A 72,089-nucleotide genomic window follows, 5' to 3' on the forward strand; every position below is an offset into this window, starting at 1 on the left:
AAATACGCACTGAATAACGTTTGGCTGTAGCCGCCGAATAGGTACCCGCCCACCAACATGTACGCGCATGAGAGCTCGTGCCCAACATGGATTTTCGTGCATGGAGCTGGTTCCAAATGCTCCATGCAGCGCCATATTTGAAAATGGCGTATGCTAACATGCCGAAGCTAATCTGCACGCTCTTGACCCCCTGGTCACTACCATCCGTATATATATAACCCATCCACTCCAGTGTTTTCCCAGCAGGCTGTCTGATCCAGTTCATGCCATAACCCCCAAAGTTAAGGGACCGTTCGTTATTTATAAACGGGGTCACCGGAGGAAAATAGGGGAGGGTCATGTCTTTTTATTCTTTGTTGAGGGGAGGGTCACCTAACTTTTTTTTGTCTAGGAGGGAGGGTCACCCATCTTTTGTATTAATGAAAACAGCAAAAAATCAAAGTGGCTTGTTTGATTGTTGATTCCTGTCGCCATATAACGTTCTCTTTCGTTCCATAGCTGTCAACATTGAACAAGGAAAATAAGGGAGATTTCCCGGGTTTCTCACGCAAAATACGGAAAATGTCAACATTCGTCCCCATTAACGTTGGAAGGGTTGGAGCAACAAAGTAGCCTACTTTATTCACGCCTAACAGGCTATATCCATTTGGTCAACTTTATCCAGCCCTAAAAAAGCTAAATTTAACTTTGGTTTACTTGTAGTTTACCGTGTAGCCTAACTTTAAACAGTGTGCAAGCTTAACATAAAGCATACTTGTGCTTCATTCATCCACACATCCAGCTCCTAACGTTTTGACAAGCATTTCTACCAATTGACCTTGTTCCTGCCCATATCTAGCTTTGCTATCTCCATCCTTTCTTTTTTTGTTGTTTGCAAAAAAATATATAGTATTTATTGGTAACCAGCAACAAGTGCAATTTGTTATTCGCTGTCATTCTCTCTCCTGCCAACAAAAATGTGTTACGTTCCAAGTAGCAGTGCGTAATTCTGCTTCATAAAAGTTGAACAAATACATTTGGTCATATAAATAGCCAGTTTATGGTCTACAGTGTAGTTGGTAAGTTATGGTAGGCCAACTTGGAGTGACTATACAGGGGGAATTCTTTGTCTAGCTGAGTAGCCTGGCAGGTGCGCACGTAGGCAATAGCCTACGGCCGAACACTGCAAGCGCTAATGAATCATGCTCTCACGACAACCACGTCGTTAACTTAAATAGGCCTAGGTTAACATCACTCTGAGTTCGCATTCAAGCAAGCAAAACGATGATTTGAATACATCTATTTCTCTGGAAGGGCAAGGGGTAACAACAGGACAACACAGAGACAGGCCAGAATGCAGGACTAATGTTATGAGAGTATTACAGTAATATGGGATATTCTACGGGAAAATATTAAAACGGCAAGACAGCGGGGAAACGTTCAAATGATAAACCCGGAAAAAGTTGGCATGTTAGGTATTTTTCGGTGCCTGTGATTATTTGTGAAATTGTGCAAACGGCCTTTTCAAGTCATTTGAGAAGGAAGGAGTGTAGCAAGCTCCCAAATTGACGCTCGTCTGAGAAATTGAGTTTTGGATAATGTTCAGCTTCGGTAGCTTTACAATGACTGAGGAAGCCTAGAGACGAGTCCATAGCAATAAGTTAATGTGTTGAATTTGTTATTACCCAGTGTGCTTTGTTGAATGGTCTCAATGCTTTATTGTTTTATTTCATGTGAATACTTACTAGAGGAGTAACATTTCAAGTAGGCTAATGCAGTTGCAGGAACTGTGCATTTAGTTTCCATGCTTATTGTGTTTCCACAACAATGTTAGTGAGTAAATCTACTGAAATGGCCACCATCTTGGTGAAGTGTGATGTGTAAGATCAGAAAGCAGAGGTTGGTTTTAGGGCGGTAGCATATATGTTGATGTGTTTTCATAGCGCGTAAGAGCGTCGGCACGTAGACAATTGGCTGGGGAGGGTCATGTCATTTTTGAAAATGCTGTTGGAGGGTTGTTGAAAATTATATAGCAGTCAGGGGAGGGTCATGCAACTTTTGATCGAAGCACTCAAAATCCCTCCGGTGACCCCGTTTATAAATAACGAACGGTCCCTAAACCCAGATCCTATGGGGCGCCAAATGTAACATGCCTTATTTCGTGCACAGAATGACTTTCGTGTGACGAAATACATATATTCATTACGAAACCATGTTACATCGTAACGCCTTTTGTCCACGGAATGCACAAATTGGTTTGCATTGTGTCCACGAAACACTGAAGAGAGCACATCATTTCGTGGACGAAATTGACTGGTGGCCTTTTCCTTTCGTGGACATAATGCTGAATGCAGTATTCACTGTCGTAGACGAAATGTTTGGTCAAAAGTAATTCTGTCTACGTAAATACGGAATGCACCTACACGCATCATTCTGTGCATCCTATTTCAATTTCGTGTTGTGTTACAGAAGGCATTCCGTCCACGCAATAGTAATTTCACAACTTACGAAATGCATTCAGTGACATATGCTTTCATTCTGTGGACGAAATGCATAATAGAATCACGTACAATACATTTCGTGAGTCAGCAGTTTACGAAATGACTTATGTGTCACGATAATTTCATTACGTGGACGAAATGCATAACAGAATCACAAAATCAGTTTTGTGACCTGATGCAATACATTTCGTGAGTCAGCAGTTTACGGAATGAATTATGTGTCAGGATAATTTCATTACGTGGACGAAATGCATAACAGAATCACGAAATCAGTTTTGTGACCTGCTGCAATACATTTCGTGAGTCAGCAGTTTACGGAATGAATTATGTGTCAGGATAATTTCATTACGTGGACGAAATGCATAAAAGAATCACGAAATCAGTTTTGTGACCTGCTACAATACATTTCGTGAGTCAGCAGTTTACGAAATGAATTATGTGTCAGGATAATTTCATTACGTGGACGAAATGCATAAAAGAATCACGAAATCAGTTTTGTTACCTGCTACAATACATTTCGTGAGTCAACAGTTTACGAAATGAATTATGTGTCAGGATAATTTCATTACGTGGACGAAATGCATAACAGAATCACGAAATCAGCTTTGTGACCTGCTACAATTCATTTCGTGAGTCAGCAGTTTACGGAATGAATTATGCGTCACAATAATTTTATTACGTGGACGAAATGCATAAGAGAATCACGAAATCAGTTTTGTAACCTGCTAAAATACATTTCGTGAGTCAGCAGTTTGCGGAATGAATTAGCCAGTGGGTCCCATTTAGAAGTGGCACTCGCGCCTCCCGTTCACAGAGCTGCGTGAAATGTATTGCAACTTTTCGCCACAAGGTGGCAGCTTAAGTCCGCTGTAGCATTGCCGGTAAACGGGACAGCTGGCTGCATTCAGAGGCTTTGCAACGGCAATGTGATTGGCAATCCGCGAACCGGTGCCAGGCCGTGCTGGACCTAGCCTAGGTCCGCGAAAAGCAACTGCATAGGCTTTCTCTGAATTATCTATGGTCTATGATCTTCAAACTATGAGCCTCTTCTACGAGTAGATTGCTGGTCCACTGGACCACGATTTTAGGCTAGATTAGGTCTATGCCCGGTGCTTCTGTCTGTTAATTTTGCGGCACAACTGCTGGAACCGTGGACCGAAAGAAAAATAAACTAAATGTTTCCCTGATCAATGCATAACATTAGCCTAGATGGTAGTGGTAGGCTGTGAGTGCTCATTCAAAGTCTATGCGTGTCTGTGCAAGTTGTATCAAATCGCCCTTCAAAAGAACTGATTGCCACTACGCATTTAAGGTTACGGCCGGATCTAACAAGCAGGAAATCATTCTAGCTCAATGCAGACGAAGACCTCAGTTTATCCTAACTTAAAGGAGAAGTTCGGTGTGAAATTGACCTTAGCTGTACTGAAAGATATTGCCGAGTACTCACATGTGTCCAATAGGCACCTTCGCTCACCCCCTAGCATTCCAAATTACGCCGTTTTTAGCCGAGTAGCTGTGGGGGCATAGCGTAGCCTATGCAGCTAAATCGCTATTTTTACACCATTAAAAAGGTTCCAAGTAACTCCACACTGCATTGGGAGACTTCTGAGGGTCTTGGAACCTTTTTAATTGTGTAAAAATAGCGATTTAGCTGCATAGGCTACGCTATGCCCCCCACAGCTACTCGGCTAAAAACGGCGTAATTCGGAATGCTAGGGGGTGAGCGAAGGTGCCTATTGGACACATGTAAGTACTCAGCAACATCTTTCAGTACAGCTAAGGTCAATTTCACACCGAACTTCTCCTTTAAACTGGCAAAAGGCCTTGCCTTCCTCTTAATAAGAGTGTATATTAAAGAAAAAACTATCTTACAGAAAGAAACCCAATATGAGATTGATTCACTTTGTATTGTAATGAACGAACTCGCGGCCACTCGGCGCGCAACTGAAGGTCCGACACACAATTAACAACAAAGTTTCACAGTGCACGAACAAATACCCCCCAAAGTTCAGTGCCCAATAGTCCCGACATCAAGCAGATGATTCAATCAGTCCAAAACACAAACGTGATCCCCGGAATAAGAAAGAGTCGTTGCGCTTACAGTCTGTTGAGAAGTCGTTCCCTAATACGGTTGCGAAACGCAATCCCGACAAACACGGGACGTCCCCCGGACCTTATGCCGATATTCACGACGTCCCCGATTGGTCCCGAACGTCATGTTCTCTAGCGGACGTTCCGGTGACCTTATTGACGTCCGGAGCAAGTTATCGTTTGGATATTGCGTGACGTCCGGTGCAGGACTTTCTGGGGACGTCATCGTCAGGTCCCTCGGATGACATTTGCATTTGGTCATTTCAAATACCTCCTAAGGACCCGACAATAACGTTATATCGGGGACATGGGGGGGACGTTTGTTTATTCACACATGGCAGCGTTGAGAGTGCTCTGGCTACCGCCTGCAGGACGGAGACATCACATCCATGCACGACTTCACGTTACACATCTGGGGATGACTAAAGTATCTATCTATCTAGTCTCTCTAGCAGCTGCATTAGCCTACCGTAGTCTAAGGCAACATATCATACAGTTTATGAAGTTGTGCGTCTATGAGCAAAGTAGCCTATGTCTACTTTGCTCATAGACGCACAACTTCATAAACTGGGAAAGGGTTGTTAACGTTAAACTCAAAATGTAGCCTATGTGCTACATAATTCAGCATGTGACATTATGTAGCACATTTTGAGTTTAACGTTAATGTATAACGTTACAAACTAGGGAAGGGATTTTATCAAATTCATGTTAGCTGATGTGATGCTTGGTGTAACGTTAGCAAAGTCGCTGTTAGCTTCTAGCTTAGCCTACAATGCGCGTTAGGCCTACGATGCAATAAAACTAGAGAAATGTTAAAAACAGACCACGTAGCATTTGTTTAGGGTTGTCTAGTAACAGAAGTGACTACTTAATTTGTAAAGCAAAACGATCTAGCTCTAATGCTACATTGCAGAAAAATTAAGGATAGGCTACTGCTTCTTCATGACTTTTAAATGTCATTGTAATTTATTTGACGCATGCTCGCGTTTCAAAGTGTCACGCATAGCTGTCCCCGATGTTACAGCAGCTCCTTGTGGAAACAGCAAAGAGTGCACGTATCCGATGAGATTTCTGACGGGGAGCAGAAGCTCTCTGCCTCACCAGAGCCTTACTGTTTATTAATAAAACAATGATATAGAATATAAACATCTGGAATCTATTTATTTCATCTTAAAGTTGGCTACAAAGAGCATTCATAGCCTAGAGAAGACGAGATATTTTTCTTTATCTGCAATGTTCCAGGAAGATAGGCTTACATTTATAGGCTGTCCCTCTTTGTCCCTCACAGGTCCAAGAAAACGAGTGGATATAACGTCAATGCATTCTATGTTCCATGTACTTATTTCATGTTGAGTTTTGATTCCCAGCATGCATTGCGATTCATTTAGTATTTTTGGCTATTATTAGTTTTTAATATTTTGAAACAATATGGTTTGAACAATTTATCTACTTGGCCTACTCTGATGATGTTTTGAACAATATGCTACGGGATATGCCCATTAAAACGTCGTATTAGTTTATTAAGAAAATGACACCGTAGATGTGAAAGCAGGACATCCTAGCCCGGTATAAATATCCAAGTCTACTCATCATTAGTGTAATGCATTCGGAGGACGTGATTTCATACATGCATGAAAATATGAGGTGAGTAAAGTTGATTGTGTAGTTGTAGAATAGAGGTGGATTCTGTCATTCGTTCTCATGACACAGTTCGCGTCGTTCAGTTCGCCAAGATGATTCGTTCTGAATCGTTCGTTCGTTCAGTCGCATTTCCGGTAGCCTACAACGTAGTTCAGCGGTGAATCGTGGAAGGCAGGTTCTCAGCTCCTTTTGTGCAAACGATCAACACAACACTGTAATTGTAGCGGCAAATATATAGCTGCAACTTCATGATTATGTGTAGCCTACTTTTAGACAGATCAGCAGTAGCTAATGTGTTCATTCACCTTGACATTAAATTGACATATTGAAGGTAAATAGAGTAGACTACGGCTAGATCAGCTAATTTCTTTTTTAAAAATGTGGTCATTCATAAAGGAACAAAGACCCAGTAGGCTATGCCGACAAACAAGGCTTGGCGGAAAGATTATACTTATGGAAAGGTTTCAAGTCCCCATTTTGCCTAGGCTACAGAGCCATAATCACTCTGCTTCTAGCCAAGAACGAGTGACTGACTTAACGAGAACGACAGACCGAAGTGAAACAGGTGGGGGGTCTTGGCGTGAGAACGAACGAACGAACGAACGAGACAGATTGAAGAGACATTTATTAACCTGGCATGACACAGAAAATACAAAGACAGCATGCATTTACCATTAGACAGATATTTAAATGTAAATGCCAATATTGAAATGCAAAATGGAATTGTTAATGTAAACCATTATCGTTATTTTTTTATCGTATGTGTGGTGGATTTCTATGACTTAAAGGATGCATGTATGTTTTTATAAACTTTGATATTACTGCAATTATTATAAGACTTCAAGGCCTGTACACATCTTAAACAGACCAGACCAGGTGTCAAAGAGTGGGGTGAATGAGTGCACAGTGACACTGGGCCTAGACGGTAAAGAGCGAGAGGATGAGGTAATGGTAACTGGAAAAAAACAGAATCAGACAGTTTTGCATATAATTTTTATGCATGATATGACAAGGGGTCCCACCAATATCCGTAACCTTGGTGGATGCTGATAGGCCAACAGGTATCTTTCGAGGGGGCGACAAGGCCCAACTTCAAGGTTAAGGAGTATAAAAGATAGGCCGCAGCCATTTTGATTGTAGATCTCATCGGGGGCCGCCATCTGATGACATCTCACCTCACCCTATTGCTTGACACCTGTTCTGAACATTGTTTAGACTGGATTATCACTGCAATATAGATTCAGCAGTCTTCAGAGATCTCCTGTCTATTCTGTCTCCTTCGGACGCCTTGTCCCAGAGTGCTAATTAGTAACAATCAAGTGATAAATTGCTAGTGGATTCGAAAGTGGACTAGTTTTTCCACAACATATGCTCTCCCACTAGTCTCACTAGCCCATTTGTTTTTTTTCATGGAAACGGTTGCTATGCTTTCATGCCCCTCATTGGCTAATTCGATGAGAACGTTTTAGAAACAATACAGACAACAGCATACGATTGGTTTGGCTCTCGCCTTAGGAAGCTGGGCCATAGGCATTCACAGCAGCACTAGGTCAGTGTGATTCAGCGACGAACGAAAGAACGAACAAGAACTGGAAAGGCGAACCAGTTCAGGTCGTTCATTTTAAAGACCCGTTCGAAGGAACTAGTTCGTTCGCGAACGACCCACCTCTATTGTAGAACAAGTCATTAATGCGTGTTCATGTTCCTCATGTTCCGTCTACCTCTCTCCCAGCAACGCTGAAACTTACAGGATGTAATAGCCTACCGTACTAAATCGCGCTTCATGTTTTTTTTTTTTTTTACCATCGCGGAAATATAAACGTCGCGCGCATAACGTCGCGGTGACCATTACAGGACGTCCTCTCAAAGTCTCGTGGAAGTCTTTTAGACCTCCCGAACAGAGGTCCGCGGGACGTAAAGGGAACCCTACACAATGTCGAGGAGGTGACGTTCGCCAGGGGACCTTTAGGGGACGTCGCCAGGACTTTATTTTGTTTACTGGGATCTCACCAAAACACGCACGTTAGGAAAAATACTTCTTTGCTTGCTGTAATCCAATGACTGGGAAAAAATGAGTGATCGCAGATAGCGAGAAAAAGTCACGGTTCAGCATGCAAGGCCTCTAACGCGCGCTACTCCATACACCAGCTTCTTCACACAGGTAACTCTCGGGGGCGAGCGCTCTCCCCGCGCCTCCATTTAAACAAAGTGCAATGAAAGTCACTCCTACCCAAAACGCGCGTTCAACGGTCAGCTGACATCAAATTTACATACATGGCATATTAAACAGAGAGAAAATACTAATACATTTTCATACAAACAACCATGTAAAAAGGTGATTTTGGCAAACTTTACAAAGTGAAACTGACAAACTCGTGGGTAGGCTAAGCAACGATATTTAAAACAATCAAGAAGTGGATTCCTGTAATGTTCATGAAAACAGTATAGCGATTGGATAGCCTAATAAATTGCGACTTGTTGTAGGCCTAACAGTAGGCCTAGTTTATATCGTCTCGCTGGAGTGCGCGCATAATAGGCGTAATGCCTACTTGCCCGTCCAAATAAAGGGCTTTCCTTTGTTTCACGGATCTCTGACTAACTGGAGGCGCGATTGAAGTGGCCACTTCTAAATGGTAGCCTATGCTACCCACTGATTAATTCATTCCGCAAACTCACGAAATGTATTGTAGCAGGTCACAAAACTGATTTCGTGATTCTCTTATGTATTTCGTCCACATGCCGGACAGAGCGGCATATTCGCCAGCGTACCCGTGACATCAAGACATACAAGACAGACAACAAAACAAATAAACAAACTAACTACAACATATCTGAAATCAAACAGAACATTACGGACATAATTTTATCCTTCAGCAAAGTTAAAACATTGTTGAAGAGAACAATAAATTATGGTATGGCATGGTGTACGGTCAATTAACTAATATAGCATACCGGTATACTGTACATAAGAGACCACTGCAAATTTGAATATGACCGTCAACTCATTTGAATGTCAGTGTGTGGAGTGGTCTCTCAATTTTTTCCAGAGCTGTATACATATGGGACGTTGTGTAAAATGCAAATAAACACAGACAACATATCAAATGTTGAAAATCACAAATTAATAGAACATATATGGTCATTTTGAATGTGATGCAAGCAACATGTTATAAAAATACATAATACCCCACATGCAGAACATGCCAAACAAAAATGTATTGCAGCAGGTCACAAAACTGATTTCGTGATTCTGTTATGCATTTCGTCCACATAATGGAATTATCGTGACACATAATTCATTTCGTAAACTGCTGACTCACGAAATGTATTGCAGCAGGTCACAAAACTGATTTCGTGATTCTGTTATGCATTTCGTCCACGTAATGAAATTATCGTGACACATAATTCATTCTGTAAACTGCTGACTCACGCAATGTATTGCAGCAGGTCACAAAACTGATTTCGTGATTCTGTTATGCATTTCATCCACGTAATGAAATTATCGTGACACATAATTAATTCTGTAAACTGCTGACTCACGCAATGTATTGCATCAGGTCACAAAACTGATTTCGTGATTCTGTTATGCATTTCGTCCACGTAATGAAATTATCATGACACATAAGTCATTTCGTAAACTGCTGACTCACGAAATGTATTGTACGTGATTCTATTATGCATTTCGTCCACAGAATGAAAGCATATGTCACTGAATGCATTTCGTAAGTTGTTAAGTTACTATTGCGTGGACGGAATGCCTTCTGTAACACAACACAATACTTCTGTGGACGAAATTGAAATAGGATGCACAGAATGATGCGTGTAGGTGCATTCCGTATTTACGTAGACAGAATTACTTTTGACCAAACATTTCGTCTACGACAGTGAATACTGCATTCAGCATTATGTCCACGAAAGGAAAAGGCCACCAGTCAATTTCGTCCACGAAATGATGTGCTCTCTTCAGTGTTTCGTGGACACAATGCAAACCAATTTGTGCATTCCGTGGACAAAAGGCGTTACGATGTAACATGGTTTCGTAATGAATATATGTATTTCGTCACACGAAAGTCATTCTGTCCACGAAATAAGGCATGTTACATTTGGCGCCCCATAAGATCCTTTACAAGAGAGACTGAGAGTGTCACCAGGTTTCCTCAGCACTGCACTGGAGGGAATGGACTCCAGGCTTTCACTTTTCACTGCTGCTGAACAAAAACAAGAGGCACATGAATCAGACTACATCTCTAGTACTAATCTGAAAAGGGATTTGATATTCACTGCAACTCACAGGCTATGGTGCTGAGTAGCAGCATCAGTGAGAGTGTGTCCTTCATCCTGTGGGTGTTGATGTGAACTCAGCTGCAGCTCACAGTTCTGCAGCTCTGCAGCACTGAGTTTGCATAACTATGGCAGCTAGCAGGAAGTCCCATAAGAGGTACTGCAAGAGACTGGCTAGGTAACCTCTGGGAAACCAAGAGTGTGCCCGTGCTCTTGTGGAAGTCTATGTGTTGTGTAATGTGTCAAATATATCTCATATCTCCATCTCATACCGACATCTACCTCTGAGCCTCATTCCTAATAGATATGGAATATAAATGTGATGGTAAATGATATAATGTCTTACATATCTGACCCAACATGTTTGCCCCATATGTTTGTTTCTAATGTTGTGTTTAAACTTAAGTAAACTGTGATCTAAACAACTGAATGGAATCAAGATAGAAATGTCTACCTGAAAACAAGATGGAAGAGGAAGAGGACAAATCACCATATAGAAGTTTTATGTGATTTACTAACAGAAACAAGATTTTAAATGCCGATTTCATTCTCATTACAGAGTTCAATTTTCTTTTGTTTTGTTTCTTTTGTCTTAAAAAAAAAAGCTTTAAATATTAAATTGTGATGCCACACCAATGGCTAAGCATAGAGAAATCATGTCCAACACATCAATGAATTGAACAATGTAACAATGTTATGCAGTAAGTAGAAACTGGCAATGCACCAAATGTTTTGCTTAGTTTAATAATGATGCAAACAACTCCCTAAGTCTTGTGATTTTATGATTCACTGTGGGTGGAACCAGATGTTTGGATCATGCACTTGGCTTACAGGTATGAAACATATAAACCATTATTATTATGACCGCCGCGCAGCGAAGGTTTAGTCAGATTTGTATTTTTTTTTTTTTTTTTTTTCGCATGCCCAAATTTCCGTCAATGATTCCCGGGACACTGAAAGACCGGGGTACATGAAACTTGGTGGGCATGTAACCCCACATGGATAGCATGGAACCATCGTTTTTCGTTTTGATCTGTAGCCCCCCCCCGCTGGACTGGACCCCCCGAAAGGAGGGTAGGGCAGACAGAGTTTTCTGTGAATATCTCGAGAACCGTAGGGTTTAGGAGGACCATTTCTTTTTTGTATGTTGATCTAAGGAAGGGGCCATGTCAACCCATTCCATAACCACTCATTTCATGTATAGCGCCACCAAGTTAAACACAAAAAAGTAAAAATGAGGTGTTGTAATTGAAGGTATCTGTGACCTAACGTAGTCAAAACTGCACGAAATTGGATCATTATGATACCCTCTGTATGCACGCCAAGTTTTGTGGAATTCCGTTCATGGGGGGCCACACAATAAATGAATTTGTTACTATACACCAACTGGCCTGTAGGTGGCCGGAGACAGTTTTCTGTGAATATCTCGAGAACCGTAGGGCCTTGGAGGTCCACCTTTTTTATGTATGTTGGTCTTACGGGGCATGTCAACCCATCCCATTACCACTTATTTCATGTATAGCGCCACCTAGTTAAAAATTAAAAAGCAAAAAAGTAGGTGTTTTCATCACAATATCTCTGGCTGACATGGTCAAAACTGCACGAAATTAAAAGTGTAGGATCATTATGACACCCTCCGAATGCATGCCAAGTTTTGTGTACTTTCGTTCATGGGGGGCCTTACAATAAAATAATTTATGTGTACATTTAGTGACGTACACCAACAAGGATTCCCGGGACACTGAAAGACCGGGGTACACAAAACTTGGTGGGCATGTACCCCCACATGGATAGCATGGAACCGTCATTTTTCGTTTTGATCTGTAGCCCCCCCGCTGGACTGGACCCCCCGAAAGGAGGGTAGGGCAGACACAGTTCTCTGTGAATATCTTGAGAACTGTAGGGCCTAGGATGACCATTTTTTTCCGTATGTTTGCCTCCAGGGGTCATGTTAACCCATTTCATGTGCACACATGTGCACAAACAGATACACACACACACACATACATTCACAGTAATCATACGTATGACACATACTCACACAGTAGACATATGTACGCTTGCATGCACAGGCACATACGCAGGCACACACACAAGCACGCACACACACACACACACACACACACACATAACATAAACATGTACATGCACACATTTCAACAATTTCTCAGAATTATGAACAGGCAAGATGGAGGTGGGGTTGTATAAAATGAATTTTACATGTGAAATCTATGAACTAATCATGTTTTGGTACTTGTTGTCTAGCAGATACAAGTGAGAATTGAGTGTGGATAATGCAATTTAGTGAGACAGTTATAATCATATAGGCCTTTCAGCGTGATTTCTTTTTGTGGAAAAAATGTGCTGAACTGGGCGGCGGTCATATTTTGTACCTCTCTGCGGTACATCTAGTTATTATTATTTATAGTTTGCCATTGCTAAATTTGACTATAAATGAACAAGTTTAAACGGGGGAAATCGTAGTGGTGATGGCAATGCACATTACATAGGCTATAAATTAATCTTTTTATATATTATAGCCTACTGTTATTCATATAATTCCAGAACATGTGTGAATAGTCATAAAATAGCATTTCAAGTTGTGGCATCAATATATTTAGTTTGTGGAAAAGTAAAATGAGGTTGCTAATAAAGCAGCTGATGCATGGTTGAGTTATTGTAGTAGAATACTTCACTGTGGGGTGGACTCTCTTTGGATCAGGCACAAGAGTCTATGTGACAGGTGAGAATTATATCATAAAAAATACCTTGACATTTTTATAAAAGAGCTTACAGGCATTTATCATTTGTATTAATTCATGTAACATTGAAAATGATAGATAATCAAGAGACCTCAAACTGTCTATTTTGAGAGTGAATGTTATAATAAGCAGTAACAAAACTAACATAATTGTATTGGATTTAAAAACGAAAACATTTCTGCTCAAAGAAATTAATCGGTTTACTGAACTCTGACCTGTTTCTACTCAAGAGAAATAAAGAGTAAAACATTTTGTTGAACTGAAGAATTGAACTTTAGTTGAGACAAGAGGAAGGCTAAAATTAAGAAATTCAAGCCAATGGTCAAAATTGATATTAAATTGAGCTCAGTTGTGTCTAGGACAAATAGATTAGAGACAGAAGAGTTTTTTCCCTTCCTCTGGTCAGACATTTTTGCATTGGCAATTTCAATTGTTTTAACAGTTAGCATGTATGTGTAAATATTATTATCAGAAGAATTGTTCACAAAATTTAAGTTCTTTTGATGAAGAAATTATTGATTCATGAGGTGATCGTTAGATAGTGAAAATATTCATATTACACGTGAGAGCATGTGGAGCTGTTTGGCATGTTCTGCATGTGGGGTATTATGTATTTTTATAACATGTTGCTTGCATCACATTCAAAATGACCATATATGTTCTATTAATTTGTGATTTTCAACATTTGATATGTTGTCTGTGTTTATTTGCATTTTACACAACGTCCCATATGTATACAGCTCTGGAAAAAATTGAGAGACCACTCCACACACTGACATTCAAATGAGTTGACGGTCATATTCAAATTTGCAGTGGTCTCTTATGTACAGTATACCGGTATGCTATATTAGTTAATTGACCGTACACCATGCCATACCATAATTTATTGTTCTCTTCAACAATGTTTTAACTTTGCTGAAGGATAAAATTATGTCTGTAATGTTCTGTTTGATTTCAGATATGTTGTAGTTAGTTTGTTTATTTGTTTTGTTGTCTGTCTTGTATGTCTTGGTGTCACGGGTACGCTGGCGAATACGCCGCTCTGTCCGGCATTTTTTGTCTTGTTGTTTGGCTATGTGTCTTGTTTGTGGAGTGCTTTGGGTTGCACTCTGTGCATGTTAAATGCGCTTTAAAAATAAAACTGACTTGACTTGACTTAACTTAATTATGTAGTTTGTTTCATGATCTGCCATTTGTCTCACAATTTCAGACCAACCCATCCATGAACCTAAAGTGTCCGTCTATTCTACCATCAAACCTCAACAAGGGAAGAACACCTTTCTGTGCCATGCCAGTGATATATTCCTGGATATGGTCAGATTCCACTGGAAGGTGTTGAAAGATGATAACTGGGTCAACGTGGAGAAGAGTGATGGTGAGGTGCTGGAGTCGAGCTTCTCAGATAAGACAAGGACCAGTATGATGATTATTGACAAGCAGAAGGCCGATGCCGACCGCTATGCCTGCTCAGTCGAGCCCAACAGGGAAGGAAAAGAGAGCGAGCCTCTGGAGATAAAGAAAGGTACAACTGTTTGCTCCTCTGGCCAGTATTGGAATAAATGTTGTAGTTCCTGTTTGAAATCTTTAAGCTTAATGTTTCTAAATAAAACATTGAAAAAGCAAGTCTACTCTCCATACATGTTTTGTATATGTTATTATATACAGTACAGGCCAACAGTTTGGACACACCTTCTCATTCAATGTGTTTCCTTTATTTTCATGACTATTTACATTGTAGATGTATCAAAACTATTATTGAACACATGTGGAATTATGTACTTAACAAAAAAGTATGAAATAACTGAAAACATGTCTTATATTCTAGTTTCTTCAAAGTTGCTATTTTTTTTATTTAATACCATATTCAGCAAGCCATAACTTGGCAAATATTCATCTGGGGCCAAATAACTTTCATAGATTTGATGGCTTTAGTGAGAATCTAATATGTAAATAGTCATGAAAATAAAGAAAACACATTAAAATGAAAAGGTGTGTCCAAACTTTTGGCCTGTACTGTATATTATATATTATGTTATGTATTGTATTACTCTTTAATTTTACATCACATTTTAATGGTATTTCATCTTTAACTTTCAACTTCAAACTCACTTGCAATAACCTGCCCACCTGCCGATGACACAGCTATATCCAAGCCTCCAGATGGTAATAATGTTAATAATTATTATTATAATTATAATAGATTTAGTGACATTAACATCCCCTTGCAAATTATAAATAAAATGCTATATCAAGTGTATTCACTGTATACACTTGTGATGTCACTATTTTTTAATGTTCTGCTTCAAAATGCTTGTGTTTGTGCTTTGACAGCGTATTCTGGAGCTGCACGCAGTCTATATCTGGCAACATGGATATACACTCTTATGATTTTTAAAAGCATGGTGTACTTCTGTGCCATCTCCTACTTCCTGTGCACAAAGAATGTGGGAAGGAATCCCTCCCACGACAGGAAAGCTCCATGATACCATGACTGTGGAGCTGAGAGATTTGCTTATTAACAGTGATATTAGTGTAAAATCAGAAGCCATTGATCTTTGTCATATTCTCTTCTCTCAGCAAATATTATTTTCAATAGAACTCTTTACTCTTTGTGAACATTATTTTCTCTTTATCTTTTGCGTTGTATTTATTTTTTGCTTTATTGTCTTGTATTTTGATACATAGCATCTTAAAGCTGATTTTATTCTTGTGTTATTCTATTATTCTTTGTGCAGCATAAATACTGTATATTTTCTACCATAACTTTTATTCTTATCAGTCACAATGATTGTTTTTAGAAACAAATGATTCTGCTGTTATCTCATTGTATTAAAAAGGCAAATACTGATGTGCTTATATGATTACATTAAACTGTTTTACTCCATGAAATTATCTTACCACCTGGTTATAGCTAATACTGTAATTGTAATGTAAACTACAACATTTGTATGTATATACTTTCATGATCCTATGCAACACTTTTGAATAACAGCATATCCAAGACTTCACATTACTGACATTCTTGTATGGAAATATGTTAAAAGGATAAAGAAACAAATACACATGAACTGAATGTCATACACCCCAAAATAATATATAATTAATATAATCTTTTTATAATTGTCATTTAATGACTTTAATGAATGCCCCCTACACATGTTTATGGTTAATAAGCAACAGGTGAATACAGGTCCCTCTGCCATGTCTCTCAGTCAAGGGGTTCTCTCAAGACCTCTGAACTACACTGATAATACTATATGTTTGTGAAGCTCAATTCAAAACTGATTAATAAATCAAAGGCTACTAATCTAGACTCACATTTGTTAATTGTATTTTCAGACACTGCATTAAGTCAATTGCTTCTATTGACCTGAAGAAAATTATAGCAACCTGGTAGCTGTATTTTTTGTTTTTTGGTATTTGACTTTTTTACAGTTCAGCGTTTTGCTCAATTTTAGCTCCCAATCCCAGAAATGAAAATGAACATCTTGTAGGAACAAGGTTCAAAGACTACCTTACCCTTGTGCATTGTGCATAAATTATACAATGCATACTTCTAGTGTGGTGCAAAAATGAGCACAGAGCTTTTGAAACTGCTGCCTCTCTACAGGCACGGTGAGAGAACATGTGGTTAATGTGCAAAAGACACTACGCCAGCACTTACTGGAAGGAAAGAGTAGCAGTTTAACCACAGATGATGGTGTGAGATAGCAGAGGGGTTTTTAATTGTCTGCTTTGTATCTACATTATTATTTGTGGTCAAGGGCGTATGCAGAAGAGCAAAACATGAGCACCTAATCTTACTTGAACTCAACTGAATAACTCACAAAAGCAGAAAGTTCTCTTCTCTGTCACCCACAGAGCAAACACCTGTATTCCCATACATGGAGTTCATATTATTGTATGTGGGTAAACAGATGTTTACAGACTGATAAAGCAAAGGTAATAATGCATAATCAAAACACAATATGGAATAACATAATTGTTAAAATGTGGAAAATATTATGACAGCATGCATTATTTTCCAAAGGTGGTGTTGTGTCAAAATGATTGTCCACCAATAGAATAAAAAAATAAGACTCTAACATCCACATAGTGTATGAGCTCTATACTGCAGGTATGGCTACCAGGAGAGCAGTGGGGGCTTTGAGCATGCTCCATGATCTGACGAAGAAATAAAAGTCACACAGTATTTATACATGGTAGGTGGGCGCTTTTGCATTCAGGTGTCTATTTTGGAATAATCCGGGACATAGGGGACATAGTTCATGTCATACATCTAGCATTTTAAACAACAAACTGCTGCCTTATAGACCACTAAAACACTCCATGCATATTTTTACACTAATCACACTCAACATGAGAAGCAAATACAACTGGGTAACTTGAATAATGTTCCTATCAAATTAATCCATAACAATAATATAAAATGTAGCGTTGTTTCACACACCCCCCCCCCCCTTGTTGTTTCTGAATAAACAGCTGTTATGTTACTATGGGCCATTACTGCCCCCTGATGGTTATGTGTATGATTGCTCATTATAAGATTAGTGACAATGTTTTTGTACATCTCCACTCAGTGTTTGTGTCACTGTGTGGTCTTGCACAGTAATACACAGCAGAGTCCTCTGCCCTCAGACCAGACAGTTTCAGATACATCATGCTGTTGGGGTTGTCTCTAGTGATTTCTAGGCGTCCCTCAACCATTTGGGAATAAATGGTTTTACTTGCATCGTAATAAACAAGTCCCATCCACTCCAGTGCTTTCCCAGCAGGCTGTCTGATCCAGTGCATGCCATAATCCCCAAAAGTAAACCCAGATCCTTTACAGGAGAGACTGAGAGTGTCACCAGGTTTCTTCAGCACTGCACTTGAGGGAATGGACTCCATGTTTTGGCTTTTCACAGCTGCTGAACAAAGACAAGAGGCAAATTAATCAGACTATCTCTAGTACCAATCTGAAAAGGGATTTGATATTCACAGACACTCACAGGCTACGGTGCTGAGTAGCAGCATCAGTGAGAGTGTGTCCTGCATCCTGTGGGTGTTGATGTGAACTCAGCTGCAGCTCACAGTTCTGCAGCTCCCCATAAGTACTGATGGACACCCAGCACTGAGTTTGCATAACCATGGCAGCAAGCAAGAGGTCATGCAAGAGGGTATGATGTCATTTATCTCCACATACAAAATGTCTTCGGCATCTATTAGGTTTGTTTCATTCTTTCCTTTGTTGGTTGGTTAGTGTCAGCTAACAGAAATACCTTTGTGGAGGCTTAATGTATATACTGAATTTTGTAAACCTAGCATGGCAAATAAATTATTCCAACTAAGTTGTGGCAGTTGTGAAAAGATGACAGAGTGGTCCATAGGAAGAGTAAGACTAAGAATAATAAAAACTGTGCTATTTATTGTCTCAGAGATGCACAAGTTTGTCTACTTAAGTATGGAAACACTGACATTTTTTCTGCTGTAACTCAACACCTTATTCATTGTAATAAAAATGTATACGTTAATATTGCACACTTGAAGAAAACAATGTCAAAGTGTGCTGGGAGGTTGTCTTCATTTATTCAAATACTGCACAGATCACAGATCCCTTTGGCATGTCAACTCACTGCTGTCTTTTCTCTCACTTCAGTTTTGTTTTCTCTCTTTTTAAAGTAGTTTGTACTGAATTAAGCCTCTGAGTGTATATTATGTATACAGTCACCTACTGCTGAAGAAATGCAACAGCATGACTAAATACATTAATAAAATGGCTACAACATCTTGGTTGGGAAATAAATAAGAGAAATCATGGGGGGTATACCATAAATGTACTGTTCTAAATATTATATCTAACCATGTTTGCAATATATGAAGCTGTTTTTATAAGACACACTTTTATTAAATTCATTCTGGCATTAAAGTAATATGATTACTAGGAGAGTTTTTGTCAGTGTAAGTGCTTGTTTTCTGTCACAGTGACTCTCGGGCACAGTAATACACAGCTGTGTCTCCAGACTGTAGATTCTGACCCTGTAGAGTCACTGTGCTGCTGGATGTATCTCTGGAGATGCTGAACTTGTTCTTCAGGGCATTGTTTTCACTTTTGTCTTCATCAAAGTAGAGCATGTTGATCCACTCGAGGTTTCCCTGCTGCCTGACGGATCCAGGCTGTTCCCCAGTAGCTGCTATCTGTAATGGAAGCTCCAGTCACTTTGCAGGTAACAGTCAGAGACTCTCCTGGCTTTACCATGATGGAGCTGGGCTGAGTGTGTTCAATAGCACAATCTACCCCTGAAAACAAAACAGAACCCAACATTTGAACAAATATAAAATCCATAAAAATACAAGGACTTATGCTCAAATGTACTTTTAAAGTGTACTATACTATTTAAAAACCCACATGCCACCACCAGTATCAGCATCAGGAAACATGTTTGTGTTGAGGAGGCTGATGTGAGTGACATGGCTCTGGTGTGCTCCATGATCTGATGAAGAAATGAAAGTCACGCCGTATTTATACATGGATGTCGGGAGCATTTGCATACAAGCGTATCTATTTCGGAATCATCTGTCTAAGGGGACATAGTTCATGTCATACATCCAGCATTTTAAACAACAACCTGCTGCCAGACTACTAAAACACTCCATAATTTTACACTAATCACACTCAACATCAGAGGCAAATACAACTGGGTAATGTGAATAATGTTCCAACCAAATGAATGCATAACAATAATATAAAACACACACACACACACACACACACATATTCATGTACTGTTGTTTCACACCTCCCCCTATTGATTAGTTGTAAGAATGTGCATAACATATACAAATACATGCACACTGCTAGTATTTCCAGTGAAGCTAGACAGTATGCTGTGGTTTGCAACAGTTAGAGACTGTTTTGACACTATGTGGTTATTTAAGGTTGTTAGGTCCTAAGTGGCACTTCTTGTTTCTGAATGAGCTGCTGTTATGCTACTATGGGCCTTCACTGCCCCCTGATGGTTATCTGTCATTGCAAGACAGTGACAATGTTTTTGTACATCTCCACTCAGTGTTTGTGTCACAGTGTGGTATCTTGCACAGTAATACACAGCAGAGTCCTCTGCCCTCAGACCAGACAGTTTCAGGTACACCATGCTGTTGGGGTTGGTTCTGGTGATTTCAATGCGTCCTTGGACACTGCTGGCATAGCTGGTGCCACTAGCATCACTCCAAATAGCACCCATCCACTCCAGTGCTTTCCCAGCAGGCTGTCTGATCCAGTGCATGTCGTAACTCCCAAAAGTAAACCCAGATCCTTTACAGGAGAGACTGAGAGTGTCACCAGGTTTCCTCAGTACTGCACTGGAGGGAAAAGACTCCAGACTTTGACTTTTCACCACTGCTGAACAAAGAAAAGAGGCAAATTGTCAGACTACATCTCTAGTACCAATTTGAAAAGGGATTTGATATTCACTGCAACTCACAGGCTATGGTGCTGAGTAGCAGCATCAGTGAGAGTGTGTCCTTCATCCTGTGGGTGTTGATGTGAACTCAGCTGCAGCTCACAGTTCTGCAGCTCCCCATAAGTACTGATGGACACCCAGCACTGAGTTTGCATAATCATGGCAGCAAGCAGGAGGTCATGCAAGAGGGTATGATTTAATTTCTATCATTTATCTCCACATACAAAATGTCTTCGGCATCTATTAGGTTTGTTTCATCCTTTCCTTTGTTGGTTGGTTAGTGTCAGCTAACAGAAATACCTTTGTGGAGGCTTAATGTATATACTGAATTTTGTAAACCTAGCATGGCAAATAAATTATTCCAACTAAGTTGTGGCAGTTGTGAAAAGATGACAGAGTGGTCCATAGGAAGAGTAAGACTAAGAATAATAAAAACTGGTTATGTGCTATTTATTGTCTCAGAGATGCACAAGTTTGTCTACTTAAGTATGGAAACACTGACATTTTTTCTGCTGTAACTCAACACCTTATTTATTGTAATAAAAATGTATACGTTAATATTGCACACTTGAAGAAAACAATGTCCACTACAAGTGTGCTGGGAGGTTGTCTTCATTTATTCAAATACTGCACAGATCACAGATCCCTTTGGCAAGTCAACTCACTGCTTTCTTTTCTCTCACTTCAGTTTTGTTTTCTCTCTTTTTAAAATAGTTTGTACTGAATTAAGCCTCTGAGTGTATATTATCTTATACAGTCACCTACTGCTGAAGAAATGCAACAGAATGACTAAATACATTAATAAAATGGCTACAACATCTTGGTTGGGACATAAATGAGACAAATCATGGGGGGTATACCATAAATGTACTGTTCTAAATATTATATCTAACCATGTTTGCAATATATGAAGCTGTTTTAATAAGACACACTTTTATTAAACTCATTCTGGCATTAAAGTAATATGATTAATAGGAGAGTTTTTGTCAGTGTAAGTGCTTGTTTTCTGTCACAGTGACTCTTGGGCACAGTAATACACAGCTGTGTCTCCAGCCTGTAGATTCTGGCCCTGTAGAGTCACTGTGCTGCTGGACTTATCTCTGGAGATGCTGAACTTGTTCTTCAGGGCATTGTTTTCATTTTTGCCTTCATTGTAGTAAAGTGTGTTTATCCACTCTAGAGGTTTCCCTGCTGCCTGACGAATCCAGGCTGTTCCATGGTAGCTGCTATCTGTAATGGAAGCTCCAGTCACTTTGCAGGTAACAGTCAGAGACTCTCCTGGCTTTACCATGATGGAGCTGGGCTGAGTGTGTTCAATAGCACAATCTACCCCTGAAAGACAAAACAAAACCCAACATTTTAGAACATATAAAAGCCATAAAAATAAAAGAAGTTACGTTCAAATTACTTCTGAACAAGCTAAAGACCCACATGACACCACCAGTATCAGAATCAGGAAACATGTTTGTGTTGAGGAGGCTGAATTGAGTGACATGGCTCGGGTGTGCTCCATGATCTGACGAAGAAATGAAAGTCACACAGTATTTATACATGGTAGGTGGGCACTTTTGCATTCAGGTGTCTATTTTGGAATAATCCGGGACATCGGGGACATAGTTCATGTCATACATCTAGCATTTTAAACAACAAACTGCTGCCTTATAGACCACTAAAACACTCCATGCATATGTTTACACTAATCACACTCAACATGAGAAGCAAATACAACTGGGTAACTTGAATAATGTTCCTATCAAATGAATGCATAACAATAATATAAAATGTAGCGTTGTTTCACACCTCCCCCTATTCACTCCAGCTCAGTTGTAAGAGTGTAATACACATACATGGGCACTGTGCTTACTTCCAGACTGAAGCTAGTTAGGCAGTATGCTGTGGTTTGTAATGCAACAGTTAGAGACTATTTTGACACTCTGAGATTATTTGAGGACATTAGGTCCTTAGTGGCACTTGTTGTTTCTGAATGAGCAGCTGTTATGCTACTATGGGCCATCACTGCCCCCTGATGGTTATGTGTATGATTGCTCATTATAAGATAGTGACAATGTTTTTGTACATCTCCTGTCAGTGTTTGTGTCACAGTGTGGTCTTGCACAGTAATACACAGCAGAGTCCTCTGCCCTCAGACCAGACAGTTTCAGATACATCATGCTGTTGGGGTTGTCTCTGGTGATTTCTATGCGTCCCTCAACCATTTGGGAATAAATGGTTTTACTTGCATCGTACCAAATAACACCCATCCACTCCAGTGCTTTCCCAGCAGGCTGTCTGATCCAGTGCATGCCATAATTCCCAAAAGTAAACCCAGATCCTTTACAGGAGAGACTGAGAGTGTCACCAGGTTTCTTCAGCACTGCACTAGAGGGAATGGACTCCATGTTTTGGCTGTTCACCGCTGCTAAACAAAGACAAGAGGCAAATTAATCAGACTATCTCTAGTATCGATCTGAAAAGGGAATTGATATTCACAGACACTCACAGGCTATGGTGCTGAGTATCAGCATCAGTGAGAGTGTGTCCTTCATCCTGTGGGTGTTGATGTGAACTCAACTGCAGCTCACAGTTCTGCAGCTCCCCATAAGTACTGATGGACACCCAGCACTCAGTTTGCATAATCATGGCACCAAGCAGGAGGTCATGCAAGACGGTATGAAGCCATTTATCTCCACATACAGAATGTCTTCGGCATCTATTAGGTTTGTTTCATTCTTTCTTTTGTTTGTTGGTTAATGTCAGCTAACAGAAATACGTTTGTGGAGGCTTAATGTATATACTGAATTTTGTAAACCTAGCATGGCAAATTAATTATTCCAACGGTAACACTTTACTTGACGGGTGAGTTCATAACACATTCATAGCAGCTGTCATAAACTGCACATAAAGCATTCATGACTGTTTCATGAGACATGACTCAACATTCATACCAAACCTTTCATGAATGTGGAAGACAGAACAACGAGAGCTTGTCAAAATAAAAGTCCAAAGTCGCACATCTGAGTCAATGGGCTACTCCAGTGCCAAAAAGACAGAACATGGTCGAGCAAATAATTTTTGTTTCATAAAAATGTATTTGTTTTATGATGTAACCTTTGCAGATGATTTCTCATCTTTTGCTACTGGGAATGTCCAACCGTTCCAGGTTACACAAATACGGGTCAGCTGAATGTAGGCTAGTTTACCTCCCAGTGTTAAAATCAAACAATGTATTCATCACAATAACATCCAATACAGCTCAGTCGAGCATTTATTATACTGTGGCGTCTAGCAGGGTAGGAATAATTCTGTTTTGAGATCAGGGACAGCCATCCATTTCTTGGGACAATATGAGCTGTGATTGTCTCTAATGAAAGAAAGAAACAACAACATTTTATTTATCATATTTTTGTTCATAAGTTATAGATGAATGTAGTTTTCGTTCAGGCCCCCAGTTGGCCTCTAACACTGTGATGTCGAGCACAGTAATACACAGCTGTGTCTGCAGTCTGCGCACTCTGGCCCTGTAGAGTCACTGTGTTACTGGAGGTGTCTCTAGAGATGCTGAACTTGTTTTTCAGCGACTCCTTGTATAGCAAGCTTCCACCACTGTTGATGAACCCAATCCACTCAAGAGCTTGTCCTGATTGCTGTCGAATCCAAAATGTGGTATAGCTAGTAACTGAGTAGGACACTTTACAGTTGATGGTCCAACTTTGACCAGGCTGGATGATCAGTGAAGCTGGCTGAGTGAGCTTATTAGAATACACACCTACAAAAGAAAACACAGAAATAGGTTGGTAAATAGACCATAGTGTGACCCAATTTGAACGAGATCTATCATGTATGTTCTGAGCATTCTCACAGGTTATGAATGCCATCAGAGGCAGCATCACAGAAGCAGATAGCATGTTTGTATTCATGAGGAAGTGACTCCACTGCACCTTGAAGACCACAGAGTCTGAAGTGGTCGTGTCTTTTTATCTGTAGAGGAAGACAGGAAGACAGGATTTAAATGAAGTTAGGGGAAAGATCTTACCACAGAGTGAAATATACAACACAACTGGATTTCAAGAGATTAACACTTAGACTGTGATTCAAATGAGGTGGTAGCTTTACGTGAGGGCCTGGTACAGCAAAAAAGACAAAGCGACCCTACCACACATTACATAGCTTGTTGCAAATTGGGGAAAATCTGTCAGTTAAAATTATCATTATGAAGCTTAAATAAAGGATTAGACCATTTTGGAGACGCAATCTGATATATCTGAAATCACTTGTGTTGTAGCACAGCACATAGGGACTGCATTGGTTTTACATGCACAGCTTGAACAAAGGCCAAAGTTCACTCGGCAATGAGAATTTATCCATATAGAAATATGATTTTGGGATGAATGGACGAAAGAAATCTGACATAAAACATACAGCTGAAAGAGAGCTTCAATACAATACAACTTACATTATGTCTATGACCATATTAAGGGGAAATAAGTCCCCGCTAATTAGTTCAAACATTATTAGCCCAAATCTCTCTTATTATCAATCCAAAACCAATTCCACTAGTTTCTTATATGGTTTCTAATAAATCAGTTTTTAATTTATTTATTTTTCAATTTTCACGATTTATGATTTATTTAGGGGACCATTAGGAGCAATTCACTGAATATGGCAAAACAATGTATATGACTGAATATGCCATTAGAATTGTGAAATGCACCTTTAATGCAGTTCCAGTAAGGAAGTGCAGTAAAATGCATTAACTTCAGGAACATTAATCTGATATTACTTTAATTAATGAATAGATTAAAGTCTGTCTTGAATATCTCAGTATTTTCTGTTATGTTTTTACAATTATCACACTCAAGGTTTTTGTTAGTTCCAACGGCTGTGTTGTATCACAGTGACTATACCGGGCACAGTAATACACAGCTGTGTCTCCAGCCTGTAGATTCTGGCCCTGTAGAGTCACTGTGCTGCTGGACGTGTCTCTGGAAATGCTGAACTTGTTCTTCAGGGCATTGTTTTTATTTTTATTTCCATTGTAGTAAAGTATGTTGATCCACTCTAGAGGTTTCCCTGCTGCCTGACGAATCCAGGCTGTTCCATAGTAGCTGCTATCTGTAATGGAAGCTCCAGTCACTTTGCAGGTAACTGTCAGAGACTCTCCTGGATTTACCATGATGGAGCTGGGCTGAGTGTGTTCAATAGCACAATCTACCCCTGAAAGACAAAACAGAACCCAACATTTGAACAAATAAAACACATAAAAATACAAGTTATGTTCAAAGTAGTTATGTTCAAAGAATAAGTCATTAGACCCACATGTCACCACCAGTATAAGCATCAGGAAACATGTTTGTGTTGAGGAGGCTGATGTGAGTGGCATGGCTTGGGCGTGCTCCATGATCTGATGAAGAAATGAAAGTCACACAGAGTATTTATACATGGAAAGTGGAAGGTGGTATTTGCATTCAGATGTACTGCATATACATTTTTATTGTCTGTAAAAGGTGTTGGTGTCATGGGTCATGTAATGGATGTACTGTTGTGTTATACCTCCCCCTACTGACTAAAAGAGTTGTGTTTTTATGTAACAACACAAAATATACACCGGATTGGTACTGAAGCACAAGAATGAAAATATTTAAAATCAGGGTCAAAAAAAAATCATACACATTATAATTTGATGCCATACTATTTGGACTGGGTACTAAATGTGATACCTATATTAAATTTTTATCTGCGTTGAACTAATCCATGGGTTTAATGTGATTCGCTGTAGTAATGCATTCATTTTCCATTGCGTATTTCACATCAGTAAAGTATATTAGCAGACAGTCTGGTATTGATGGGCTGACTGACTCTGTTATATCTGACAGCTGAAGTGGAATGTTAAAAAACAATCCCCATCCACACTGACTCTCATCAACCATCTTTCTGAAGTTGTGTTTCCTTCGAAACTAAAAAGTGACCAGTGACCTGAGAGACTGACTGAAAGGAATAGATGTAAAACCCCTCTTGATAACAGAGTGAATGAGGAGGAGAACAAATCACCATGATGTGCAGCTTGATATTATTTAAGAACAGCAACCAGGTTTTATATGCAGATTTGTTATTCTTATATCATAAGCTTCAGGTGTCTTTTGTTCTTTGGATTTTTCTTTTTTTAAAACGTTGAATTGCTTTGATGTACTGCATATAACTCTCAGGTTGGGTTTGAAGGAAACGTGTGTCTCACCTCAGGATGTCAGGTCTGCATTTTCATTCATATGCTTTTGTATGTGTTTCCATTTTGGCAAGACAACTGTGATTGTGATACATGTTGATGCTGTAAGAGCCGTGTCTGCCTCCAGAAAAGATTTCCTGCATGACAGCAACAGCCACAGTGGAAACCATCTGGTGTTTTTGTACATCTCCTCCTCAGACTTTGGTCACTGTGCACGTCTTGCACAGTAATACATAGCAGAGTCCTCCTCTGTCAGACCAGATATCTTCAGATATGACATGCATTTGGAATTGTCCTTTGTTACGGTAGCACGTCTGTTCATTCCTGTTGCATACACTGTTTCCCCAGTGTTTGTATTGATGTGTCCAATCCAAGTGAGAGGCCCTCCAGCCGGTTGACGAACCCAACTCAAACCATAGCTACCAAAATCATAGTCAACAGCTTTACATGAGATGCTGAGTGTTTCACCAGGCCCTTTCTGGACAGGAACCAAGGGGATGGACTCCAGACTCTGGCAGTCTAGACCTAAATCAGCAAAAGTAACAGAACAATGGTTAGCGTAAAAGAAAAGATCTAAATAATGTTTCTTTAATGACAGTTAATTTGATGTAGTAGTGCTATTCAGGCCATATCATGTACTCACAGGCTATGGTGCTGAGTAGCAGTATCAGTGAGAACGTGTGTCCTTCATCCTGTGGGTGTTGATGTGAACTCAGCTGCAGCTCACAGTTCTGCAGCTCCCCATAAGTACTGATGGACACCCAGCACTGAGTTTGCATAATCATGGCAGGTAGGTGGGGATACTGTGAGTATGCTGTGGAGGGGCCACTTTGTGTCTGAATTTCACATTGACTGTATTTTCTGTTGCAATAACAACAAAAGTATTTTCGCCAACACCTTTTATTTTTTGAATCTTGATTTTACATTCAATCTTGATAAGGCACATATAATGAATTTGTCTGCATCACATCAATTTGCTTGGCCTACATGTCCATAAAAAGTATACCAAAACCCCACATACCAATGAGGGCAGGGGGAAATTATCCATAACTGGATGGGTGGTTAATGTGTTCAGAATTCACATACTCCTAGGTGTTTGTGTATACCACAGAAGTCAAGCCTCAGAGTTCTCAGCTCCAAAGACTCTCTGAGAAAAAGAGCTCCTTGCAGCCACTCAACAAATTTCACTCACAGACAGGCCCCTGTGGTGTGCGCATGAGGATGACACTCCCCTCCATGGGCGTAGGTTTAGGGGGACGCTAGGTAGGCTGCTAGGCCCCATCAATATTTTGAGATGACAAAATTGTCCCCACCAATATTTTAGCGAACTCCTTTGTGCTTTTTGGACCGATTCTGACGGCCAGGATGACAGTAAAAGAAAACACTGTAATTTGACTTGCTGAAACCGAAGGCTCGTTATTTGTCTTATTCACCCGGAGGCCAGAACGAGGCTACAGCGTACACTTGCCATTACACCTCAGTCCAGCAGATGATGGTGGTAATGCACTCTGTTTGCAAACTGCCAAACTTACAAACAGCAAAATGTGGCATTACTACCATCTGTTGGACTGAAGTGTAATGGCAAATGTACCCTGTAGCCTCGTTCTGGCCGCTGGGTGAAAAAGTAGAATTTGACATGCACAAGAGTGTCAAAGCCTACTTCATAACCTAGTTCACTTTGTGGTGACACTGGCAGACAAGCGAGCAGGTGTGTCAGGTTGGCTAAGTAATCAGCACTGTCACTGCCACCTGCTGTTTGGAATTGAGAATTACAGGGGGTGTATTTGTATTGCACACAGAGCCTTTCTGTCACTGTGGTATCTTGCACAGTAATACACAGCAGAGTCCTCTGCCCTCAGACCAGACAGTTTCAGATACACCATGCTGTTGGGGTTGTCTCTGGTGATTTCAATGTGTCCTTGGACACTGTTGGCATAGCTGGTGCCACTAGCATCACTATAGATAAAACCCATCCACTCCAGTGCTTTCCCAGCAGGCTGTCTGATCCAGTTCATGTTGTAGCTTTCAAAAGTAAACCCAGATCCTTTACAAGAGAGACTGAGAGTGTCACCAGGTTTCCTCAGCACTGCACTAGAGGGAATGGACTCCATGTTTTGGCTGTTCACCGCTGCTGAACAAAAACAAGAGACACATGAATCAGACTACATCTCTAGTACCAATCTGAAAAGGGATTTGATATTCACTGCAAGTCACAGGCTATGGTGCTGAGTAGCAGCATCAGTGAGAGTGTGTCCTTCATCCTGTGGGTGTTGATGTGAACTCAGCTGCAGCTCACAGTTCTGCAGCTCCTCATAAGTACTGATGGACACCCAGCACTGAGTTTGCATAATCATGGCAGCTAGCAGGAAGTCCCATAAGAGGTACTGCAAGAGACTGGCCATGTTACCTCTGGGAAACCAAAAGTGTGCCCGTGCTCTTGTGGAATTCTATGTGTTGTGTAATGTGTCAAATATATCTCATATCTCCATCTCATACCGACATCTACCTCTGAGCCTCATTCCTAATAGATATGGAATATAAATGTGATGGTAAATTATATAATGTCTTACATATCTGACCCCACATGTTTGCCCCATATGTTTGTTTCTGATGTTGTGTTTAAACTTAAGTAAACTGTGATCTAAACAACTGAATGGAATCAAGATAGAAATGTCTACCTGAAAACAAGATGGAAGAGGAAGAGGACAAATCACCATATAGAAGTTTTATGTGATTTACTAACAGAAACAAGATTTTAAATGCCGATTTCATTCTCAGTACAGAGAGTTCAAGTTTCTTTTGTTTTGTTTCTTTTGTCTGGAAAAAAACAAGCTTTAAATATTAAATTGTGATGCCACACCAATGGCTAAGCCTAGAGAAATCATGTCCAACACATCAATGAATTTTGAAAGCAACAATGTAACAATGTTATGCAGTAAGTAGAAACTGACAATGCACCAAATGTTTTGCTTAGTTTAATAATGCTGCAAACTACTCCCTAGGTCTTTTATGATTCACTGTGGGTGGAACTAGATGTTTGGATCAGGCACTTGGCTTTCAGGTATGAAACATATAAACCGTTATTGTACCATTTTTATTTTAGTTTGCCATTGCTGAATTTGACTATAAATGAACAAGTTTAAACGGGGGGAATCGTAGTGGTGATGGCAATGCACATTACATAGGCTATAAATTAATCTTTTTATATATTATACTGTTATTCATATAATTCCAGACCATATGTGAATAGTCATAAAATAGCATTTCAAGTTATGGCATCAATATATTTAGTTTGTGGGAAAGTTAAATGAGGTTGCTAATAAAGCAGCTGATGCATGGTTGAGTTATTGTAGTAGAATACTTCACTGTGGGGTGGACTCTCTTTGGATCAGGCACAAGAGTCTATGTGACAGGTGAGAATTATGTCATAAAAAATACCTTGACATTTTTATAAAACAGCAAATCTTACAGGCATTTGCCATTTGTATTAATTTGTGTAACACTGAAAATGATAAACATATAGATAATCAAGAGACTTCTAACTGTCTATTTTGAGAGTGAATGTTATAATAAGCTGTAACAAAAAATGAACAAAAGTGTATTGGATTTAAAGAGTGTAAACATGTTGGGCCAGGAACCACCGAGATGAAAACATTGCTGCTCAAAGAAATGAATCGGATCACTGAACTCTGACATGTTTCTACATAAAGAATAAAATATTTTGTTGAACTGAAGAATTGAACTTGCTGAGACAAGAGGAAGGCTAAAATTAAGAAATTCAAGGCAATGGTCAAAATTGATATTAAATTGAGCTCAGTTGTGTCTAGGAGAAATAGATTAGAGACAGAAGAGTTTTTTTCCTTTCCTCTGGTCAGACATTTTTGCATTGGCAATTTCAATTGTTTTAATAGCCTATGTATATGTAAATATGATTATCAGAAGAATGGTTCACAAAATGTAAGTTCTTTTGATGAATAAATGATTGATTCATGAGGTGATTGTTAGATAGTGAAAATATTTATATTACATTTGAGAGCATGTGGAGCTGTTTGGCATGTTCTGCATGCGGGGCATTATGTATTTAACATGTTGTTGGCATCACATTCAAAATGGCCATATATGTTCCATTCATTTGTGATTTTCAACATTTGATATGTCGTCTGTCCTTTTTGCAGCTAAATATGGGTTTATGAGATTGTACATTTTCATATTATGTCTTTATTTGCATTTTACACAATGTCCCATATATATACAGCTCTTGAAAAAATTAATAGACCACTGCACATTTTCTGATGTCATCCTATGGTTGCTGAGTGACATTCAAATGAGTTGACGGTCATATTCAAATTTGCAGTAGTCTCTTAATTTTGAATATGATCGCAAACTCATTCGAATGTCAGTCAGCAACCGTAGGATGACATCAGAAAAATGTGCAGTGGTCTCTTAATTTTTTCCAAAGCTGTATTGTATACAATATGCTATATTAGTTACTTAAAGATATGGCTAAACTCAACTTCAGTGGTGACTGCGGTTAAAGTCTTGCCAAAGATTCCAAAGGCACACTGCTTGATACAATTTAAAAAGCCTTTAATATACTGGGCTAACGCGTTGCGACTACTGTCTTCTTCAGAGCCTAAACACTGACTAATTCCCAAGTCCCTATAACAAAGAGAAGGTGCAGGCAATTAAGTAGGACTAAGTGGCAGGTGCCTAGACTCCACCTATCAGTCAATTACTAGTGCACCATGTCACACATAAAAACATCATACATACATCAAGTTAAAAACAATTATACTACTTATGAGGACTACAATAATTATTTCATACGGGCTACAGAAATATTAGTTAATTGACCATACACCATTTATCTTATTACCATTTGCCATATCATAATCTATTGTTCCTTCAAAAATGTCTTAACTTTGCTGAAGAATACTATTGTCCCTAATGTTCTGTTTGATCTCAGATATGTTGTAGTTTGTTTAATTATGTAGTTTGTTTCATGATCTGCCATTTGTCTCACAATTTCAGACCAATTCATCCATGAACCTAAAGTGTCCGTCTATTCTACCACCAAACCTCAACAAGGGAAGAACACCTTTCTGTGCCATGCCAGTGATATATTTCTGGATATGGTCAGATTCCACTGGAAGGTGTTGAAAGATGATAACTGGGTCAACATGGAGAAGAGCGATGGTGAGGTGCTGGAGTCGAGCTTCTCAGATAAGACAAGGACCAGTATGATGATTATTGACAAGCAGAAGGCCGATGCCAACCGCTATGCCTGCTCAGTCGAGCCCAACAGGGAAGGAAAAGACAGCGAGCCTCTGGAGATAAAGAAAGGTACCACAACTGTTTGTTCCTCTGGCCAGTATTTGAAAAAATGTTGTAGTTATCCTGTCTTTTTATTAAGCCTAATGTTTCTTAATATGTGGGGTGAGTTCTAAAAAAGATTAAAAAGCAACAATTCAAAGCAATCCTACTCTCCATCCAAGGGCGCAGGAGGCACGGGGGACGTGGGGGATATGTCCCACGCAGTTGTGAAGAGACAGCCGTCGTCCCCCTCACTTTTGATAAGGAAAAAAAGCCTTATAGGTACGCTAAATAAATAATAACCTATAGGGTTTGCGCTAACTATGTAAAACTCCCCATTAACAGCATCACATCACTAACCACAGTTACTACAGTAACAGTATTTATTTTTTAATTTTATAAATGCTTTGTTTAAATGCTGTTGGAACAAATAGTAGTTGATTATAAAGTCAACTTTCTGTTGCAATTTTGCAATTCTGTGTGTTCTGGACTGGTAAGTTGTTAAGCCAACATGTTCTAACATTGCATAAATATTAACTGCAAACACATAGTGGAGAGTTGATTTGGTTTATACCAGACAATTTAAGTATAGGCCTAAGGCTATTTGATCATGTAGTCTATGTTTGGATAGGCATGATGATTCATTCATGGCTTAATAAAATATCAACATCCCATGTTGCTTTTAGAGTTTTCTACCATTGGCCCAAATAGTGTGAAATAAATCTAAAATAAATAAAAGTAGAATTGCACATAGCAACAAGCTGGTCTGAGGGCAGATCTGGCGTTGTGCTCATCTCACAGTTTTGACCATTTTTTAAAAAAATATTTTGAAAACAATCAATGGTATTATCTTAATATTCTGGCAAGTTTATGGTCGAAAGTGGACCAGAGGTAGCGATCCGATATCTGGAAATCTGATCTCACTATGGGTTTGTGTTCACAATTTGGTCCCCCTCACTTTCAAAATATCTCCTGCGCCCCTGTCTCCATCTTACATGTTTTATACGTGTTAATCAATTCATTGAATTGTATTTAACTATACATTGCATTTTAATTGTATTTCATTCTATCATTTTTGGTTGAAGCCACAGAAGCGCAAACTGAACCTGGTCCAACTACAAGCTTACTTGCAATAACCTGCCCACCTGCCAACACAGCTATATCCAAGCCACTCATACCAGATGGTAATAATAATGATAATAATAATAATAATAATAATAATAGATCTACTGACATTAATATCCCCTTGCAAATTATAAGTAAAACGTGATGTAAAGATTCACTGTATACTATTTTTCAAGTTCTGCTTCGATATGCATGTGTTTGTGCTTTGACAGCGTATTCTGGAGCTGCACGCAGTCTATATCTGGCAACATGGATGTACACTCTTATGATTTTTAAAAGCATGGTGTACTTCTGTGCCATCTCCTACTTGTTGTGCACAAAGAATGTGGGAAGGAATCCCTCCCGTGACAGTAAAGCTCCATGACACCATGACTGTGGAGCTGAGAGATTTGCTTATTCTTCATTAACAGCATACTTTTGTGATGTTAGGGTAAAATCAGAAGCCATTGATCTTTGTCATATTCTCTTCTCTCAGTAAATATTATTTTTCAATAGAACTCTCTATGAGTGTTTTTGCACATTATTTCCTCTTTATTTTCTCCGATGTAATGTTTATTTATTTTTTTGCTTTATTGCTTAATGTTTTGATGTGCACACATAGCATTTATTATTCAATCAAGTTGATTGAATTCTTGTGTTATTCTACTATATTTTCTGTGCAGTTCAAAATATACTATATATTTTCTATCTTAACTTTTATTCTTATCAGTCACAACCATTGTTTTTGGAAACAAATGATTCTGCTGTTATGTCATTGTATTAAAAAGGCAAATGCTGATTTACTTATATAAGATTAAATTACACTGTTTTACTGCATGAAATTATTTTATCACCTGGTTATAACTAATACTGTAATTGTGATGTAAGCTACAAAATTTGTATGTACATTTTTAGAACATCAAATGCAACACTTTTGAATAAACAGCATATCCAACTGACGTTCTTGAGAGGAAATATACGTCAAAAGGATAAAGAAACAAATACTCATGAACTGAATGTCATACACCATAAAATAATATATGATTAATGTTATCTGTCAATATTTGTCATTTTAATTATATAAATAAATGTCCCCTGCACATGTTTATGGTTAATAAGCAACAGCAGGGGCGTCACTAGACCTTATTCACTGGGGCACGTGCCTTAGTAAAAGTCTCCAGTGCCCCAGTACAATTCTAGCGCTGCTCTCGATGGAAATGGCATTCATGAGCGCATCTCCGTGCCTGCTTTAGTTATGACTCGAGCCGGTCACTTACCAGCCAATAAAAAAAAACAAGGAAAAAAGAAAGGGGCCATAATAGCCAATCAGGAAATAGCACCTCTGTAGCTGGGTAAGATTGAACGCAACAACCAATGAAAATCGTTCACATGATTCTTCCGAGTATTTCGTCCGCTGGAGCTCGTCATATCACTTTGAGCACAGAGTAAGTCGTCCCCTGTTTTAATGTTACAACAAATTCACAACTTGTTTGACAGAAAAAATGACAAGTTGATCGCTGTTAGAGAATGTTGCCCACATAATTAGCATCTGTTTTTCAATGCTTAGCGTCGTAGCCTAAATTTAGCAACAGTTTACCAACTTGTGCTCTCTCCCTCACACAAACACTCACACCATGTGTAGGCTGCATGCACACATGCGGACAATTAATAATGATTTATACGTATACTGGAGAGAGAGAGAGTCCTGTAAAAATAGCCTATACTGTTTGTGAAGCTGTCCTACTGTAAAACTAAACATAGCCTTCTGATAAACTATTCAGAGATGGACATCAGAAAATTCTTCCTGAACAGAGGCAGAGGGAGAGGAACAGTGAGGAGAGATGAGGAGGACGAGGGAGGTATGATAATTGCCCATATTAAAGGTAACATTTATGCTGATAATAGCCAGTGCTGTGATTCGATCAGTGGTTGGCAAACTTTAATAAGTTTGCTGCATTTGTAAATGTAGCCTATAATAATCTACACAGAATCAGACTCTGATTCTGTGTAGATTATTAGGCTACATTTGCAAATTATTACCAAAAGTCAGTATGAAGGCTTTAGTAGGCTATTTAAGCTACAAAGAACTGCAGTATTGCCAGGATGACTACAGGACCCTTGCCTGGGAGGGAAGTATTTTGACTAAAAATAAGCTTCCCTTGTGTAGGAAAGCCTATTAAATTCATGCAGTGAGTAGGCCTACGTGTTTGGATGGCCTATGTGTTTGGATGTTGCTGCAGTGGCTGCTACAACAATTGAGGGAGAGAGTGCTGGAGGAGAAGGAGAAGGAGAAGAAGGTCGAAAAGAAGGAGAAGAGAGGGGAGAAAGAGCACAGGCTGGGCAGTCCAGTACCAGGCAGGAGGAGGAGGAGGAGAGAGACAGGCAAGAAATGGATGAGGACATGATGGGGGGCTAGACAAAAAAGCCATTAATGTCATATTGCGCGCATTTAAATGTTTTTTTTTTTATGTATTGGGAGTTGGGGGCCTGTGCCCCAGCAAAGCTCTAGGTCTAGAATCGCCCCTGAGCAACAGGTGAATACAGATCCCTCTGCCATGTCTCTCAGCCAAGGGGGACCTCTGACCTACACTGATAATACTATATGTTTGTGGAGCTCAATTCAAATCTGATTAATAAATCAAATGCATAAGTGCACTAATCTAGATTTAAAGAAGCATATGCATGTAAAACATCATAATAAGTAATTTACATATACAGTACTCAAATACTGTATATCAAGTCTAAACAGTTCACATTTGTTAATTGTAGTTTCAGACACTGCATTTTTTCAATCGCTTTTATTTCTTTAAAAAATGATTGACCTGAGAAAAGCAACCTAGCTGTATTTTTTTGTTGTTGGTATTTGACTCTTTGTTTTTCACAGTTCAGCGTTTTGTAGTTCCCAATCCCATAAATAAAAATAAGCAACTTGTAGGCACAAGGTTCAAAGACTACCTTAAACCCTGTGCATTGTGCATAAATTGTACATGTTACGATAGTGTGGAACAAAAATGAGCACAGAGCTTTTGAAACTGCTGCCTCTCTACAGGCACGGTGAGAGAACATGTGGTTAATGTGCAAGAGACACTAAGCCAGCACTTACTGGAAGGAAAGAGTAGCAGTTTAACCACAGATGATGGTGTGAGATAGCAGAGGGTTTTTTAATTGTCTGCTTTGTATCTACATTATTATTTGTGGTCAAGGGCATATGCAGAAGAGCAAAACACGAGCACCTAATCTTACTGAATAACTCACAAAAGCAGTAAGTTATCTTCTCTGTCACCCAGCAAACACCTGTATTCCCATAAATGCAGTTAATATTATTGTATGTGGGTAAACAGATGTTTACAGACTGATAAAGCAAGGTATAATAATAATGCATAATCAAAAACACAATCTGGAATCCCATAATTGTTAAAATATGGCAAATATTATGACAGCATGCATTATTTTCCACAGGTGGTGTTGTGTCAAAATGATTGCCCACCAATAGAATAAAAAATAAGACTCTCCTTCCACATAGTGCATGAGCACTATATCAGGTATGGCTACCAGGAGAGCAGTGAGCCAAATAAGGACTGAAGTTCTAGAGATTTGGGCCCAGTAAGCCCTGACACAGAATAGTGCTGGATGTCATTCAGTAGTGATATCCTATGTGTGGTGTCTTCATCTCAGAGATGACAATTCTGTTTTCTTCAACATCACTATTGTAAAATATTACAGAATGTCCTAGTGTGGTCCAGGTCCAGTTTTCTACCCACAGTAAAATGGTGTAAATGTAATATGTTTAAGTAGTGTAGATGTGAAAATAATCATAACTAAGTATTGATGTGTTTTAACTGAGCAGTAGACTGCAGTTGTTACTGCATCTACAGTCAAGATGGACAATCAAGCTCTTAGTTTTTGTATGCATCAGTGGTTGTTTGATCTCACAGTGAGTCTCGGGCACAGTAGTACACAGCTGTGTCTCCAGCCTGTAGATTCTGGCCCTGTAGAGTCACTGTGCTACTCGTGGTGTCTCTGGAGACGCTGAACTTGTTCTTCAGTTTATCACTAAGGTGCTCCTCGCCATCATAATCTATGGCATTGATCCACTCCAGAGATTTTCCTGCTGGCTGCCGAATCCAACCTGTTCTAAAGTAGCTGCTAGTAGTGATTGACATCCCAGATACTTGGCATGTAATCCTTAAGTTTGCTCCTAGCTTTGCAGCCACTGAGCTTGGCTGGGTGTGCTCAATGCCATCCACCACTGAAAATGAAAGAATATCAGATATAAAACAAAGCTGTACCCCTTAATGACCTTCACCAATAGCAAAACATATCCATTTCTGAGAACTCACCGAAAAGAAATGAGAGCAGACACAACACCAGTGACACAGGAAACATGGTACACTGCTCTTCTTAACCCCCACATCACACCATGAAATGCATCCACCCCTTAAATAGAGAACAGGGGAGGGGATATTTGCATATTTAACAGATCCCACAATGTGTTCAGTTATGTTTATGTTAAGAGTATAAAATGTGGTTGTTATTTTATTTCATAAATCATATATCATGGGAGACTGTTCCTCTCTATTTCCATGCCTAGAAAACAATTATTTGTATGTGCTCATGTAAATCAGATGAATTATCAATGAATGAGTAGCAAAATTAATAGATGGATATACATGATCGAAGGTTTGGGAACCCAGGGAAGTGAGGGAGAATTATAAAAAGAGCTGATTATGTCAGTATTCAGTATTCTGGATTAACACAAGACAGCTTGAGTGGAGTTGTTATATTTTGGTGATATTGATATATTCACTTATTTTCTGAAAGGAGCAGCTATTGCTGTCTTACAATGCCATCTACTGGCCATGCATGTAACAGTTTTTTTTTTTAAAAATCAAACAATGTATTCATCACAATAACATCCAATACAGCTCAGTCGAGCATTTATTATACTGTGGCGTCTAGCAGGGTAGGAATAAATTCTCTGTTTTGAGGCCAGGGACTGCCACCCATTTCTAGGGACAATATGAGCTGTGATTGTCTCTAATGAAAAAAAGAAACAACATTTTATCTATCATATTTTTGTTCATAAGTTATAGATGAATGTAGTTTTTGTTCAGGCCCCCAGTTGGCCTCTAACACTGTGATGTCGAGCACAGTAATGCACAGCTGTGTCTGCAGTCTGCACACTCTGGCCCTGAGTCACTGTGTTACTGGAGGTGTCTCTAGAGATGCTGAACTTGTTTTTCAGCGACTCCTTGTAATAAGAGCTTCCACTTCTTCCACTGTCGATGTACCCAATCCACTCCAGAGCTTGTCCTGATGGCTGTCGAATCCAAGCTGTGGCATAGCTAGTAATTTACAGTTGATGGTCAAACTTTGACCCGGCTGGATGACCAGTGAAGCTGGCTGAGTGAGCTTATTAGAATACACACCTACAAAAGAAAACACAGAAATAGGTTGGTAAATAGACCATAGAGTGACCCAATTTGAATGAGATCCATCATGTATGTTCTGAGCATACTCACAGGTTATGAGAGGCAGCAGCACAGAAGCAGGCAGCATGTTTGTATTCATGAGGAAGTGACTCCACTGCACCTTCCAGACCACAGAGGCTGAAGTGGTCGTGTCTTTTTATCTCTAGAGGAAGACATGAAGACAGGATTTAAATGAAGTTAGGGGAGAGAACTTACCACAGAGTGAAGTGTACAACACTCCTCTCTCCCCCTAGAAACGTAATAATGAAAAAATATGCATTTTTTTAAACAAAGTATGAACATAACTCCTATATAATATAGAGGGAATGCACTTACAGCAGTCTGTAGATCTCCGAAGTCCTGTAGCATAGCAGACAGCATACTAAAGTTGCTCGCCTACAGAGGGCCGCTCATACAAAGCCAGAAGAGCCGTTTGTCATGTCACGAGGTTATGTGCCATCAAAATTATGTTAAGGTCAAAAAACTGTTAAGGGTGCCTTTAATACACTGTAAGGTATTAATGTATTGTAAAATGTATTAAAATCAGGAACATGAACCTGACATAATATCAGAGATCCTATCAGCTTAAGATATAACTGTAAGTTAATGAATCCTTAAATGTCTGCATTGAATATCCCAGTCATCTGCTCTGTTTTTACAATTATCACACTCATGTGGGTCCCAGCAGTTGTTTTGTATCGCAGGGACTATATTGAGTACAGTAATACACAGCCTGTAGTTTCTGGCCCTGTAGAGTCACTGTGTTACTGGATGTGTCTCTGGAGATGCTGAACTTGTTCTTCAGGGCATTGTTTTCATTTTTGAGGAATCCCTCCTGCCTGACAAACCCAGGCTGTTCCATAGTTGCCATCTGTAATGGATGCTCCAGTCACATAACACTTTGCAGTGTATTAACAGGTGCTTAGTAGGTTGTCGCCAGGATGCAGAGCAGAGTTCAGTAGGGTGACAGCCGCAGGAAAAGAAGCTTCCTTCCTCTGAACCTGCTGGTTCGGGTGCAGAGAGACCTGTAACCCCTCCAGAAGGGGAGTGGGGTGAACAGTCTGTGGTTGAGGTGAGAACAGTCTTTGATGATGCTGCGCTCCTTGCCCAAGCATCGCTTGCCCTGGATGGCCTCGATGGCAGGGAGTGAGAACCGGTGATGCGTTGGTCAATTTTCACCACCTTCTGCAGTGCTTTTCAGTTGTAGGCAGAGCAGTTGCCATACCAAACTGTGACACAGTTGGTGAAGATGCTCTCGATGGTGCAGCGGTAGAAGTTCAACAGGATCTGAGGAGATAGGGGGACCTTAAAGAATGTGCATAACATATACGCATACATGGCCACTGCTCTTACTTCCAGTGAAACTAGTTAGGCAGTAATGCTGTGGTTTTGGTTTGCAAAAGTAAGAGACTGTTTTGATACTTTGAGGCTATCTGAGGTGTTGGACAGTCATCAGGTCATTCCTGTGACTAAATGAGCAGCTGTTATGTTACTAGTATGGACCATCACTGCCCCCTGATGGTTATCTGATTGCTCATTGCAAGGCATTGACAATGTTTTTGTACATCTCCACTCAGTGTTTGTGTCACAGTGTGGTCTTGCACAGTAATACACAGCAGAGTCCTCTGCCCTCAGACCAGACAGTTTCAGGTACACCATGCTGTTGGGGTTGGTTCTGGAGATTTCAATGCGTCCTTGGACACTGTTGGCATAGTCGGTGCCACTACCATCGGTATAGATACGACCCATCCACTCCAGTGCTTTCCCAGCAGGCTGTCTGATCCAGTGCATGAGGTAACTCCCAAAAGTAAACCCAGATCCTTTACAAGAGAGACTGAGAGTGTCACCAGGTTTCCTCAGCACTGCACTGGAGGGAATAGACTCCAGACTTTGACTTTTCACCGCTGCTGAATAAAGACAAGAGGCAAATTATCAGACTATATCTCTAGTACCAATCTGAAAAGGGATTTGATATTCAGAGACACTCACAGGCTATGGTGCTGAGTAGCAGCATCAATGAGAGTGTGTCCTTCATCCTGTGGGTGTTGATGTGAACTCAGCTGCAGCTCACAGTTCTGCAGCTCCCCATAAGTACTGATGGACATCCAGCACTGAGTTTGCATAATCATGGCAGCTATAGGAGGTCATGCAACCAATGTTGTCCCCATTTATTAGATTTGTTTCATTCTTTCTTTTGTTGCTTGGTTAGTGTCAGCTAACAGAAAAACCTTTCCGGAGGCTTAATATTTGCTGAATTTTGTAAACCAAGCATGGAAAATGAATTTTTCCAACTAAGTTGTGGCAGTCTTTATTGTAAAAAGATACCTGAGTGGTCCCGACCAAGACTAAGCCTAATGAATACTGGTTATGTTCTATCTATTGTCTCAGAGATGCACAAATTTGTCTATTTAAGTATGGAAACACACAAATTTTTTCTGCTGTAACTCAACACCTTATTTATTGCAATAACTTCACTTCAGTTTTGTTTTCTCTCTTTTTTAAGTAGTTTGTACTGAATTAAGCCTCTGAGTGTATATTATCTTATACAGTCACCTACTGCTGAAGAAATGCAACAGCATGACTAAATACATTAATAAAATGGCTACAACATCTTGGTTGGGACATAAATTAGACAAATCATGGGGGGTATACCATAAATGTACTGTTTTAAATATTATATCTAACCATATTTGCAACATATGAAGCTGTTTTAATAAGACACACTTTTGTTAAACTCAGTCTGGCATTAAAGTAATATTACCGATTACGAGTTTTTGTCAGTGTAAGTGGTTGTTTTCTGTCACAGTGAGTCTCGGGCACAGTAATACACAGCTGTGTCTCCAGCCTGTAGATTCTGGGCCTGTAGAGTCACAGTGCTGCTGGACGTGTCTCTGGAGACACTGAACTTGTTCTTCAGGGCATTGTTTTCATTTTTGCCTTCATCATAGTAGAGTGTGTTGATCCACTCTAGAGGTTTCCCTGCTGCCTGACGGATCCAGGCTGTTCCATAGTAGCTGCTATCTGTAATGGAAGCTCCAGTCACTTTGCAGGTAACAGTCAGAGACTGTCCTGGCTTTACCATGATGGAGCTGGGCTGAGTGTGTTCAATATCACAATCTACCCCTGAAAGACAAAACAGAACCCAACATTTGAACAAATATAAAATCCATAAAAATACAAGGACTTATGCTCAAATGTACTTTTAAAGTGTACTATACTATTTAAAAACCCACATGCCACCACCAGTATCAGCATCAGGAAACATGTTTGTGTTGAGGAGGCTGATGTGAGTGACATGGCTCTGGTGTGCTCCATGATCTGATGAAGAAATGAAAGTCACGCCGTATTTATACATGGATGTCGGGAGCATTTGCATACAAGCGTATCTATTTCGGAATCATCTGTCTAAGGGGACATAGTTCATGTCATACATCCAGCATTTTAAACAACAAACTGCTGCTAGATAACTAAAACACTCCATAATTTTACACTAATCACACTCAACATTAGAAGCAAATACAACTGGGTAATTTGAATAATGTTCCAACCAAATTAATGCATAACAATAATATTAAAAAAACACACACACACACACATATTCATGTACTGTTGTTTCACACCTCCCCCTATTGATTAGTTGTAAGAATCTGCATAACATATACAAATACATGCACACTGCTAGTATTTCCAGTGAAGCTAGGCAGTATGCTGTGGTTTGCAACAGTTAGAGACTGTTCTGACCCTATGTGGTTATTTAAGGTTGTTAGGTCCTAAGTGGCACTTCTTGTTTCTGAATGAGCAGCTGTTATGTTACTATGGGCCATCACTGCCCCCTGATGGTTATCTGTATCATTGCTCATTGCAAGACAGTGACAATGTTTTTGTACATCTCCTCTCAGTGTTTTTGTGACTGTGCTTCTCTTACACAGTAATACACAGCATAGTCCTCTGCCCTCAGACCAGACAGTTTCAGGTACACTATGCTGTTGGGGTTGGTTCTGGTGATTTCAATGCGTCCTTGGACACTGCTGGCATAGCTGGTGCCACTAGCATCACTATAGATAAAACCCATCCACTCCAGTGCTTTCCCAGCAGGCTGTCTGATCCAGTGCATGCCATAATTCCCAAAAGTAAACCCAGATCCTTTACAGGAGAGACTGAGAGTGTCACCAGGTTTCTTCAGCACTGCACTTGAGGGAATGGACTCCATGTTTTGACTTTTCACCGCTGCTGAATAAAGACAAGAGGCAAATTATCAGACTATATCTAGTACAATGTAAAAAGGGATTTATCATTCACTGCAACTCACAGGCTATGGTGTGGAGTAGCAGTATCAGTGAGAGTGTGTCCTTCATCCTGTGGTTGTTGATGTGAACTCAGCTGCAGCTCACAGTTCTGCAGCTCCCCATAAATACTGGACACCCAGCACTGAGTTTGCATAATCATGGCAGCTAGCAGGAGGTCACGTAAGAGGTACTGCAAGAGACTGGCCATGTAACCTCTGGGAAACCAAGAGTGTGCCCGTGCTCTTGTGGAAGTCTAGTGTTGTGTAATGTCTCAGATAAATCTCATATCTCCATCTCATATCTCCATCTACCTCTGAGCCTCATTCCTAATAGATATGGAATATAAATTTGATGGTAAATGATATAATGTCTTACATATCTGATCCCACATGTTTGCCCCATATATTTGTTTCTGATGTTGTATTTAAACTTAAGTAAGCTGTGAGCAATTGAATGGAATCAAGACAGAAACGTCTACCTGAAAACCAGGTGGAAGAGGAAGAGGACAAATCATCATATAGCAGCTTTATGTGATTTACAGTACTAACAGAAACAAGATTTTAATCTTGTTTAAATGCCGATTTCATTCTCATCACAGAGAGTTCAAGTTTCTTTTGTTTTTCTGATTTTTCTGGAAAAAAAGGTTTAAATATTGAATTGTGATGCCACACCAATGGCTAAGCCTAGTTGTTGGTTGGCTGTTCTAAAGAGAAATCATGTCCAACACAACAATGAATTTTGAAAGCAGCAATGTAACAATGTTATGCAGTAAGTAGAAACTGACAATGCACCAAATGTTTTGCTTAGTTTAATAATGATGCAAACAACTCCATAGGTCTTGTGATTTTATGATTCACTGTGGGTGGAACCAGATGTTTGGATCAGGCACTTGGCTTACAGGTATGAAAAACCGTTATTATTACTACTATTTTTAGTTTGTCAAATTTCATTTGACTATAAATGAACAACTTTAAAAGGGGGGAATAGTAGTGGTGATGGCAATGCACATTACATAGGCTATAAATTGATCTTTTTATTTATTATACTGTTATTCATATAATTCCAGAACATATGTGAATAGTCATAAAACAGCATTTGAGGTTATGGCATCAATATATTTAGTTTGTGGAAACGTAAAATAAGGTTGCTAATAAAGCAGCTGATGCATGGTTGAGTTATTATTGTAGAATACTTCACTGTGGGGGGGTCTCTGTTTGGATCAGGCACACGACTCTATGTGACAGGTGAGAATTATGTCATAAAAAATTACCTTGACATTTTTATAAAAGAGCTTACAGGCATTTGTCATTTGTATTAATTCATGTAACATTGAAAAGGATAGATAATCAAGAGACCTCTAACTGTCTATTTTGAGAGTGAATGTTATAATAAGCAGTAACAAAACTAACATAATTGTATTGGATTTAAAAATAAAAACATTTCTGCTCAAAGAAATTAATTGGTTTACTGAACTCTGACCTGTTTCTACTCAAGAGAAATAAAGAGTAAAACATTTTGTTGAACTGAAGAATTGAACTTTAGTTGAGACAAGAGGAAGGCTAAAATTAAGAAATTCAAGCCAATGGTCAAAATTGATATTATTAAATTGAGCTCAGTTGTGTCTAGGACAAATAGATTAGAGACAGAAGAGTTTTTTCCCTTCCTCTGGTCAGACATTTTTGCATTGGCAATTTCAATTGTTTTAACAGTTAGCATATGTATGTGTAAATATTATTATCAGAAGAATTGTTCACAAAATGTAAGTTCTTTTGATGAAGAAATTATTGATTCATGAGGTGATCGTTTTAGTGAAAATATTCATATTACACGTGAGAGCATGTGGAGCTGTTTGGCATGTTCTGCATGTGGGGCATTATGTATTTTTACATACATGTTGCTTGCATCACATTCAAAATGACCATATATGTTCTATTAATTTGTGATTTTCAACATTTGATATGTTGTCTGTGTTTATTTGCATTTTACACAACGTCCCATATGTATACAGCTCTGGAAAAAATTGAGAGACCACTCCACACACTGACATTCAAATGAGTTGACGGTCATATTCAAATTTGCAGTGGTCTCTTATGTACAGTATACCGGTATGCTATATTAGTAATTGACCGTACACCATGCCATACCATAATTTATTGTTCTCTTCAACAATGTTTTAACTTTTCTGAAGGATTAAATTATGTCCGTAATATTCTGTTTGATTTCAGATATGTTGTATTTAGTTTGTTTATTTGTTTTGTTGTCTGTCTTGTAGGCTATGTCTTGGTGTCACGGGTACGCTGGCGAATACGCCACTCCGTCCGGCATTTTTTGTCTTGTTGTTTGGCTATGTGTCTTGTTTGTGGAGTGCTTTGGGTTGCACTCTGTGCATGTTAAATGCGCTTTAAAAATAAAACTGACTTGACTTAACTTAATTATGTAGTTTGTTTCATGATCTGCCATTTGTCTCACAATTTCAGACCAACCCATCCATGAACCTAAAGTGTCCGTCTATTCTACCATCAAACCTCAACAAGGGAAGAATACCTTTCTGTGCCATGCTAGTGATATATTCCTGGATATGGTCAGATTCCACTGGAAGGTGATGAAAGATGATAACTGGGTCAACGTGGAGAAGAACGACGGTGAGGTAGTCAAGCTTCTCTGATAAGACAAGGACCAGTATGATGATTATTGACAAGCAGAAGGCTGATGCCAACCGCTATGCCTGCTCAGTCGAGCCCAACAGGGAAGGAAAAGAGAGCGAGCCTCTGGAGATAAAGAAAGGTACCGCTACTGTTTGTTCCTCTGGCCAGTATTGGAATAAATGTTGTAGTTCCTGTTTGAAATCTTTAAGCTTAAAGGACAGGTTCAGTATTTTACACTTAAAGCCCTGTTTTCAGATAGTTTATGATTAAATAGAACGTTTAAGATTTGGACACATTAAATAGAACGTTTAACGTTTGAAATTTGGACACATGCTGCTGTCCTGAGAATTTTCGGTTTCTGTGGTAGCGCCCCCCTCCTCCAGAACGCTGCATAGGTGCACTGGAACAATCCTTCCTAAAACGCATTAAACTTTCGTTTACAAAGACGTGAAACTCACCGAGTGGTCAGGGGTGTTCGCTGATATGCTCACACAAAAATCGCTGCAAAAGATGCTTTCCAACAGGTGTTTACCACAGGGCCGTAGTCAGGGGCGTAGCACCAAATTCTGGGCCCTATGCACAAGTGGTGGCCATGGGCCCCCCCCCCCCCCAACCAACCAACCAACCACCGGCTGTAAGCATGAAGCATGAGGTTCACAACTAACTACTATCTAATCACACATTGAATTACAGTTTTTCTCAGTCGCTTTGGTGCTTTTTTCAGATCAGAATGAAAATTCTCATAACTATTAGTTCAACCTCCACAACATTTAGTCATTTGTGCACATCATAGTAGCAATTTCTCCTTCCTCTGAACAAATTGCAAATACTTTTGGACAAGTATCAGTTGCTTTCATACAATTATCTGCTGTTTTTTAACATTATCATTTGCTTATATCATGTCAGTCAAAATGAACTATACTTATGAATGCTGAATAGTCATTCCCAATAAAACTAATAGTATTAATTTCATTGCTTGAGTCATTACATACAAAATTGTTGAACTAGTTATCAAATTCTGTCACAATGCTGTAGAATTGCAAAGAGCATACAGAAAAAATGTACGTATTCAGTGTCTTGTACTCACTTACTCACCTACCTACAGCAATGTGTAACTTTACTGTAGTTTTCAAATGGCTGTGCAAGTGCTGTATAGTGCTTTCTTGAGCATGTTCAGGTAGTGTCACCGAGTTCTGACCTTTTTTTGCATTGGAAAACACTGAGAGAACTGTCATAATGAAAACATGACAAAGCCATTTGACTATCTTGTTCATAAACGATGGTGTCAAGACTTCTCATTTTGATGACACTGACAGTTTCATTGACATGAATACCTGCTTTTGAGGAATGGACTATCCATTTTGAGCAAGTGATGTGCTTTTGCAGGTCATCCACTAGGTTTTGCAGTTTGCACTAATTGTTTTGAGAATTGCACTAACTGCTGTGCAAATGTTAATAGTGATGTGAGAAAAGCACCAAAGCGACTGAGAAAAACTGTATCCTAACAACTCTTATATGGACTGTATAACAGAAAATAATCTTATTACCCAAGACTTCAATGGATTTCTGTTTTATTTGAAGAATGTTTAAAAGCTAGAACATGAAATGAATGAAAACACTTTTGGCTGAGAGAACAGCTATCTATACAAATTGAACACTTTTGGCTGAGAAAACAGCTATCTAGCTAACTGAGTGTGATGCGTTTCACAAGTTAGCTTTGCTACTAATTTGACAGCCTTTCCTCATGAACCTATATAACATTGAGCCTGCTAAGTTAAGCTATTAGCTCATAATAATTTTCGAATTAGTAGGCTATTGAAATGTTGTGGTAGGCTATAAATCAGGCATCATGTTATTTCTAATTTTGTGTTAATGCTGTTTTAGCACTGATAATCGCGGATTCGCGGTGGTATTGAAGTGTTTTGTAACCTTCAGGAGTTCATTTCATTTGTAGACTATTGCTTTCACATTGGGCTCACCTTTCTTGGGAAAGAAGGCTGTTAACACTTGTTTTCCCTCATTTCTTTTTTTCTCCCTTTCTTGCCTCTCTTTTCTTTTCTGGGAACCGGATTTAGCTTTCTTAGACTTAGACATCTTCACACCGTGACCGTCTGCATTGCCGCTTCGGCAGAATGAACGTTACTTCAAAAATGCGCCTAGCAGGGGAAGGCGGACTGAACCATTTCGTGCAAGGGAGAGGGTGCCTGCCCTCAAACAATGTTGGCTTGGACACAATTTAATACATCAATCAACTGATACATTTACCCGAAATATTTGCATCTATATTAGTTAATAACATTTATTAAGATCTTTAAATTAAGGAAATTATTTATTATTAAGGAAAATATAATTCAACTCCTTAGGGGCCCTCCCCCCACTTGGGGCCCGGGTAATTTATTCCCACTTGTCCCCCCACTACGATGCCCTTGGCCGTAGTCACCATAGACTTTGGGGGGACGTGTCCCCCCCAATATTCAGATGTGACCAAAATGTCCCCCCCAATATTCGGACATACAAAAAAATAAAGAAAAAAACGCTATAGGCTACTACAGGAAACCAACAAGTCCCGCCATCTGAAATGCAATCAACGTAAATAACACAGAAATTAGTGACATGGTTTCAGAGAGTAGGACACTGTGAGTGCTTCCTGCACCCTACTGCGATGCAGGCATAACGCAAAAGATACCGGTACAATTCTCACAAACTTTTGTTGGAAAGGTGTAGCACTGTCTAAGGAAACCCCATTCATTTTTGAAGCTGATCAGACTCAAATGTAACTTTGAAGCATTTTCCATATTGTAGCCTATTTTCTCACAATGATAGCGAAAGTGAAACGTAGTGTCCTTTTATTTAAATTTGTGCGTGCCTGTGTCATTAATTTCTTTCACATGTCTTACAACATAAATAATACATTCATATGCTAGTAGTAATGTCAGAAATGAACCTCTTAGAAATGGCTGTTGCATCTTGCATGTTACATTTAGATGCGCACTCAATCGCGCATCCATGCAGGCAAAACGTAGCACTCAAATGTGGCGATGGCACAAAAGTTGAAAAAACTTTTACAATGGCGGTGATAGCCTACAGTTAATGTGAATCGCAGACATTAACCAAAGAAAGGAATTTCCACCTCCATTCACCAAATAAAGGCTGTGTTTCTACATTTTAACACAAAACGTAATTTCTGTCAGAAACCAGCATATAATGCATAGGGTAACTTGAGGTGATTCAGACAGAAGAGGGACCTGTCTTAGTAGCCTATATTGAATCCCATCCCTTTCAAACAACCTTAAAATTGTGATTAGCCGCCAGAATAATAAAATCAAAATACAAAATATGATTGGGCTAGGTCCAAACCTATGAGTAAGAATTCAGTGTAATATAGAGGTTATCAAAGATACTCTAGTTTGTATTTTCTTTTAAAATATACATTTTGGAGACAAATGGAGTCATACCACAGGTCTATATCCAGGGGTGGATTATTGAATGGGCCTACTGGGCCCAAGAGCTCAGGGGGCCCTGAAGCCTACGACTGTGTGAAGTTGCTGCTCCGCCCTTCTCTTCTATTTTCACAAAACTCACAAGTCGTCATAATATAAAGGGTCATTTTTTTTTTTTTTTAAAGTCTTCCGGGGAAGTATTCCCCCGGGCCCCCCTATCTTAACAGGGGAGGGTTTTTTCGCATCTATGCCCAGGGGTTCATAATCCAACCGTGCCTATGTCCGTCAAAAGTTTGGTATATCCTAATTGACTGACTTAACTAATGACTTGTTTGTGATTTTAATAATATTTTTGCATGGCAGAAAATGTATTGAAATTCTGTTATTGAAATTCACACCGCACCACAGATTTGGTCCCCCCCCCAATGTTGACATCATGGCTACGGCCTTGGTTTACCATGCGTTGTAAAACTGTGGAGCTATTTTTCCAAACACCTCACACCCGTACATTCTTCCGTTGAGAGCTTGAATACACTCCAGCCCAGTTGGTGGCGATAATGCACCTTACACCGTCTTGCCAATTACAAGCAAACCACTGGCATTTCATTGAATACACACATAGATATATACACTAGATGTCGCCTTGACTACTGCTGTTCATTGGAACGAATGCGTCAATCGAGACGCCATCTTGCTTCAGTGATCCACTCCTCTATAATGCATTAGCGTCAATCTGGGCAAAGATCTAGCGAAAATAAAATCACCATAAATCGTCAAAATCTCAAGCAATTATCTAATTTTTTGGGTTGTTCCAACTGACAGGCATGTATTTATGGTTGAGTCTACAGAAAACTAAGCTTAAGACGATAATAAAGATACATTTTACCCGTCTAGCCCCATAGACTCCCATTCATTCTGCACTAGCTAGCGGCGGCCCCTAGAGGAACAATGAGTAAACTGCAACCAGGTTCGATACAATGAAAGTAAACAGGCTCTTCGTAGACAGGCTCTGGTTGAGGCCACATACCCCTCGTCTCGTTTACTCGTGTAAATTGTAATCTCACCAGAAGTTGCTGTAGATCTGTAGAACATTTACCTCTGCTACTACATAGGCTACGCCAGTCGTTACTTTTATAATCATGGGTCAGTCCCAGATAGGAATTACCTTTGGACCGGATCCGCATAAAAGCCTCTAGATCCGGGCGTAGTTTACACACGGTTTCTGGCTATGGACCAGATCTGTGCCAGTTACACTTTTCAGCTTAGCATTCCAATCCAAGCAGTGCTGTTTTTCTAACAGCCAGCAGATTTGGCCCAGATCCACTTACCACATCAGAACCAAAGCTTCCACAAAGACAGTTCACTGATGTGGCCCACATCTGTAATACGGACCCAGACCACCTCTAAACTTGGACTTGTTGCTAACGTTCTAGAATATGCATATTTCTCACGCTGGTTTACTGAACAGAGCCGAACGCGCCAAGTGAGTGAGGTCCGTCCGTTTGAGAAACATGATGCTGATTTGGCCCTCATCAGTACCACGGATTACAGCCACAGGCACCAGAAACCGTTGGAAAAGAGCAAATAAAACTTTTGTGGGGGTGCCCATTGCCAATTTCCTTATTAAATCCTGATTTGTTAAATCTTAGCCTACAATTGAACACTCCCAAGTAGCCTACACAAAAATGGTTAATTCACTAACAAAGTATAGGCTTGTCTTAAAATGGAAGATTCACCACATAACTAAAAAAAATACATTAGCAACTGTCCACTATCCAGGAGCAATGGTATTGCCATCGTGGGGAAAAAACGTCGTGGGGGGTAAAAAACCGGCACTGGCGCACATAAGATGGATGCCAACATGGGTACGTATATTGCTTTTTAATACTATATTTAGTTGTCAATTGTGTAATTATGGTGAATATAGTGTGAAATATTGGACTATGAAAGTTTCTGCTTTAAGTTTTTGTTTGCCCCATGCCACTATTTGCTGCTAGCAGCTATTGTAAACGTGCTAATTACCAATCATTTCGTTCGAAAATTCTTAAAACAACGATGTTTTTTAATACTTCAAAAGAACATTTGCTAAATGAATCTTACATTTTTCAGTAGCCATAGGTGTGCAGATTTGAACAAAATCTAGTTTGGTTCTTACCGGGACTTTTACTGCCTGAAATATCCGATTTTGAAATCACGAAATCAGTTTTGTGACCTGCTAAAATACATTTCGTGAGTCACCAGTTTGTGGAATGAATTAGCCAGTGGGTCCATTTAAAAGTGACACTTCATTCACAGAGCTGCGTGAAATATATTGCAATTTTTCGCCACGAGGTGGCAGCTTAAGTCCGCTGTAGCATTGCCGGTAAACAGGGCTGCTGACTGCATTCAGAGGCTTTGCAACGGCAGTGATTGGCAATGAGTGCGCATTCAAAGTCTAGCGTCTGTGCAAGTGAAACTGACAAACTCGTGTGTAGGCTAAGCAACGATATTTAAAACAATGAATGAAGTGGATTCCTGTTATGTTCATGAAAACAGTATAGCGATTGGATAGCCTAATAAATCGCGACTTGTTGTAGGCCTAGCTCATATCACTCGCCTCGCTGGAGTGCGCGCATAGGCCTATGCCTACTTGCCCGTCCAAATAGAGGGCTTTCCTTTGTTTCACGGATCTCTGTGATTAACGGGAGGCGCAAATGAAGTGGCCACTTCTAAATGCTACCCACTGGCCAGTTAATTCCGCAAACTGCTGACTCACGAAATATATTTTAGCAGGTCACAAAACTGATTTCGTGATTCTATAATGCATTTCATGACACATAATTCATTAAGTAGCCTAGCCTATAGCCTAGGCCTATGCTATGATGCAACTATATGATAGCTATAATTAAAACTAGTTTCCTAATCTATGTGTCGAGCGGGATCAATCAGTCAAAAGATTATCATTTAAACGTGATACTTTTCTATCCGGCTATAAAACGATCTCTGAATCTCGAGCAGGGAGTTTCTTGTAAATATCTCCTTTAATGTGCACTTGTGAATTAAGTATTACCATGGGAACCGCTCTATTAACACTTAGCCTATGTTGTATGTTAGAATATTCCAGCCGAAAATTACTTGCGCCCGAGCTGTTGGATGATTTTTTTTTTTTTTTTTTTTACCGTTTAGGGCCTACCTGTGGTTTTTATACGATGTGACTATGCTTCACGATAGGGGTGTCATGTTTCATGGTCTAACAATACAATTAGCCTAGTTTAAGCCCACATTCGGTTATTTTTTACCGATCGACATTTCATCACTGATTGAAAATAAAGAAAGGGTGAATAATAAATTATATTTAGCATAATGTAAACCGATATTGCCTGCCCATAGGATGCCCTACAGTACAGTGCACACTAACGTATAATCTTGTTCCATAGCGGTACGCAAGTGTCCAGTGACGGCCCAGGCAACAGACACAGACATCCAGACATCGGGACAGCAGCTGGAGCTACTCTGCGAAAGATCTGCCGAGGCCGCCGAGCTGTTTCTGACCAGTGAGCTGCCATGCCAACTGCCTGGAGTCTGGATTGAGCAGACTAACCTTAACGTTGAATGACTCTGCATTACGGACCAACTACGTCGCTGTTAAAAGTCCACCGAGTTGCTGATCTACAAGATCGCCCATGACTTCGGACTGTTATGCTTCCAGTGATCTCCAGACTAACAAGGCCTAACGTTCACGTTATCTCCATACTACCAGTGAGATGAAGAACTTTGTTGGCGTTGCATGCATCGGTTGTGGAGACACAGCTGTGCGCAGTTTCACGCGAGTCATCATCGCTTGGACATTTTCAGCCGGTTGGAAATTTTACTAATTTTTGTGTTTAATTTTTATTTATTTATTAATTTGTTTGTTTTTTGCGTTTGTTATTTCTTAAATGTAGTTCTGTCTTGGTGTCACGGGTACGCTGGCGACTACGCCACTCCGTCCGCTATTGTCTTTGTTAGTCTATGTGTCATGACAATGTCTTATATGTGGAGCGCTTTGGGTTGCACTCTATGCACGTTAAATGCGCTATACAAATAAAACTGACTTGACTTGACTTGACATCCACCAGTGCGCCATACGCTGGTTCGCACTGGCGCATGACCGGGAGGGGGGCGTAGCAAGCGCCAGCGCCAGCGTGAAGAACAAGAAGAAAGCACCTACATTTTGGATTTTATGTTTTTTGTTCATGTTTTTAATGGAGGGGGGCGTAGCAAGCGCCAGCGCGATGAAAGAAGCCAGCTAAATGTTGGATTAATTGTTCTATGTTCAGGTGATGTTTTAAATAAAGATTTTTTTTAAATGTAAACATTTTCTTCGATTCTGATGGGGTATTGGGCTATGCAGCAAGCCTACAGCAAGCGACACGTGCTATGATTGTTATAGGGCAATTCCAAACCTTGGCATTTATATGATGTGAATGATAACATTAATTTTTTGTGCATTTTTTTCCTCATTTACATTCTTTAGCCAAAAATAGCAAATGCTCAAATTTCATGCAATCATTCACATCATAGGCCTACCATCACATTTTATTGGCGTTATAGATGTTACAAAAAAAATATTTTCCATTGCCCTATATTCTGAAATGTATACTTTGTGGATGGCCTATGATTATTGCTTCTGGCTGTAGGGTAATTAAATATAAGGTAGCCTAAATGATAGACTAAACATAGGCTAACTATAAATGCCGAAAATAAGGCATATAACTGGCATCGATCTGGTACGCGGATCTAAGCTGCTCCTGTACGGGACTGGGCCGTGTCCGTTTAACGGATCAGACGCGGGTGGAATGTTAGGTGTGGGCCAGCTCCACCCCAGTGTGGTTTTACTGTTTTGGTACGAGAGTGGGCCAGCGCTGACCCATCTCCGGTGCAGAGCCATGAAACGAATCCTGACCACTTTTGGCCCGTTGTGCGTTTGGACGCTGGACCATGTCCGTGAGATGGATCTGGGCCGAGTCGCATGGTAGGTGTGGGCCAGATCCACCCCAGTGTGGTTTTGCTATCTGGGGTGCCATGGGCAAACGAGATGTAGCTGAATTCATAAATGACAAAGCCATGAGAAAGGTGATTTTCTTACGTTTCAACAACAAAGAAGCCGATCTGCCATCATTGTGAGAAGTTCCCAAATTTGTCGCTAATCGCTAAAAAGGTTTTCTATCGCTGGGGATGGCCAAACGTCGCTAAATAGGTAACGCTGACAATACAGGAGAACTAGTTTAGCGATTCAGATCCCTGTACAAAGATGGCGGCGGTGTTGACGCATGCTGAGAAGCAGAAGGCGACATCTAGTGTATATATATCTATGGAATACACAGAATAAGCAGAAGATCGCTGTCTTGAAGTATTTTGCAACAGACAGCTAAAAATGAGGCGATTTTGTGCAGTTCCGAATTGCGGGAAAATTCGTAGCAAAAAAAGTTGTCACAGACTTCCTTTCAACGATCCAGAAAGGCTAAAGTTGTGGCTGGAATTTCTGGGGTTGGATGTGAGCACCTGTTGAGAATCTGCAGAAAGCTGATCACCGTGTCTCTGCGGTCTGCATTTTACTGAACTTCGCTGGAGGTCGAAAGAAATCGCCCAAAAAGCTCTTTCGCCTGAGAAATACAGCGGTTCCCACATTACCTCCTGGGACGACAGAGTTGGAAGAATTTGGGGTAAGAACTTATTTGTTATGTCCATAACCTGTCATGTTCACATCATAAGCCTAACACTAGCCTAACCCTAGCCTACATGAATAATTTGGCTACATGATTTTGTACGTTTACTATTTTTTTGGCTGTGGAACTTTCATGATGAAAACGTAATGATTCACGTAGGCTATCATTCACATCGTGCAAGTTCCAAGACATTTTAGCATTAGCCATGGTTGGACGTGACAATAATTTGGATAGGGTAGTAGCCTACGATACCGCGACTGCATAAGACTACAGAAAGAATACAAACAACCCCATATCCGTTTCCGGCAGCGGAGTAATACCGTACCTCACAGCACATCCAATACAAGTCAATGGAGTTGGACAAAAACTACGATAAAACCTGTTGGAAAGAATCTTTTGCAGCGCTTTTTGTGTGAGCATATCAGTGAACACCCCTGACCACTCGGTGAGTTTCACGTCTTTGTAAACGAAAGTTTAATGTGTTTTAGGAAGGATTGTTCCAGTGCACCTATATGCAGCGTTCTGGGGGCAGCGTTATTTTTTAATCATAAACTATCTGAAAACAGGGCTTTAAGTGTAAAATACCGAACCTGTCCTTTAATGTTTCTAAATAAAACATTGAAAAAGCAACAATTTAAGTCGTCTACTCTCCGTTGTATATATGTTATTATATACAGTACAGGCCAAAAGTTTGGACACACCTTCTCATTCAATGTGTTTCCTTTATTTTCATGACTATTTACATTGTAGATGTATCAAAACTATTATTGAACACATGTGGAATTATGTACTTAACAAAAAAGTGTGAAATAACTGAAAACATGTCTTATATTCTAGTTTCTTCAAAGTTGCTAGTTTTTTATTTAATACCATATTCAGCAAGCCATAACTTATACAAATATTCATCTGTGGGCCATATTCATATAACATAACACAAATATTCATCTGTGGGCCAAATAACTTTGCATTCATTCATAGATTTGATGCCTTCAGTGAGAATCTAATATGTAAATAGTCATGAAAATAAAGAAAACACATTAAAATGAGAAGGTGTGTCCAAACTTTTGGCCTGTACTGTATATTATATATTATGTTATGTATTGTATTACTCTTTAATTTTACATCACATTTTAATGGTATTTCATCTTTAACTTTCAACTTCAAACTCAATAACCTGCCCTCCTGCCGATGACACAGCTATATCCAAGCCCTCAGATGGTAATAATGTTAATAATTATTATTATAATTATAATAGATCTATAGTGACATTAATATCCCCTTGCAAATTATAAATAAAATGCTATATAAAGTGTATTCACTGTATACACTTGTGATGTCACTATTTTTTAATGTTCTGCTTCGATATGCATGTGTTTGTGCTTTGACAGCGTATTCTGAAGCTGCACGCAGTCTATATCTGGCAACATGGATGTACACTCTTATGATTTTTAAAAGTATGGTGTACTTCTGTGCCATCTCCTACTTCTTGTGCACAAGGAATGTGGGAAGGAAGTCCTCCCGTGACAGGAAAGCTCCATGACACCATGACTGTGGAGCTGAGAGATTTGCTTATTAACAGTGATATTAGTGTTATGTCAGAAGCCATTGATCTTTGTCATATTCTCTTCTCTCAGCAAATTTTATTTTCAATAGAACTCTCTACTCTTTGTGAACATTATTTTCTCTTTATCTTTTGCGTTGTATTTATTTTTTGCTTTATTGCTTTTTTGATACATAGCATCTTAAAGCTGATTTTATTCTTGTGTTATTCTATTATTCTCTGTGCAGCATAAATACTATATATTTTCTATCATAACTTTTTTATTCTTATCAGTCACAACGATTGTTTTTAGAAACAAATGATTCTGCTGTTATGACATTGTATTAAAAAGGCAAATGCTGATTTGCTTATATATGATTACATTAAACTGTTTTACTCCATGAAATTATCTTACCACCTGGTTATAACTAATACTGTAATTGTAATGTAAACTACAACATTTGTATGTATGTACTTTCATGATCCAATGCAACACTTTTGAAAAACAGCATATCCAAGACTTCACATTACTGACATTGTTGTATGGAAATATACCAAAATGAGAAAGAAACAAATATGCATGAACTGAATGTCATACACCCCAAAATAATATATAATTAATATAATCTTTTTATAATTGTCATTTAATGAATGCCCCCTACACATGTTTATGGTTAATAAGCAACAGGTGAATACAGGTCCCTCTGCCATGTCTCTCAGCCAAGGGGTTCACTCAAGACCTCTGAACTACACTGATAATACTATGTTTGTGGAGCTCAAGTCTTGATTAATAAATGAAAGGCTTAAGTGCACTACTAATCTAGACTCACATTTGTTAATTGTATTTTCAGACACTGCATTAAGTCAATTGCTTCTATTGACCTGAAGAAAATTATAGCAACCTGGTAGCTGTATTTTTTGTTTTTTGGTATTTGACTTTGATTTGTTTTTTACAGTTCAGTGTTTTGCTCAATTTTATCTCCCAATCCCAGAAATGAAAATGAACATCTTGTAGGAACAAGGTTCAAAGACTACCTTACCCATGTGCATTGTGCATAAATTATACAATGCATACTTCTAGTGTGGTGCAAAAATGAGCACAGAGCTTTTGAAACTGCTGGCGCTCTACAGGCACGGTGAGAGAACATGTGGTTAATGTGCAAAAGCCAGCACTTACTGAAAGGAAAGAGTAGCAGTTTAACCACAGATGATGGTGTGAGATAGCAGAGGGGTTTTTAATTGTCTGCTTTGTATCTACATTATTATTTGTGGTCAAGGGCGTATGCAGAAGAGCAAAACATGAGCACCTAATCTTACTTGAACTCAACTGAATAACTGACAAAAGCAGAAAGTTATCTTCTCTGTCACCCACAGAGCAAACACCTGTATTCCCATACATGGAGTTCATATTATTGTATGTGGGTAAACAGATGTTTACAGACTGATAAAGCAAAGTTAATAATGCATAATCAAAACACAATATGGAATAACATAATTGTTAAAATGTGGAAAATATTATGATAGCATGCATTATTTTCCAAAGGTGGTGTTGTGTCAAAATGATTGCCCACCAATAGAATAAAAAAATCAGACTCTAACATCCACATAGTGTATGAGCTCTATACTGCAGGTATGGCTACCAGGAGAGCAGTGGGGGCTTTGAGCATGCTCCATGATCTGATAAAGAAATGAAAGTCACACAGTATTTATACATGGTAGGTGGGCACTTTTGCATTCAGGTGTCTATTTTGGAATAATCCGGGACATAGTTCATGTCATACATCTAGCATTTTAAACAACAAACTGCTGCCTTATAGACCACTAAAACACTCCATGCATATTTTTTACACTAATCACACTCAACATGAGAAGCAAATACAACTGGGTAACTTGAATAATGTTCCTATCAAATTAATGCATAACAATAATATAAAATGTACCGTTGTTTCACACCTCCCCCTATTCACTCTAGCTCAGTTGTAAGAGTGTAATACACATACATGGGCACTGTGCTTACTTCCAGACTGAAGCTAGTTAGACAGTACGCTGTGGTTTGTAATGCAACAGTTACAGACTATTTTGAGACTCTGAGATTATTTGAGGACGTCAGGTCCTTAGTGGCACTTGTTGTTTCTGAATGAGCAGCTGTTATGTTACTATGGGCCATCACTGCCCCCTGATGGTTATGTGTATGATTGCTCATTATAAGATAGTGACAATGTTTTTGTACATCTCCACTCAGTGTTTGTGTCACAGTGTGGTCTTGCACAGTAATACACAGCAGAGTCCTCTGCCCTCAGACCAGACAGTTTCAGATACATCATGCTGTTGGGGTTGTCTCTGGTGATTTCTATGCGTCCCTCAACCATTTGGGAATAAATGGTTTTACTTGCATCGTACCAAATAACACCCATCCACTCCAGTGCTTTCCCAGCAGGCTGTCTGATCCAGTGCATGCCATTACTCCCAAAAGTAAACCCAGATCCTTTACAGGAGAGACTGAGAGTGTCACCAGGTTTCTTCAGCACTGCACTAGAGGGAATGGACTCCATGTTTTGACTTTTCACCGCTGCTGAACAAAGACAAGAGGCACATGAATCAGACTACATCTCTAGTACTAATCTGAAAAGGGATTTGATATTCACAGACACTTACAGGCTATGGTGCTGAGTAGCAGCATCAGTGAGAGTGTGTCCTTCATCCTGTGGTTGTTGATGTTAACTCAGCTGCAGCTCACAGTTCTGCAGCTCCCCATACGTACTGATGGACACCCAGCACTGTGTTTGCATAACCATGGCAGCAAGCAGGAGGTCATGCAAGAGGGTATGATGTCATTTATCTCCACATGCAGGATGTTGTCCCCATTTATTAGATTTATTTTATTCTTTCTTTTGTTGCTTGGTTACTGTCAGCTAACAGAAAAACCTTTCTGGAGGCTTAATATTTGCTGAATTTTGTAAACCAAGCATGGAAAATGAATTTTTCCAACTAAGTTGTGGCAGTCCTTATTGTAAAAAGATACCCGAGTGGTTCCGAGTAAGACTAAGCCTAATGAATACTGGTTATGTGCTATCTATTGTCTTAGAGATGCACAAGTTTGTCTATTTAAGTATGGAAACACTGACATTTTTTCTGCTGTAACTCAACACCTTATTTATTGCAATAACTTCACTTCAGTTTTGTTTTCTCTCTTTTTTAAGTATACAGTCACCTACTGCTGAAGAAATGCAACAGCATGACTAAATACATTAATAAAATGGCTACAACATCTTGGTTGGGACATAAATAAGAGAAATCATGGGGAGTATACCATAAATGTACTGTTTTAAATATTATATCTAACCATATTTGCAACATATGAAGCTGTTTTAATAAGACACACTTTTGTTAAACTCATTCTGGCATTAAAGTAATATTACTGATTACGAGTTTTTGTCAGTGTAAGTGATTGTTTTCTGTCACAGTGAGTCTCGGGCACAGTAGTACACAGCTGTGTCTCCAGCCTGTAGATTCTGGCCCTGTAGAGTCACTGTGTTACTGGACGTGTCTCTGGAGACACTGAACTTGTTCTTCAGGGCATTGTTTTCACTTTTGTCTTCATCATAGTAGAGTGTGTTGATCCACTCTAGAGGTTTCCCTGCTGCCTGACGAATCCAGGCTGTTCCCCAGTAGCTGCTATCTGTAATGGAAGCTCCAGTCACTTTGCAGGTAACAGTCAGAGACTCTCCTGGCTTTACCATGATGGAGCTGGGCTGAGTGTGTTCAATAGCACAATCTACCCCTGAAAGACAAAACAGAACCCAACATTTGAACAAATATAAAATCCATAAAAATACAAGGACTTATGCTCAAATGTACTTTTAAAGTGTACTATACTATTTAAAAACCCACATGCCACCACCAGTATCAGCATCAGGAAACATGTTTGTGTTGAGGAGGCTGATGTGAGTGACATGGCTCTGGTGTGCTCCATGATCTGATGAAGAAATGAAAGTCACGCCGTATTTATACATGGATGTCGGGAGCATTTGCATACAAGCGTATCTATTTCGGAATCATCTGTCTAAGGGGACATAGTTCATGTCATACATCCAGCATTTTAAACAACAACCTGCTGCCAGACTACTAAAACACTCCATAATTTTACACTAATCACACTCAACATCAGAAGCAAATACAACTGGGTAATTTGAATAATGTTCCAACCAAATTAATGCATAACAATAATATTAAAAACACACACACACACACACACACATATTCATGTACTGTTGTTTCACACCTCCCCCTATTGATCAATAGTAAGAATGTGCATAACATATACAAATACATGCACACTGCTAGTATTTCCAGTGAAGCTAGGCAGTATGCTGTGGTTTGCAACAGTTAGAGACTGTTCTGACACTATGTGGTTATTTAAAGTTGTTAGGTCCTAAGTGGCACTTCTTGTTTCTGAATGAGCTGCTGTTATGCTACTATGGGCCATCACTGCCCCCTGATGGTTATCTGTATCATTGCTCGTTGCAAGACAGTGACAATGTTTTTGTACATCTCCTCTCAGTGTTTGTGTCCCTGTGTATGTCTTGCACAGTAATACACAGCAGAGTCCTCTGCCCTCAGACCAGACAGTTTCAGATACACCATGCTGTTTGGGTTGTCTCTGGTGATTTCAATGCGTCCTTGGACACTGTTGGCATAGAAGGTGCCACTAGCATCACTATAGATAAAACCCATCCACTCCAGTGCTTTCCCAGCAGGCTGTCTGATCCAGTTCATGCCATTACTCCCAAAAGTAAACCCAGATCCTTTACAGGAGAGACCGAGAGTGTCACCAGGTTTCTTCAGCACTGCACTAGAGGGAATGGACTCCATGTTTTGGCTGTTCACCGCTGCTGAACAAAGACAAGAGGCACATGAATCAGACTACATCTCTAGTACTAATCTGAAAAGGGATTTGATATTCACAGACACTTACAGGCTATGGTGCTGAGTAGCAGCATCAGTGAGAGTGTGTCCTTCATCCTGTGGGTGTTGATGTGAACTCAGCTGCAGCTCACAGTTCTGCAGCTCCCCATAAGTACTGATGGACACCCAGCTCTGAGTTTGCATAATCATGGCAGTAAGCAGGAGGTCATGCAAGAGGGTATGATGTCATTTACCTCCACATGCAGGATGTTGTCCCCATTTATTAGATTTGTTTCATTCTTTCTTTTGTTGCTTGGTTAGTGTCAGCTAACAGAAAAACCTTTCCGGAGGCTTAATATTTGCTGAATTTTGTAAACCAAGCGTGGAAAATGAACTTTTCCAACTAAGTTGTGGCAGTCCTTATTATAAAAAGATACCCGAGTGGTCCCGAGTAACACTAAGCCTAATGAATACTGGTTATGTGCTATCTATTGTCTCAGAGATGCACAAGTTTGTCTATTTAAGTATGGAAACACAGACATTTTTTCTGCTGTAACTCAACACCTTATTTATTGCAATAACTTCACTTCAGTTTTGTTTTCTCTCTTTTTAAAGTAATTTGTACTGAATTAAGCCTCTGAGTGTATATTATCTTATACAGTCACCTACTGCTGAAGAAATGCAACAGCATGACTAAATACATTAATAAAATGGCTACAACATCTTGGTTGGGGCATAAAAAAGAGTCACAGTGCTGCTGGACGTGTCTCTGGAGACACTGAACTTGTTCTTCAGGGCATTGTTTTCACGTTTGTCTTTATCATAGTAGAGCGTGTTGATCCACTCTAGAGGTTTCGCTGCTGCCTGATGGATCCAGGCTGTTCCCCAGTAGCTGCTATCTGTAATGGAAGCTCCAGTCACTTTGCAGGTAACAGTCAGAGACTCTCCTGGCTTTACCATGATGGAGCTGGGCTGAGTGTGTTCAATAGCACAATCTACCCCTGAAAGATGGTTATCTCCATTCAGTGTTTTTGTGACTGTGCTTCTCTTGCATAGTAATACCGGTACACAGCAGAGTCCTCTGCCCTCAGACCAGACAGTTTCAGGTACACTATGCTGTTGGGGTTGGTTCTGGTGATTTCTATGCGTCCTTGGACACTGCTGGCATAGCTGGTGCCACTAGCATCGTGCCAAATAGCACCCATCCACTCCAGTGCTTTCCCAGCAGGCTGTCTGATCCTTTACAAGAGAATCTTAGCAATAAGACTCCTACGGACTTTCCCCTGAAGATGGCGGCAAAGATGGCAACATTTCCGGAAAGGTACTGGCTTGATGAAATTCATTCTGGACTCTCTATTCGACCACATAAAGACCTCGGGATACTTCGGTTTGGCTTAAGGGACCATCCACTCACTACCACGTAAGTGTTATGTTGTTTGGAACTGTAGAAGAGGTATAAAAATTGCGTTTTGTAGCGGCGCAATTGAAATGCCCCGCTCACTTCCAGGCTACGAGTTGTGACTGAAAACGGTACAATCGAACTTTCTCAAAACACATCCGAATGACATGATTTTGATGTCAACTCAACGTATGCACCCCCAATCATCCGTAAATCGATCTAAAGTGCATTTTACTCCGGATAATTCCTTTAAGCCAACATCAAGCCTCTGATTGTACATTATCTTATACTGCTACCTTCTGCTCAGGAAATGCAATGTGCATAACTAAATACGTGAATAAAAAAGGCTATACATAAAAGACATAAAAAAGACAAATCATGTTGTGTATACCACATATGTACTGTATTATGTTACATCTGACACAATATTTACAATATATGAGGTTGTTTTAATTACACATTTTTATTTAACTGACATTCTGGCATTAAAGTAATATTACTAATTACTAGGGAGAGTTTTTGTCAGTGTAAGTGCTTGTTTTCTGTCACAGTGACTCTCGGGCACAGTAGTACACAGCTGTGTCTCCAGCCTGTAGATTCTGACCCTGTAGAGTCAATGTGTTACTGGACGTGTCTCTGGAGACACTGAACTTGTTCTTCAGGGCATTGTTTTCATATTTCACTTCATTGTAGTAAAGTGCGTTTATCCACTCTAGAGATTTCCCTGCTGCCTGACGAATCCAGGCTGTTCCATAGTAGCTGCTATCTGTAATGGAAGCTCCAGTGACTTTGCAGGTAACTGTCAGAGACTCTCCTGGCTTTACCATGATGGAGCTGGGCTGAGTGTGTTCAAAAGCACAATCTACCCCTGAAAAACAAAACAGAACCCAACATTTTAGAACATATAAAACTCATAACAATAAAAGAAGTTACGTTCAAATTACTTCTGAATAAGCTATTAAAGACACACATGTCACCACCAGTATCAGCATCAGGAAACATGTTTGTGTTGAGGAGGCTGATGTGAGTGACATGGTTCCGCTGTGCTCCATGATCTGATGAAGAAATGAAAGTCACACAGTATTTACACACAGAGTATTTATACATGGTAGGTGGGAGTATTTGCATTCAGATGTACCACATTATCTACGTTTTTATTGTCTGTAAAAAGGGTTGGGGTCATGGAAACCACTTACTGCTGTGTTATACCTCCCCCTGCTGACTAAAAGATTTGTTTTTATGTAACGATCCAAGATATGCACAGGATGGGTAAAGCGCAAGCATGGAAAAATATAAAATCACCGTCAGAAAAAAATAATACAAATACAAATTTGAATTTGATGCCGTGTTATTTTGACTGGACACTAAATGTGATACTAATATAAATGTTCTATCTGTCTTAAAAGAATCCAATTGGGTTTAATGTGCACTGAGTTTGCATAATCATGCCAGGTAGGTAGGGATACAATTAATTATTAATATAATATTGGCATCCAGTCACTTTGTGTCTGAATTTCACATCGGTTGTATTTTCTGTTGTAATAACCAGAAAAGTATTTTCACCAACACCTTTTATTTTTTTAATCTTGATTTTACATTCAATGTTGATTACGCACACATAATGAATTTGTCTGCATCACATCAATTTGCTTGGCCTACATGTCAGTTCTAGTTATTTCAAACAAAATAGATTACTCATCCAATATCGTGTAACTTGGTCTGTTAACAAAGATTTTTATGAACATTTGAGGTCAGTGACTATGCAACACCTGAGTTACAACTGTAACAGCGATTCCGTGAGTAGAGACCAGACCTATCGTAACCCAGACCAGTGGTAACCCAAACATTCAGTCTTGCAGCAACTGCGACCTATTACTCTGTGGGATCACGTCCAAACACACACAATACAGTGGCAATGCAAACGGATCCCATCCCCATTAAACAGGTCATGCTGTCCATGAAGAATATACAAAAACCCCACATACCAAGGAGGGCAGGGGGGAATTATACATAACTGGCTGGGAGGTTCATGTGTTCAGAATTCACATACTCCTAGGTGCTTGTATAGATCAGAAGTCAACCCTCAGAGCTCCCTGCTCCAAAGACCCTCTGAGAAACAGAGCTCCTTCCAGCCGCTCAACAGATTTCCCTCACAGACAGGCCCCTGTGGAGTGAACATTAGGATGACACTCCCCTCGTTGAGTGTGCATGCAGTCCAACCGGAGGTTCCATATCCAAGTTCCTGTGAGCTATTTCAGTAGCCTTTACTATCCAGTGTGCCAGCCTGTATCACACAAACAGCATGTGCACAGCATCTGAACCCCATAGTGCTATCCAGATAACACTGCAGAGCACACAGCGGACATAACTTGCTCAACTTCTCCACCTCAGCTGGAGCGATAGGAGGTGGAGGTGGGTGATGAAAGTAATTGTAGTGAATAATTACTTAATATTAATCTTAGACTGGCGAACTTCAGGAAAACTCAGGAATCAGGTTTATTCTGTTACAAGCTGAGAGGGTACAAAAAAGGTCTATGGTCTATGTAGGCCTATCCCAGGCCTGAAAGGCCTAGGTTGGCCTGTAGCCAACTCCTCTCTTCCGCTCTACATCCTTAGTCTGACAATCCAAAATCTGATCTCACAAACATTGCAGTTTAGTTACTTTTAAATGGTTTAAACAAAGAACAAAATGGCGCCAAGAACAAGCCCACTTGATTGGTTCTACAGTTGGTATCAGACACACCTACTCACACCCACTTCACACCTATGAATTCTTGTCAGAATAGCATGAGGAGAGATATCTTATATATCAGAAATATCACTTATAGAATGTTCCAAACATTCTCACAATCACATCATTACAATCCTTGTAATGAGACTATCAAAATGATACCAGACATGAATACATTTACATTTCATGATACATGGATACATTATATCAAGGAAGCATCCTTTGTCTTGTGTAAGTGATAGGCCTTAAACCAGCACATTAGCATTCCATTGGGGGAGGGGATAGTGTCTTTGTTTAAAACCAAGATGGGTTACATGGCTAACTAAAAGTAGTCTTGAAGTTAAATTATTATCCATTTTAACCATACATTTTATTGCTATCAGTGAAAACTAGACGGGTCAGTAAGCTGATTCTGAAAAGGAACCGTAAACACGTACTGAGTGAAGGGAGCATTGGGACACACCACCACCTTACCTTCCCCTGTTGAGAACCACATACAAGATGTGTGCACTGAGAGTACATGCAGATCTCCCACCACATGCTGCTGGGGCTCAAGGGCAGGCTGAGGGTGCCACACTGGGCCGTGTGCCTGTGTTGACGGGTCCTGCCGAGGGGGGATTTCCCCACGGTGTCTCCATTGCTAGACTGCACAGGTCTGCAAACCAAGGCTGATTGGGCCATCTCAGGGCATTCAGATCAGTGGCCTGAGCTCACTCACCATGGCCAGCAGATGTGGGAGAAGAGCCACCGCATACATACATATATATATATGCATTCCTGGATACAGTCATCAACATCACACAATGTGACATGCTACCCAGCAGTGCCCCCTGTGAAGGAAGCTGCTGCTCCTCCAGACAGTGAGAGATTTCATGCACTGAGTGAGAAGGCACGAACACACAGAGGTGCATGTCCATGATCAAGCGTAACCTGCGTGTGGCACGTCATATCTAAACGCCTCATGTATATAGGCAGGGCTACTACCACGGCTGCCCTGTAACCTCTGGCTGAGGATAGAAGGCACTCACTGACCAGGAGGCCAGGACAAAACTCAGCCTCTCCAAATGAAACATGCACAGTATTTCACTATTGTGGCCTCACACTGCCCCCTGCTGTCTGGAATTGAGAATTTCAGGATATGTATTTGTATGGCACACAGAGCCTTTCTGTCACTGTGCTTCTCTTGCACAGTAATACACAGCAGAGTCCTCTGCCCTCAGACCAGTCAGTTTCAGGTACACCATGCTGTTGGGGTTGGTTCTGGTGATTTCTATGCATCCTTGGACACTGTTGCCATAGAAGGTGCCACTAGCATCACTATAGATAAAACCCATCCACTCCAGTGCTTTCCCAGCAGGCTGTCTGATCCAGTTCATTTTGTAGCTTTCAAAAGTAAACCCAGATCCTTTTCAAGAGAGACTGAGAGTGTCACCAGGTTTCTTCAGCACTGCACTGGAGGGAATGGACTCCATGTTTTGACATTTCACCGCAGTGACAAACTGTACATTCTGCTATCACAAAAGGCAAAAAGAAAAAGAAATGTCAGAACTAATGACACGTATCCCTAGAATGTGCCTCTAGCAGATCTGGTTAGATGTTTAGTTTTCGTCACTTACTTCATTTAGTACTTTCAAGTAATTATGCATCCCATTCTACCACACACAAGGCAGTTAATTAATAATCAAGGCAGTAAGACCAGGTATTTTCTAGTGGTGATTAGCTGAGTAAACAGGAACCACTTTTTCTACCAATGAACATGAAATACATTACCAACACCAGAACATTGCAACAACACCTTTATAATGTATCAGATCAGGGAATTAGAATCACGCCTATTATGGTCAGGCACAACTGAAGTAGTTCCATATTGTGTGATGGAGTTATCCCTTATATTTGGCTATCAAAAGAGTATACTTATTCTGATAGGAGAGACAGAACATGAACAGCAGTATTTCCCCAAGTCTGGCGATACCTTTAACTCCAGCCTAGCATAGATTATTGAATCGGATTAGACCATAAGCAACTCGCCCGCTAGCATCACACTTAAAAGACTAACATTTTCAGTAATTTTCCTCTGACACCATTTGCAATACATGAGGTTGTTTTAATAAGATGCACTTTTATTAAACTCACATTCTGGCATTAAATTAATACTACTGATTACTAGGGAGAGTTTTTGTCAGTGTAAGTGCTTGTTTTCTGTCACAGTGACTCTCGGGCACAGTAGTACACAGCTGTGTCTCCAGCCTGTAGATTCTGACCCTGTAGAGTCACTGTGTTACTGGACGTGTCTCTGGAGATGCTGAACTTGTTCTTCAGGGCATTGTTTTCATTTTTGCTTTCTTCATAGTAGAGCGTGTTGATCCACTCTAGAGGTTTCCCTGCTGCCTGATGGATCCAGGCTGTTCCATAGTAGCTGCTATCTGTAATGGATGCTCCAGTCACTTTGCAGGTAACTGTCAGAGACTCTCCTGGCTTTACCATGATGGAGCTGGGCTGAGTGTGTTCAATAGCACAATCTACCCCTGTAAAACAAAGCAGAACCCAACATTTTAGCAAATATAGAATCCATAAAAATGCAAGATGTTATATTACTTCTGAATAAGCTGTTAAAAACCCACATGTCACCACCAGTATCAGCATCAGCAAACATGTTTGTGTTGAGGAGGCTGATGTGAGTGACATGGCTCGGATGTGCTCCATGATCTGATGAAGAAATGAAAGTCACAGAGTATTTATACATGGAAGGTGGAAGTATTTGCATTCAGATGTACCGCATATCTACATCTTTATTGTCTAAAAAGGGGCCAGTGTTGGTGTCATGGGTCATGGAAACCATTTACAGCTGTGTTATACCTCCCCCTGCTGACTAAAAAACTTGTTTTTTATGTAACGATCCAAGATATGCACAGGATGGGTAAAGCACAATGTATGGAAATATATAAAATCAGTAAGAATAAATTAAATGTAATACAAATACAAATTTTGCCATACTATTTTGATCGGATACTTGGATTTGTCTTAAAATAATCCATGGCAGCAAGCAGGAAGGTCATTCAAGACGTTATGATGTAATTTATCTCCACATCATGCAGGATGTTCGGTCAGCTGGTTTGTTTGGTTGGTTGATAGTTGGTTTCAGATAACACAAATAGCTTGTGGAGGCTTAATATCTTTAATGAATATTTTATTTTAACCTTACATGGAAAATGAATATCTCCAACTAAGTTGTGGTTATTTAACAATAATTAGATATGTGTATATATATATACAAAATGTGTAAGGTGCCTAAGACTTATGCACATACTTTTTTTAATTTGATGCCAGCTTTACATGTTTCCAAAAAAGTTGCAACGGGGGCAACAAAATGTTGGAAAAGTTGTGTAATGGATAAGGGGCAGTCGTGGCCTACTGGTTAGTGCTTTGGACTTGTAACCAGAGGGTTGCTGGTTTGAACCCCGACCAGTAGGCACGGCTGAGCAAGCCTTGAGCAAAGCACCTAACCCCTCACTGCTCCCCGAGCGCCGCTGTTATTGCAGGCAGCTCACTGCGCCGGGATTAATGTGTGCTGAGGGTGTTTCACTAATTCACGGATTGGGATAAATGCAAAGACCAAATTGTCCTCACGGGATCAAAAGAGTATATATACTTATACTTAGATAACAAAAGGAGGAATATTCAGAACTAATTAGGGTAACTGGCACCATGATTGGATATAAAAAGAGCATCACAGAGAGGCAGAGTTTCTCAGAAGTAAAGATGTGGAGGTATTCATCTGTGTGAGCAAATTATGAAACAGTATAAGAATAATGCTGCTTAACATTAAATTGCCAAGAATGTGGGATCTAGAATCCAGAGAAATCTTTGCAAACAATAGGGACAGGGACAAAGCTGAAAAACAATATTGGATGGTGGTTTTTTGGACCTCAGATGGCACTGCATTAAAGCAGATCATTAGGCTCTGGAAAACTTTGGATAACCATTGTCTATGAACACAATTTGATACTCAATTCACAAATGCTAGTGTTTAAGAAGAAATTCTATTTAGACATTAATCATGATACGATGAGATAGACTGGGGTAAAGTGGAAAACGGTCCTGTATTTAGTTTGGTCCTTTATTTAATCGAAAATTGTAATTATTTTTGGAAATCATGGACTCCTCTCATGGAGGTGCATTAGTGCCAATGCATAGGCATCTTGCACACCTGGCAAGGCACAATGAATTCAGAATGATGTACACAGGTTTTGGGCAACATATACTACCATCCAGACAATGTTTTTTTCAGTGAAGTCCTTCTGCACATTTTACAGTATGCTAGGGAAAAGAAGAGTCCAGGGGCTAAAATGGCATTTCTGCAGTCCATACCTGTAAAATTCTGTGCATCATGGAATGAAAAACATTATTAAGAAGACCCCAGACTGAGCAGCTGAAATCATATATCGGGCAAAAATGGGACATGTATTTCTCAAAACTGGTCTCTTAAGTTCCTGAACATTTACAGAATGTTCTTAAATGAAGAGATGAAGTGAAATATGGAAACATTTGATATGTTGTCTATATCCTTTTTGCAGCTAAATAAGGGTTTACAAGATTTGTAGATTATCATGTTTTTATTTGCATTTTACACAACCTCCCAACTTTGTCTAATTTGGGGTTGTATCTAGGACCTATGTGCTGTTTTTTGTCTAAGATATGCATAAGTTTGTCTATAAAAACACTGACACATTGTACCTCAACACCTTATTCATTATAATAACAAATACATGTGTTGCACACTTGAAGAAAGCAATGTCCACAAGAAGTGTACTTGCACAGTTGTACTTGCACAGCCTGTAGACTGGCTCACTGCTGCTGGAGGGTGATAATATGTGTATGCTAATTGCAACATTCACTTTAGACAGACATGACAAAACGTTTTGTCACGTTTTGACAATCGTTTAGTAATTTGAGCAATTATGTTTTAAATCAATTTCATCTGGAACCCCATAGATAAGCTCCCAAATGTCCTTATTTACGACAACCAAGCAGGCGATCCTTCCACTGTTTTGGGATGTGCAGTGTCAAAACATTTTCCTCTCGATGATTATTGGTTTAGATGTATCATGTGACCTTACAGCTGATTTCCTTGGATGGAGTGTTTTGCTTGATGTTCGTTCGCGTTCTCTCTGCTATCGAGAGTATGAATCCACACGTATTGAAATTTGCAGTAGGGTTGTGATACAGAAGGTGTTTTGGCAGTTAAACGCAGGCGATCATGGCACAAGCCGCGCAAATGAACGTCAATGAAATCAGCACTCCACTTCGGGTTGAACACGATAAAAAACGACGGCAGTTCACTATCAGACTAAACGGTAAATTTTGTAGAGATGGTGGTGGCATTGATAGGCTGTCCCAGATGCGACCTCCCCGTTTTACTTTCCTTTTGTTTTCTTAATTAACGTGAATGACGCGTGAAACAAAACATATAAGTGTGTTCTTGTGTTTTTCAATTGTTGATAGAGTCAGACAACTCTTTGGTATTCAAATATTACTTTCTAGATACCTCGCCAGAAATTACGGTTAGCTGATCAAGTCAGCTGGCTAGCCAGCTAGTAAGCTAATTAATGCTTGAGAGCTAGCCATGCAGCAAGACAAGTCGTCTCGCCAGCTATAGTTTATGCCATTGAAGGCAGGATTTTTTTTTTGAGATTTTTTGTGCTTTTCCGTTACCTACGGTTATAATCAGGGACTTGTGCCGCTTCTTTTTGTTTGTAGTAAACTTACTGTGCAAATAAGTTGCCAAAAATGAACTGGAATGCTGTGTCGCTCGCTCAGCCAAAATGCTAGCAATTTCGTTAGCTGGCTAGCAGTTTCTCATACTTACTTCCTGATTTGTCCACAGGAATTGTTTATCACTTTGGATCATCATTGCAATTCCTTAAAGCGTGCCCTATGCATCCAAAGCGAACAACAGACCTATGCATTTTAAAGTGTGAAGTGATTGTATTGATCTGTTTATGGAACCATATCATATAAGCCTAACAGAAGTTGCTTGGTATGGAACTTGTCTAAGATTACACCATTGCTTAAGTTGGAGTTAAGTTCATATCTAGTTGATTTTTTGTTCTAGACAGGGTATTGCATAGTGTTGATACCCCACCTTTAATGAAATGCTAAGATATTATCTTAGTATGAATGGGCTCAATTAAAAAGTTGAAATTTAAGTATGGCAACTGTGCACATCATTGACATGAACTGATATCGAAATTATTGTATGCTTTAATTCTTATTTCCTCTCACTGTGGCTTAACTGTAGATACCGGTAGTTTGAAACGTCATGTAACACCTGTAGTAAATGACACATTCAATTTTCCTTTATTTAGTACTATGCAGTGTTCTAACTAGCGTTCTGACAATTTATATTTTAGGTTCTCATGACCGAGCTGTTCTGCTGTATGAGTATGTGGGGAAAAAGACTGTGGACCTGCAACACACTGAGGTTCCAGATGCATTTAGAGGAAGAGGTATTGCCAAACATCTGGCAAAGGTGGAGTATAAAGAGCATTCCATAAAAGTAATTTAATGACTCTATCTAAATAGCTCACTTAACTTTATGTATGTGGTAATGTTGTCATCTAATCACTCAGCCCACTAATCAGATAATTTTGT

The 72,089-nt window shown here is 39.7% G+C and overlaps 2 protein-coding genes and 7 gene segments (V, D, J or C); 2 read left to right on the plus strand and 7 right to left on the minus strand.

Moving 5' to 3' along the window:
- Nucleotides 1-28,686: 28,686 nt before the first annotated feature.
- LOC143102892 (immunoglobulin heavy variable 3-21-like) lies at nucleotides 28,687-29,319 on the minus strand. The segment is given in 2 exon segments: nucleotides 28,687-29,048; nucleotides 29,214-29,319. Coding segments are annotated over 2 exon segments (468 nt in total).
- A 631-nt stretch (nucleotides 29,320-29,950) lies between these two features.
- On the plus strand, nucleotides 29,951-33,904 carry LOC143102893 (uncharacterized). The gene is made up of 5 exons (XM_076266693.1): nucleotides 29,951-29,978; nucleotides 30,262-30,330; nucleotides 31,949-32,260; nucleotides 33,316-33,414; nucleotides 33,568-33,904. The coding sequence occupies exons 1-5, from the start codon at nucleotides 29,951-29,953 to the stop codon at nucleotides 33,717-33,719; spliced, it is 660 nt and encodes a 219-aa protein (XP_076122808.1). The 3' UTR covers nucleotides 33,720-33,904.
- Nucleotides 33,905-36,838: 2,934 nt separating this feature from the next.
- Nucleotides 36,839-37,734, minus strand: LOC143103141 (immunoglobulin heavy variable 4-39-like). The segment is given in 2 exon segments: nucleotides 36,839-37,583; nucleotides 37,675-37,734. Coding segments are annotated over 2 exon segments (366 nt in total).
- A 3,516-nt stretch (nucleotides 37,735-41,250) lies between these two features.
- LOC143103143 (immunoglobulin heavy variable 4-61-like) lies at nucleotides 41,251-42,108 on the minus strand. The segment is given in 2 exon segments: nucleotides 41,251-41,928; nucleotides 42,039-42,108. Coding segments are annotated over 2 exon segments (387 nt in total).
- A 592-nt stretch (nucleotides 42,109-42,700) lies between these two features.
- LOC143102895 (Ig heavy chain V region 3-like) lies at nucleotides 42,701-43,299 on the minus strand. The segment is given in 2 exon segments: nucleotides 42,701-43,035; nucleotides 43,197-43,299. Coding segments are annotated over 2 exon segments (438 nt in total).
- A 16,562-nt stretch (nucleotides 43,300-59,861) lies between these two features.
- Nucleotides 59,862-60,376, minus strand: LOC143102896 (immunoglobulin heavy variable 4-38-2-like). The segment is given in 2 exon segments: nucleotides 59,862-60,184; nucleotides 60,295-60,376. Coding segments are annotated over 2 exon segments (405 nt in total).
- A 584-nt stretch (nucleotides 60,377-60,960) lies between these two features.
- Nucleotides 60,961-61,432, minus strand: LOC143102897 (immunoglobulin heavy variable 3-21-like). The segment is given in 2 exon segments: nucleotides 60,961-61,295; nucleotides 61,379-61,432. Coding segments are annotated over 2 exon segments (381 nt in total).
- Nucleotides 61,433-67,640: 6,208 nt separating this feature from the next.
- On the minus strand, nucleotides 67,641-68,141 carry LOC143102898 (immunoglobulin heavy variable 4-61-like). The segment is given in 2 exon segments: nucleotides 67,641-67,963; nucleotides 68,060-68,141. Coding segments are annotated over 2 exon segments (405 nt in total).
- Nucleotides 68,142-70,581: 2,440 nt separating this feature from the next.
- The window catches only part of natd1 (protein NATD1), a 4,018-nt gene continuing 2,510 nt past the window's right edge, over nucleotides 70,582-72,089 (plus strand). Inside the window, exons 1-2 of one of the 2 annotated variants that reach the window (XM_076265787.1) lie at nucleotides 70,582-70,792; nucleotides 71,849-71,994. In XM_076265787.1, the coding sequence (XP_076121902.1) occupies nucleotides 70,696-70,792; nucleotides 71,849-71,994 (243 nt within the window). In that variant the 5' untranslated portion in view covers nucleotides 70,582-70,695. The remainder of the gene's footprint in view (nucleotides 70,793-71,848; nucleotides 71,995-72,089) is intronic. The other variant, XM_076265788.1, reaches the window with a different exon arrangement.

The sequence above is a fragment of the Alosa pseudoharengus genome, unplaced genomic scaffold (assembly GCF_046254945.1).
Source record: "Alosa pseudoharengus isolate Yale_2024_CS ecotype anadromous, Long Island Sound unplaced genomic scaffold, YU_APseudo_1.1 YU_APseudo_1.1_scf_4, whole genome shotgun sequence".
NCBI lineage: Eukaryota > Metazoa > Chordata > Actinopteri > Clupeiformes > Clupeidae > Alosa > Alosa pseudoharengus.

Bases quoted from the DNA above. Each gene is read 5' to 3' on its own strand.
- LOC143102893 (XM_076266693.1), top strand. From the start codon at position 29,951: ATGTTTGGATCAGGCACTTGGCTTTCAG. The intron at 30,331-31,948 runs GTGAGAATTATG...TCACAATTTCAG, and splicing joins CACAAGAGTCTATGTGACAG to ACCAATTCATCCATGAACCT. The intron at 32,261-33,315 runs GTACCACAACTG...TTTTGGTTGAAG, and splicing joins GCCTCTGGAGATAAAGAAAG to CCACAGAAGCGCAAACTGAA.